At 38.6% G+C, this 72,089-nt stretch overlaps 2 protein-coding genes across 3 annotated transcripts; one reads left to right on the forward strand and one right to left on the reverse strand.

Annotated features, from left to right (window-relative positions):
- The first annotated feature begins 1,533 nt into the window (after positions 1 to 1,533).
- Positions 1,534 to 3,698, forward strand: LOC121981909 (indole-3-pyruvate monooxygenase YUCCA2-like). The gene is made up of 4 exons (XM_042534686.1): positions 1,534 to 2,438; positions 2,530 to 2,778; positions 2,989 to 3,114; positions 3,230 to 3,698. Exons 1-4 carry the CDS (start codon positions 1,707 to 1,709, stop codon positions 3,389 to 3,391), a joined length of 1,269 nt encoding a protein of 422 aa, XP_042390620.1. The 5' UTR covers positions 1,534 to 1,706; the 3' UTR covers positions 3,392 to 3,698.
- A 2,076-nt stretch (positions 3,699 to 5,774) lies between these two features.
- On the reverse strand, positions 5,775 to 34,517 carry LOC121981910 (E4 SUMO-protein ligase PIAL2-like). Of its 2 annotated transcripts, XM_042534688.1 has the most exons (18): positions 34,218 to 34,517; positions 32,620 to 32,692; positions 27,210 to 27,275; positions 18,320 to 18,385; positions 18,156 to 18,235; positions 16,405 to 16,456; positions 13,750 to 13,815; positions 12,675 to 12,742; positions 12,559 to 12,607; positions 12,364 to 12,448; positions 12,164 to 12,262; positions 10,610 to 10,661; positions 9,614 to 9,665; positions 9,422 to 9,538; positions 8,609 to 9,350; positions 8,414 to 8,520; positions 6,618 to 6,726; positions 5,775 to 6,527 (listed from the first exon to the last, which is right to left on the reverse strand). In XM_042534688.1, the coding sequence occupies exons 1-18, from the start codon at positions 34,460 to 34,462 to the stop codon at positions 6,067 to 6,069; spliced, it is 2,589 nt and encodes an 862-aa protein (XP_042390622.1). In that variant the 5' UTR covers positions 34,463 to 34,517; the 3' UTR covers positions 5,775 to 6,066. The 2 variants fall into 2 exon arrangements, with proteins under 2 accessions (XP_042390622.1, XP_042390621.1); XM_042534687.1 differs by having other exon boundaries at positions 5,775 to 6,726.
- Between the last annotated feature and the right edge of the window lie 37,572 nt (positions 34,518 to 72,089).

Consider the following 72,089-nt stretch of genomic DNA (forward strand, 5'->3'; position numbering starts at 1 on the left):
ATTGAAAATCAAACTAGGAATATTTGAAAGATTGCATGAACACCCTACCTGGCATCATAGCTCGGGAGTGCTACAATATGTCTTCTTGTTGGAGAAAAAGGTGAAATCGTCACCTTAGCAGCCCCTTTAGGATGGCCTCACGCTCTCTGAAATGGAATAAATCATGGGAGTCATTTGCCCTAATGAAGTACCCCTTTGCATATAAGGGGAAGTCATACACCCAGCTTAACATTTTTCATTCGTTGGGAATTAAGTCTAGGGTATATTGAAACAACTACTCATACAGATACCAACTACATCAATCTATTGAGGCACTATGATACGTCTTATTGTAGCAAAAAAATGATTACACTCACCCCATGCACCCCTTACAGCTCGTCCCCAGATTATGTGAAAGGAAGTAAATCACGGGGTCACCTTATAACCAACCGCCAAATTGGCCTAGAAGGTGGGAGGAGTTTTTTTTTTCCAAGGGCATACACCCGCTAGAAATTGATCCTTTATTCTATTATAATAAGTCTCTTACTCTCTAGTCAACTGGATATCCGATATACAATGTCTTCTTCATATTCCTTTTTTTAATTGGTACCGGATATCTAAGTTTTTAGCTCGACTAATCCTAGGATGGCTGGCTCAGCTCCACAAGTTTTGTACTAGTAAAATATACATAGAGACTCATCCTAATAATTAACCGTCTCGAGTGCACTACCTATTTTTAAATCATCCATAATATATTATAACTAAATTTTAAACTCTAAATACCTAATCTATTATTAAAAGATCTAACCACGACTCGTACCCTTCTTCGTATTCACGGTGGCAAAAGACGAATACACTCACCCCCAGCGCCCCCATCAATCCGTCCCAAAGTCAACACGGAGGAGGTAAATTACGGATGACTACTAACCTTTGGAATAATGACTAACATATAAGAGAGATATTTATCTCGATTTTATCAAGATTTAAATCTCATATTTCATGATGATAATTTCTCATGGGTTAATTACTGGGCTCATCCGAAAATACACCCTTCTTCGCATTCACGATGAAAGTGTGGGTTTGCTCCCACTTCAATCAAAGTTCGATCAAGGGTGAAAGCGACAATTCATTTTTATATGGAGTTAAATGTGTCTCCACTGACTCGACCAGAAAGTGACAGTACCTTTTATGATTCCATCGAATATTCACATGGCCGCACTTAGAACCATAGAGATACACGAAGAGCATAGCAATGTGATTCTAGTTGCTTAATTAATGCTTTAATTAACAGTATGAATGGCATAATAATTAAAGAGTAAATTTTGTTGATGAATATGACCAGCTAGAAATGAATTGTAATGCATATAGAAATAGAAATAATTATGTAATTAATATATAAATATGATATTGTTAAAATACTCATGTATAATGCATGTATTCTAGTTGACCCATTTAGCACTACCCATACTTAAATCATGCCATAATTCCCAACTTAAATTTAAGCAAATCAGATCGAGCATAAGAAGTTCACCTATATGTTCAGGGATTCAGCAACCGCGCTCACTCTCCCTGACCAGTTCCTCCTCTCCTCCTCTTCCTTTAATTTCAGCTTTCCTGCTCTCATGTAATCTCAAGTTAATCTACAGAGGACCATACGAAGCATATCAGTTGTTACTTTCGGTCAACCTTGGGAATTAAAGATCATAGCTTGATATATAAGATCGTTCATGGATGGATATTGGAGGGAGGTTGAATGCAAGAAAGTGCATGATCCATTGTTCTATCCAAATTTCCATGATTCGGAGGACTCCGGATCGCCGCAGGGTCTCTGTACTTCCTGGAAGGAGCCATTATTCGTTCCGGGGCCGATCATCGTCGGCGGCGGGCCGTCGGGGCTGGCCGTGGCCGCTTGTCTCAATGCGAAGGGCATCCCGAGCGTTGTCCTGGAGCGAGCCCACTGCATCGCCTCGCTGTGGCAGCTCAAAACATACGACCGGCTCCGCCTCCACCTACCCAAGAAGCATTGCGAGTTGCCCCTGACGCCCTTCCCCTCCTGGTTCCCCACCTACCCGACCAAGCACCAGTTCGTGTCCTACCTCGAGGCCTACGCGCGGGAGCACGGCGTCCGTCCGCGCTTCAACGAGACGGTGGTCGCCGCCGAGTACGACCCGGTGCTCGGCTTCTGGCGGGTGCGCACGACGAAGGGATCGGCGGAGAGGCGGGAGTACTTGTGCCGGTGGCTGGTGGCGGCTACTGGCGAGAACGCCGAGGCGGTGGTGCCGGCGTTGGAGGGAGCGGCGGACTTCGGCGGGCCCATCGTGCACACCAGCGCGTACAAGAGCGGCGACGCGTTCCGCGGCAAGAGAGTCCTCGTCGTGGGGTGCGGCAACTCGGGCATGGAGGTGTGCTTGGACCTCTGCAACCACAACGCCAAACCTACCATCGTCGTAAGAGACTCGGTGAGTGAGCCATAAATGACCATTAATCTTCTAGATTAATTATCGCATTAATTAACATCACTACTTCGCATGGCCACCATTGTACGTGCAGGTGCACGTCTTGCCCCGGGAGATGCTCGGCCGCTCCACTTTCGGGCTGGCCATGTGGCTTCTCAAGTGGCTTCCATTGTGGATGGTGGACGGACTGTTGCTGCTCCTCGCTCGGCTCATGCTCGGGAACACAGCCAAGTTTGGCCTGCGACGGCCGCAGCTCGGCCCGCTTCGCCTCAAGTCGCTCTCCGGCAAGACCCCTGTCCTCGACGTTGGCACGCTCGTCCTCATCAAATCTAAACACATAAAGGTATAGCATAAGATATATACTAATTACTCAATTTGCCGGCGTTATAAGTGTCAGTATTAAATCAATTAAACACAGCATTTAAATTAAATTAAATTGCGTCGGAAATCAGGGGACAGTATAACTCTACGTACAGTTTAACCCTGTAGTTAACTCGACGATCTAGCTACTTATGCATTTTAATCGAGAAATTAAATCCATTGATTAATGCAGGTGAGGCCAGCTGGCATAAAGAAGCTCATGAAACACAGGGCCGAGTTCGTCGACGGTACGACGGAGGAATTCGATGCGGTCATCTTAGCGACAGGTTATAAAAGCAACGTACCGTGTTGGCTCAAGGTACGCACTCGCTCGGTTTAAGTTGCATTCGCTTCCCTTCCGATCACGATTAATTTCCAGATACTGATGAGTGATATCGATGATCCACTGTGATATATATATTAATTGATGGCAGGAGAAGGACGGGTTGGGCAGTGGGTGGAAAGGGAAGACTAGAGAAGGGCTTTACGCTGTTGGATTCAGCAAACGGGGGCTTTTGGGTTCCTCGCTGGACGCAAACAGGATTGCTGGAGATATTGAGGAACGCTGGAAATCTGAATTGGAGAAGATAAAGTGACCTTCACATGTTCGATTGCATTTTGATATCGTACTTCTAACCTTACGTAACAAATTAAAGATCAAGGAATTAAAAGGAAAAGGAAATCGAGGTTTTTGTAAAATCGTAGAAGCTACGTACGTTTAAATTTTGTGGCAGTCTAAGTGAGAGTCACGACTCACTTGGATTGAGTGGGTTTGGATTAGCTAGTGACGTGCGAGTTTGTGTGGAAAATGTGTTTTTCCGCTTTTAATTTCGTGTGTTTTTTTTAATTAACTGTAAATATTATCTAGTCATTATTTTGACTGTTTTTGTCTGGTAAACGTTGTATTGGTTAATCAAATAGAATGTCTTGTGTTAGTATTTCTTAATCTGTTTTTTCTCTCTCGATCGATCATAACATGAAGATCCAGATCCCGTGCCGGTGCAGATGATATTCACAAGTCGCGCGAGTGACGACTGATGGTCACGTAAAAACTCAAGAGGCAAACTTAGACGGCGATTGTTCTAATCCCACACATGCATCATGCAAGTGTCTCGTGATCTATATATTCCATCCCACTCAAAAGGGCAATCATGAAGTCGTAAACATGTCGAATACAGTTCATGCATGTTATAGACATAGTGGGCGTTGAGACCTAGGCTTGTGCTACATATCACTAGGTAGGGTATCTCTAATGAATAAAATTCTAAATGAATTTTTTTCAAAATCTTAATATATCACATCAATAATATAAAAATTCAATAAAATATCTTCAATAGTTAAAATTTTAAATGTACTTCTTATAATTCATGTCTAGCATGAGTTGTATAATTTTATATATGTTACATCAAATTTAACATAACAAAACAAATTTATATTTTCACTGCGCTGCTCTTAAATTACAAACCTCTTTAATGGTTCAAAATTTTTTATTTAATTTTTTTGATTTTTCAAACCTCTCAAAAACCTTGTTTTGTCCTGTACCTGAAGATTGAGATCAGAAGGAATAAATGTGAGAGACGTCTGTCGACCTGCTACGTGATAAATGAACGACGTGGGAGTGGCGGTCCCAAAGCAACGCACACTGTGCATATGGGACAGATTGCTGCGCGCCGTCCCTTCGCACTTGATTGCGCGAAGACAATTACAGATCCGCATATGAATCAGAGAACCATAAGATTTGTGTTCTATTAAATGACAACATGGAAATTGCACTTTAGCAAACAAATTCAACACTTCGTTCTCTGGCATGGAATTCAGCATTTAAGAGAAATGCCCAACATCCTCATTGCAACCCCTTCACAATTAAAGGATGCGCATCTACGTGCATCTTAATCATGAGTTGAGCTAAAAGTGCAGTTGCAACAGCTCTGCCTCCCTGCACAGTACGAGCACCCAGAAAGAAGGTTACGATCGATATATATGTATAGATTGTTTTGGAGAATTTGGACTGCCCTGAGCCCTCAAGTTTCATTCGTTCGTTCTCAAGTTAAATGATTCCTGCAGGTCCCCATTATTCTGACTTTGTTTTGTGGCAATGAATCATTCTATTTTGTCCCCCTGCATCAGTCTCGGAGAGGTGGGTGGCCGGGCCTGCATTATATTGCCACTCCCAGCCTGTAGCCAATCTGCATGCACCCTGATAACTGCCATGTGGAAGCTAGGAAGCTTGCAGCCACTGGGAGGAATGGACTAGCTAGTGATGAGCACATGGTGCTTGTGGATGCGAATCTCAGTGAGTATTTATGATATAGAGATATATACACGACAAGTGATGGAGGAGGAATCCAGGGGAAGAAGATATGCTACGAACCATTATTATGTTTAGTGACCATCTGGAGCTTTTTGCAGGAGAATGGACACTTCACCTGACATGAGCCATGAAAATAAGGTCTTCGACAGCAATCTCTTTAATTTGCTCAACAAGATGGAGTGCTAGTAATGGCTGTGCCACTTAGTTACCACTCAGCTATCACCTCTGCATATTCCGACATTCGACCGTGTGGTCTGGGAAAAAGTTCGGCCATGAAATTTACACAGGAACAGCAACTTTTTTTCCCTGCTGATCGTGGAATAAATCTTGTTCCACCGATTCAGCTTATGGAACAAACCTTGGATGTAAATGCAAAAAATATATATATATTATAGTAATATATTTGTTAAATTCAAACGCAAAAAGGGCTAATGATAAACTTAGTTTACTATCGGATTCATCTATTTGAAATTTTAGTATTGTATTATGAGTTAGTGCAATTGATTCATCTTGCTCCTTTAACGATGTCGCTACTTCATTTAAATCAGGAACTGCAGTACAGCCCTTTAACTAAATAAGACTGGTACTCGAGCTCTAGGAATAAGTAGGCCAACGAAGGAACAATAAACAAGATATGAAACGTACCTTTAGCTGCATAAACAACATGATTCCCAGATAACTATTTAAGTTACATATATTACTTTTTCTTTAAAGTTCAACTTAACATCATTTTGCAAAGTCTAAGGGTGTAATCCCAACCTTAGTCACTGCTAAACATGATAGACGATTCACTAATTCACATCCCTTGCATGGACCTCGTTAGAGCACCTTACGTCCAAGAAGTTTATAAACATGTCATTTATAAATATCCCATTTTAGCTGCTTCCTAATCCCAATTGGCCATTGAGGTTGTTCGCTCTTTACTTCTAGAAAAACGCTCGCTTGTATGGAAATGGACTGCTATTTTTGCAAATGATTGCTAGAATCACTACTGTATCCAATATTAGCCTGCTGATTCATGGATGGTTCTTCATTAGGATCAATATCCATCATAAGCTGGTCGGTAATAACACTGGCTGAGGAAGACTGCGGTACAGGTTGTGGTGGCTGTGGAGAAACCAAATACTGGTTTAGAGCAGCATCATATGCACCGCCAGTTAGGCTTCCTCTCATACGTCCTGTAGGCCGCCAGCTCTCATCATATTGAATCTCAGGCAACTGATTCAAGATTGATGAATGCACTACCCCATTTGTATCAGCAGCTGTTGAAATGGATGTCAATCTGGAGATGGGGGGATTTCTGGATGTCCATGGTTGAGCTGCTGCCTGCGTGATATGTGGGGAAGATACCGGCACGTTGCGAGTAGCCGTGACAGTTCTCACTGAATATGTAGGATGATGGGATGCTTGCTGGACCAAACCTGCAGGTACAGCAGAAGGCTGTGAAACCTCGGGGATATTTGCAGAATGATGCCTTCGGTGATATACTATGTGATTGGGATCAGGATTACAAGTTTTTGTTCCTTGCAGTTGGCCTTGTGGTGCCTGATTCGTACTCAGGCTTGGTGCTGGAAGGCCGACAACAGACAACTGTGATGACTTACTGTGGTGGTAGTGTTCCTGGTGAAACCAATTTGAACAATCATCTCAATTAGATAATTTCAACCAAAGATTTGACAACAAAAATACATTTTTTATAGAAATTACAATCCTTATCATATGAGAGAAACTAGAGAGAGATATTACACAAATTCAAGGAGAGAGTATACAAAGCAAAAGAGAATAAACCGCTTGTTGAAGGCACATGTCCAAGAGCATGTCCTAAAGCTGATGTGTATGACGACATTGTGCAACAAAACAACCAAAACTTATAAATTAACAATGTCAAGTAATTAAGAAAGGAGAAAAACCAGTATAGCAACCATGCTAGGCCCAAAGGCTCTTAGTTTTTAGCCATTTTTAATGAATAAAAATGGCATATGAGAAGATAAGGACCTAGCAAACAATAGCATCGGGGATGCATTATAACTAAGCCATTCGAGTGTACATAGTACCCATCGGTGGATCTACCCAACCTAAAGTAAATCTAGCATAAGGTCAAAATGATATGCAAAATCCATATTATACGCAACCTTAAAATACAAACTAATTTGCTTTGGAAGAGTACGTTCAAAGGTAATGCAAATAATACAACGTACAATGAAATAGCAATGTCTCCACAACCCTGTGGATGCAAATAATACAAACTACATAAGGTTAGATTTTGACAGCTAGAAGATTGCAGACAAAAGAAAAAATTATCCACAGCCTCCACTGAAGCCACATCCAAGATTAACTAACAAATCATGAGATTTTTCTTTCATTAATAATCAAGCATCAAATCATAATTTCATAAGAGACGAAACATTATATCTACAATTTTCTCAACGAGCATGATTGGTATGGAAGTGTCCCCTCGGATGGGTCTAGTGGCTAGCGCATGAGGTGTTGTCACAATGAGGTCTAGGGTTTGAATCTCGACAAAGCCGAGGTAAATACCTCCCTGATGTGCTAGTCACTATTCCAAAGGCTAGTCGCCGCCCGTGATTTACCTCCTCCGTGTTGACCTTGGGACGGGTTGGCGGGGGCACTAGGGGCGAGCGTATTCGCCTTTTGCCACGATGATTGGTATGGAAGTGAGCGTATTCGCCTTTTGCCACATGATTGGTATGGAAGTTCAAATTTGAAGATGTCATCTTAAAATAGAGAAAAATAAGCACTACCAGGAAGAAGTGTACTAGAGAATGAGACTTAAAGAGGAACTTGCATGAATGATCGAGAAGATGGGAACCACCTAGAGGAAGAGGGCAAATATACTTATGTTTAGAAATATTTAATTTTCAACATAAATGTAAAAGATGCTGTTGCATCTTTCTGTTTTGATAACTACTTTAATTTTTCCCAAGATTTTGATTTATTCTCATTCTTTTGAGTGATTCCAACCAATTTGAGTCATTTGACAGATCCTAGTAAATCTCAATGACACCAACCTTCAGTATCAAATATGACTTCTTCAAATTGGTAATTGTGCCTTGACTCTACAGAGATGAGTCAATCTTAACTTCATACGTCTAGGGACTATAAACAACTATAAACATAAAAGGCACCTTAAAAAGATGACGATAATCTCATGCAAGGTATGTCAACATAGATAGAATCATCTTTCCAACAAGAAATGCTTATCAACTATAAGCCATTTCACTATAGTTGTTAACAATGCTAGATTGTGAGCTATGCCACTTGCAATAATTCAAATTTAGTAGATTACCTGGGTCATGGGGTGATGATGCAACAATGCTGAAGGTACATTAGAAATATTTGAGGGTTGATCTATTTGCATCTCCTCACTCACTGAACCAAGTCTATTAGCCATCACTGTTATGCAGAATATGTTTGTAAGATAAAGAACTTTCTTTAACAGAAACTTTAGTGTTAGCAATCATAAGACTGAATCTCAACAAACCTGACTGCACCTTTCGTGATGAATTGTGTGATTGTGAATGTGAAGGAAGCGCCTGAATTGCTGTTAGAGTTCCACTAAGATGTCTTGGTATAGTTGACCTACCTGTTTCATTTGTAATTACAGCACCAGCCACATGTGATGATTGTAATTGCATATTTTCAGAAAGTTGTATCATTTGAGATAGGGTATATCGTGGAAGTTCAGGAACTGTTGGACCTCGAACAAAAGCTGGAGAAACAGCATCAGTTTGAACAGGGTTCAGCATAACATTGGTCACGTTGTTCTCCAAAATCCTCTGAGTATTAATAACTGCATCATCTATTCTGTCTGATGTGAAGCATGAAAATAGAGGCAAATTCCTGGGCCGAATACCATCAACTGCATAATGAGTTTGATGTGTGCCTACATAACTACTTGCAACTGATGCCCCAGGAGTATGACTGACTGTAAGGCCTTCGTTGTCCCTTAGAGGTTTCCTGTCTTCTGCCACAAAAAAATCATTTTCAGCTTTGTCCTCAGGTATTTGCAAACTTACTTCTTGAGTTCTTGCTATATCAGATGTATAATCTTCTTCCATGGTAAGATCTACAGTTGATGTACTATCATCATTCTTGACACTATCATCCTGAAGTTTGGACCCTTTTTGTGTTTGATTTTCAATCCCATTATGTTCAACATATTTCCATGACCCATCAGCATAAATAAGAATATCATTAACATGATAGCCAACCTCTTGTAATATCTGCATATACAGAAGAAAATAATACACTTGTCCATGTAGTTAACATTGTTACTAAATCTTGAAGTACATGCCTTGATCATTTTTTGATCAACACGCAAGTCAATGCAGCTAGTAGAACTGTTACAGCAAGGACAGCGCCAGCAAGGCTTCCGTGAGTTCATTTCGATGAAATTGTCATAATCAAAACACTGAAAACAAGATCAGAGTCAAAGAAAGGCATCCCTGCTTTTCTGACCTATCCAATCATCCAAAGGGAGTCTAACCTGATGATGTTTGCAGAGATATCCTTTAACAGGAATCTTGATACGCTTAAAGCTGCATACAGTACATAGAAAAACTTTTCATGATTACTAAACATTCGAACTCTCTCAGGAAAAGTTAGAAGTTCATAAACATAGGCATTTCATTGTCATATGCCACTACATCTGGTAAACAAAAAAACTGGAAAAGGTACAGTCAATTTAAAAGCTAGAAGTCTCTATGCATCAAAGCTTTATACCAACTCATCTAATTAAGATTATGGTGAACCAAGAGCTATAGAAAAATATTGAGACCACCATCAATAGAAATATTGTGCTTTTAATTAGCCCAGATATGCAGCCGTCATTCAGACCATCACATTATTGAATAGCCGACCTCACCTAGTGGGATAAGACTAGGTTGTTGTTGTATGCAGCCGTCATTCTTATAACATGTGTCAGAAAATTGGCTAAACATGTAGGACCTTGTACCTACTGCTGCCCTGGGTGTCTTGCTAAATCAAAACAGAGAATTTTGATCCTATACTTTAGTTAGAACAAAGTGACTAGTAGCCTTATTCAGTTTGGCAGATTTCTAACTAAAGATCTGCTATTAATAATTCAATAATACTAATTATAATAGGTAGTAACAATAATAATGAAAATATAATTATATCATATAAGATTATAATAGGTATCAGTAATAATACTGAAAGATTTAATGATATCATATAACAAACTTAGATCATCTAGTGTTTAAGAATATACTCATTGAACTATATATATATATATAGTTTCCATTATTACAATCGTAATCAGAAGCAGTGTACAGTTAGGATTTGGGATTGACCAGTCCAATGCTGATACCAATTCTGCTAACTGTGTTTTCATGTACTGCTGGACTATACAAGGTGCAAGATAGCATTTCTTATTGATTGATTCACTTTGACTAATAAGCAATAGCATCACATCAAGAAACCACTATCAAATCCACTAAAAATAACTAAGAATAGCACTGACCTTATTGGGCAATTTAGTGTTATTCTTGATGGTCCTTCAATTACATCAAGATCTGAAGTTAAATCATGCAAAAGACTTAGTAGAACATCTTAATTTTTAAATCAACATACAATAAACCTTAGAAAATATCTTTGATGTATCTAGTGAAATATTTTTTTGTAGTGTTCTCTATACAGAAGAATCTACAACAGCATGCAATGACCTAGATGTTGGATCAAACCAGGAAACTGTACATTAAATTAAGTCAAACAATCATGAACAATATGCTCTACTTTAGCCTACTCAGGTAAAATCTCAGACAAACATAGATCAAGAGATCTTACATTACAGAAACAATTCAGAGTACACATATGTACAATGTGTATCAGCATCATGAAAGCATTCAGTACAATGGGGGATTCAACATGAAATGATTATTCTTATACCCTGCTAACATACATGCTCAATTACATAAATTCATGCTACTATTACACTATTACATGTTGATTAGTGTTTATGATCCATGTAGTTTCCTTTTTTTCTGAGGAAGGGGAAGACCAATGGCTGATTCATATAGTGTTGTTCACATGTTAATCATGTTTTCCTGTTATATGACCATTCAACATGAAATATGTGTAGCATTTGTTATACAATGTATTGTTTAAGGTGATACAAATTATTCATGTGCTACAAGTATCAATGATTAATAAGCCACTATGCCTTGTTGACCTCTAGCCTAGATCATATATAGCAGCTATATCTTGACAAGTCCTTTAGGACAATGAGATGATTTAAGGACCCAGGTGATAGCTCAATCTCAACAATGAATTAATAGGTATGTTGATGTTCCACGTTTTTAGTGACAACAGCCATCCTATGCTTGTGCAGGCATCATATACCCTTCTATGGTATTAATGAAGGAGAAAGTCCTATTCTCAAACTGTTTTCATAGCATTTAGGGGGACCAGGATCATTGTCATCCTAGCACAGGTGTTGAATTGATGCCTTATGTGTGGACTCAAGGTGGCATTGATGTATGACTTGTTAGCATGGGCTTGCACTAATGAATGAGCAGGTATTGTGATAGCATGGAGTTGCATTGGTGTCTGGTATGAATACAGTGACAATGTGGCTATATTTGGTGCATCATTTTACCAACATATACTGAGGTGCAGTATGACATTGTAGTGTACGATGCATGGTATTGCATGTATTAGTAGCATTCATGATTCTGGTTTGAAATGCATCAATTTGATACTTGCAATGATATTGCTCAGTTTTTCCTTTCTGACTTTCTTTGCCTCCAATTTCAGGCAAATCTGTCAAGTTGGTTATACTGGATCTATCAGGAAAGTTATGATTTTGTGATTGTTTATCCATGCAGAATGTTATGCTATCCTCAAGTATACTGACTTTGGGCAGGGCATGATATTAAATTATAATTTCAAAGAAACAAAAGGAACTATTGCTGTATCAATATTCAGCTATATAATCATTCTCTCAAGTCCTCAATCCACATCATATCTTATATGAATAAACAAAACACCAAAATGGCAGCAAAGTCTGTTTCCTTGCCTGAAACAGGATTTTCAATCACTGGATGAGCATAATCTGGCAACTTTGGAGTAGTTTTAGTCATCTTGCTCATAAAGGCTATTGCAATAATGTAATTACCTGTTTTTGAATTGGAAAACATCTCAAGATTACATGCAGATTCATAAGAACAAGGGACGAGTAGTATAACTTAATGCAAATTGAAACTTGAATCAGCGTACTGCTAAAATATCCAATAGCCTGGATAATGTTTGTGCCATACTTGAGCATCTTGGTAACATCAGTTGGAAACTGAGGCCCTGTATCCTGTTCAATATGCCAAAACAATATAATGATGACAAAATTTTCCTTTTAACGCTGGCAAACAATAAAAAAAAGTTACAAACAGATCCGAGTAGTTACTGAAGCCCACAAACCATTGCAACGTTTGTCCTCCTTTCAACACCCTTTCCATTTAGCAAAAAACTGCAATAAAAAGTAGGAGGTTTATTTATCAACTTGCTTAACTTCAACTGGAGCTGCGAAGACATACCTCACATGCAGGGGGCTTATAAGAGAAGACGATGATTCCAAATTATCTGTTTGAGCAACAAGCAGGTACTGCACAGAGAGGAAATCATACCCTAGCATCAAGCTCATCTTAGAATAACTTCTACTGCCAAAAGGCACAAGAACTTACTAGTACATTACAATGTTCATGCAATTTTGAGATCATCAGGGATAATATAAAAAGTTCATGTTAATCAAGCAGAATCCAGTATAAAGTATAATTTCCACTATTACATTACTGAAAAACTATGCAGAAGTAACATGATAAATTGTAAGAATAATATTAAACCAAAAAACTAATGTCTACTCATATAAAATGGATTTTTTTCCTCTTTTTTTTTTGTTTCACCAAAATAGTTATTTGAATTGTTATCTTATTAACTTCTATTATTGTGGCACATTGACTCTCAAAACCTCAAACACAGCAAGCAAATCAAAACATGCTGATAGGCAACTGGTTAGCGTTGACAACACCATCAAATTAGACAACCATGCCTTGAACAAGTCTAAAAGGTAGATGTACTATCAAACGCGATCAGAATTAGAAACCTTTATTTAGTTTAATGCAATGCCAATCATTTTAAACTTTAAAAAAAAACATGTTTATTGGGAAATATATAAATAGCTAATATATATTTGAAAAAAATATATATTTATTGGCTAAATCAGAAATTCAGAATGAAAAGAAAGAACACTAAAGATTGATGACCGATTAACTCTAAAATTAAGCCATGGTAACCAATAGAAGATTTGTAAGGATAACAGGAAAAGAAACAATATCCAATTATGAAATGAAAACATAATTAAGAAAAAGACAAAAAAAAATGTTCATCTACCACATAATTGAAGATAAAGAGAAGGAATAGAACAATGAAGTGACCAAACACTCAGAAATCGGGACAAAGAGGAATGCCCATGCAAAGCATAAGGTTGCTAAATAAATTTTCAATATGATCTGTGTTTCATTTTCTACAATATGACTGCAAAAAATAAAGTGGAAAAATCTTCACTCATCTAAGGTAGAATATTACAAAATCCAACTAAAGAGGACTACTTACAATCTTCTCATCCACAGGTATGTTCCTTGATATGTGGAAATCAGTCATTAGGATATCATAACCAGGCTGCAAGAAATTGTACCCGTGAATGAATATGGCAATTCAAGAACCAACTTAACAGGATTTCTACAGTAGATTAAACAAAACTTAAGATAATGATCCAAAACAAAGATAAATTTAGTATTTAGCAATATACGATCTCTAAATCTAGGACATATAAAAGAAATTTGCTTTTAACTAAGGTTTGTGAACTACTTGATGCATGCAATACAGAGTGGAAGAATAAAATGAGCACAAATGTCACACATGCACAAAGAAATTAAAATCTAAAATAAACTCTCTGATTATCCCCAAACCGAGTACATATGAAACATGAATGATATTAAATTAGAAAAATCATGGCTAAAAACATGAATGAAGTTTCACATTGTCAAGCATAACATACTAATCATTTCAGAGTTTTTATTCCATAACCAGAAAACCATTTAGTATTCGAGAAATGAACAGTTCTTATCATTAAGATCCAAATGAAAAGCAAGCAAAAGTTTATTCACAACAAAGACAAACTGAGTTAAGCTATTATTGTCAAGAGAGTGCATAGCTGACACCTGAGCTTTCAACAGAGTGCCAAATTCAAACTTGAACTACAAAATTTTCCATCCTGCTTCTCTATCTCAGGTAACCTAATAATTAGTAACTCCATAAAACATACCAACAGAACTAGACAGAAAACACCACCTGATAATTACCAAGGATATGAATTTTATACTCGGCTCATGTAGTAAATTCTACCGCTCTGCCCAGTTCCATTGGGTTGCCCAATGAAAGAAAGGTTCAAAATCACAAACTATGCCAGAGTTTAAGACTTTGATTGGAATGATATTATTTCAGTATCATATTGGGTTTCAAAATATGGTGTTGTTAGAGAATTGGAGGGGAAGGAGAATTGGAGGAGAATGATGAAGAAGATGAAAACAAAAAGATAGAACTATTAACTAAGTTTACACCATCTCCTCTAGAACAATACAATTTTGATATTGTATTGTAGAACCATAAGTTATATAAGATAACAACATAAATGATACAAAACTCATCAACATAATTGACATGATACATGATAAATTGTCTATGCTGAATAGTACCAGGTTTCAAATAATTTATTGAAACGATATGTTTTGACTGTGCCACCTGGCACAATATGAGATTTCAAATCATGGAATGAAATGTCGTTCTGTGCCACCCGGCACGAACGGTTTTTACCGTTCCACCGAGCGGACGAAACAGGCACTGGAGGCGTTACCGTCTCGGATGCGTCGCAGGCGGCACCAGAGGAGTCGCGGGATGTCTCCAGCAACGGCCGAAGTGTCGAGACGCTTCCGGAGGTGTCCAAAGCTTCCCACGACGCCTTTGGCTCTGAAGGCGTCGCGGGACGCCGACGACGCTTTCGGCGCCACCGGACGCGTCCAGTGACACTTCCGCCGCTGTACGCGTCCCCACACGATCCGTCGCAACGGCCTACGTTTCTTTTTCCATATTTTCTATTTAATTAATTTAAACAATTCGTAAAGGAGTTGTGATATTTCAAACAGACTTTTATAAAGTCTAATTAAATTATCCTAATAAAATATAAAAAAATATATATTTAAAATTAAAATAAATTTAATAAATTTTATTAATTAATATTTTAAATTTTTATTTTTTAATGTTTTAAATTTCATTTAAAAATTTTAAAAACATAATAATTCTAATTTATATTCTAATATTTTTTTGTTTTAAATTCCATTTAAAAAATTTTAAAAATTCTTTAAATGAATATAAATCTATTTAAAATATATTATTTAATTAATAATTAATTAAATGAATAAACAGTTAATTTATATAATTATTATATATAAAGTAATATAGATAAATCAATTTTAATTCAAATTATTGACACATCGATTTTATTTGAAGAAAATTATATTAAATTATTTTTTCTAACAATATTAAATTATTCAAGAATTAAAAACTTATACAAAATCAATATACAACGTATTTTTATATACACCGTAAACATATTTATCTTATAATTATTATATATAAATAAAAAAATACTGAAACTTTATCGGTATGACATAATACGATACTAAAACCGTATCACTCTGGTCTAAGACCAAAACCTCGACACGGGTCAAAATTTTAAACCTTGTTTCAAATCATGACTGAAGTTACTAATTTACTAGCTATTAGTGGGAAATCAACTTTTGAGTTTGAGTATGAATGAAGTACTCTACTCTGGTGCACCTATATCATTTTCACTATAATATAACCTACTATATAACTTTTCATGCACAGATATTTTAAAAAAAAAAAACAACAACAACAACACTAAAATGAATTAGATAAAGTATATTTTTGGTGGTCTTGTCAAACATGACATGGTATATGGATCATCCTCTCTTTTTATACAAATTTGATATTCATATAAAAGAATTAAATTGGAAATATAGGACACTGGCTAGCATATAAATCCTTGATGAATTAGAAGTCCGTAGTGTGAAAATAACTATAGAAAGAAAAACTGTGACTGACTTAAAAAGACATAAGAGAATAAATATTAGATCGTGCATTTCATGAACTTCAATTCAGGATAGGTTAGGATGTATATCACCAGACCTTTGCTGTAAAAGAAACAACTAAATGACAAAACTTCAACTGGGGATAAAACCTGCAAATGGAAGGACCAAAAGTAACAAATAGCAGAAAGTACAGCTATGAATGAAAACATTACTGTATAAAGCATATGAATCAACAGCACTTAAGCAAAGATGATTATAATTCTCAAGCATGATAGAATATTCATGAACTAGAAAAGTAAGAATTTTCAAAAAAAAATACACTTCCAGACACCAAGACACAGAATCTCAGACCATTCATGTACTTATGGATGATCAGCAAACACCATAGATTTGAAAGCACAACAAACTCAAACTGAATGAGTAATGCAAAAAACCATTTATTTAAAAATCACAATTCCACTTGCAAACATCATGTCTTCTAACTCTAGGCATATGTTTAATTTGAGAGAAAAGAAAGTACACTTTCACTGAGATGCTAATCCTGTTAGTCAAGCGATTAATCATAGAAATAATAAAACCATTAATTTTGGAGCACTGAGGTAAATATCTGGTTGAGAAAGAAATAAATATATAATAAGATATGTGATTATAGCACTCACAGAAAAGTTCACAACAGAATGGAATTGTGAAGTTACACAACACTAGTAAGGGAATGTTAAGTAGTCAAGAATAATTGGAGTATTATCAATCAATAGTCAATATCAGAACTATTTAATTTTTGTTCTGAACAGATAGACACACTGATCATCGAACAACAGAAGATTTGAGGGAGAATAAGAACCCAAGTGAGTTCTAAGAAGAGAATGGCACGCCAGACACAAAGAATTAGCTAGTCATAGCAAGATCAAACTAATAATCAACATGTTCACTCACCACTATTGATGCCTAGCAAGGATAAACTAAAAAGCAAAGGGCAACCCCGTGCATGAAGCTCCTGCCAATGCGGATCCGGGGAAGGGTGTACGCAATCTTAACTACCGTGCTTTGTAAGAAGTTGTTTTGAGACTCGGAACCCGTGACCTCCAAGTCACATGGCAGCAACTTTACCATTGCGTCAAGGCTCCTCTTCAAGGATAAATTGAAGTGGCAAGAAAATAAGAAAGAGAATACTACAGAATTAGAAAGGACAAGATATTAGCTACTAAGTTGTGTTTCCTAGCAGTGATAGAAAGTGGGTAAGAAAAAATGTTCTCAAGGATGGAAGGTGGGTGGAAGAGGAAATGTTCATATCTAGTAGTAGTATGCCCGAATTAGCCAAGGTCCCAATCCCCGTATTCCCACATAAAGCAGATTTACTTTGCAGCTTTTGCCCAAATATGTGTTAAAAGCAAAAATACAGCACAATAATAAATGAAGAGCATAAAGGTCGGCAGACAGAAATTTACAGAAATTGCAATTGATGCTTGGTTTTACATTTTAACCAGTACCATCCCATTCCAATCAGACTGTATCAGTCCTAGTTCTTTACTAATACTTTTGTTTGCATTGGGCAGTGCTCAGCTCACATTCTACTAGTTCATGCCAAGACCTTACGTCGGCACGAAACTGACACTTGGAACTATGGATGTATAATAGGTTTTTAGTCTTGTCTTTTTTTCCTTTTTTACACAAGTGTAGCAATAAAATTTAAAGCCACCCATATTCTGATAAGACTAGAAAAAGCTTCAAATATGAACCATAAGTAGCTTTAGAATTGAAAAATATAAGCCAACTAAATACTATCATAAGTCTTTTATATTAACCAATAAGGAGGATACAAACTTCCCATGAGAACAATTAACATCATACCTAACCATGATCTTGGAAATAGCATCTTGAGGATTGCCAATGATGGAATCATTAACGGACATACAAAAGCTGCTAGATAGCTATGAACCAACATCACAGTAATTAGGATTAGTGAAGTTAAGCTAGAAAAGCACAAGTGTAAAATTGTGCTGAAATTATTGAACCTCATTTGACATGCAGAGAAGCTCATCAGCATCTGGTTTAAGAAACCATCTATTTTTACAAGCATTCTGCATAACCCATAAAAGAAATAACCTAGTCACAAAATAGTTTGTGTAGTGTTGTACTTGTCCACACTATAATGAACAATGTACAGTTAACAGAAATATGCAGAATTCTAACTAACACAACTTAGTCAGCAAGTGGTACAAGTACACAAGGATATCTGAAGAAAAAGAATAAAATCAAAATTTAAAATCTCGTGCCGAAGTTTCAGTCTCGGACTAGAACGATACGATTTCAATATCGTGCTGTACCGATATAATTTCAGTATTTTTCAAATATAAATATAAATGTATATTAATATTTAATTATTAAATATGTTTTATATTTTGAGATGTTAAATTTATATTTTAATATTTTCTCATACAATAATGCCTATTAAATTTTTATAAAAAAATAGTTTAAAAATAAGTAATTCTTACAATTCAAAACTAAATTTAAAATTATAAAATTAATTGAAAATCTTAAATTATTTTTTTAATGTATTTGTAAATTTTTAATTTTAAAAAATTTATTTGAAATGTTTAAGAATTATATATTTTTTAATTTTTTAGATTATTTTAAATTTATGTTTAATTTTAAAATTAGTTTAAAAAAATGAATTATTTTATAAAATATTTATTAAAATTTAAAATTATTTAAACATTTTGAAATGATTTTTAATATTTTATAATTATTATTAATAATAGTTTATTTATAAAACAATAAATATTTAAAAAATAACTAAATAAAAAAAACTAAAAAAATCACGATTACAAAGACCATCACTACACCGCGATCCTTCGGAGGGTTTTAGGAATATATAATATTTTATTAAACAAAAATTTGAATTTTAAATTAATTTTTATATATTTTAATGGGAAAATTTAATTAGGATTTTTAAAAACATAATTATTTATTTAAATTAGAGATAATTAGATCATTAAAAATAATAACATAACTAAATAAATAAAAATTTTATTATATATTTTTAAAAATAAAATACATAAAATATTTAATTAATTAGATAATTTTATTAGGATTTAATTAAGCTATCCCAGTGTTCTAAAACGCTCTGTAGGTGGACGCTTAGGCGCTTAGCGGCCGACAACTACACCAGAAAGGTCAGCCCAGCCACCTAGGCGGCATGGAAATTTTGGTTTTTTTTCATTTAAAACCCTAAATCGCTCATGCCGGTTTGACTACCTCGCCTCCTCCGCCTCTCGCCTCCTCCATAAGACTGCTCAACAATCAGTAAGTTTTCAATTTATGTAATAATTTTTTCCCCTCCCGCAACGCTTCCGGGCCACGGGACACGTCCGGTGGCGACGGAGGCGTTCGCCGTCGCCGTTGGAAGCTTCCGACGGCACCGAAAGCTTCGCTGGAGGCTTCCAGCAATGCCAGCAGCGCCAGCGTAGGACCCGTCACCAGAAGCTTCTGGTGACGAGTCCAGCGACGACGACAGACCCGTCCGAGAACACGTTCGCTGCCGTCGGACGCTTCCCTCGTGCGTTCAACGCTTGCGATGTTTTTGTTTTTAATTTATTTATTATCTATTTAATTAAACAACTCCTCACTTAAATAAGATAATTTCAATATGCTTTTATACCCTTAATTAAATTATCCCAACTATATAAAAAATATATCTTCAAATTTAAAATCTTTTTATTAATTTTACTAATTTATTTATATTCTAATAATATTATATTTAAAATTTTAAAAATCTCATAAATATTATTAATTAATTTATATTATGATATTTTATATTTAAAATTAAAAAAATCTAATAACTCTTATTAATCCGTATAAATCATATTTATATTCAAAATTTTATATTTAAAATTTTATAAAAAAAAATCAATAAATTTTATTAATTTATATAAATCACATTTATATTGTAATAATATTTTTTTATTGATTTATATTACTTTTTTTTACTTATTTATATCCCAAATTTATTCTTAAATCACATTTTAAGTTATCACAATTACAATGGCAAGAAATCCATCTTCAACAACGTCGGTCACTCAACCCGAATCTAGAATTCTTAAGAGAAAGTCAAATGACATTGGATGGAAGTATGGGATGTTGATTGATCCTAAAAACCTCAACAAAATTAAATGCAACCTATGTGAAAAAACGATGTTAGGGAGTGTATAGGATCAAGGAGACATAAGAAATATATCTGGTTGTCGAAAAGCATCTCAAGAAGTGCAAATTCACTATTTTAGAAGGGAGGAATAGAAAGAACAAAATAATGAAAGAACAAAGTTGTAGAGCAGAGGTGACTATTTCTCTAGACGAAGAAGAAGGTCCTGAAATTGAAGGGATGTATGGAATTAAAAAACCTCTTCCACTTGACTCCATCGGTAATTGCTCTAGAAAATGTAGGTTCCAATGGCAAGAAAGTGCTTCGTCAAAAAAATATAAATGAAGCTCTTTTCAAAAATAGAACTCAACAAGTTCAGCAATATGTTGGGGATGGGTTTATGAAAATGGAATCTCATTCAATGTTGTTGATAATGATAGCTTCAAGCAATTAATGGAGGCAATGGGTTAATTTGAACCAGGATTCAAACCTCCAACTCAATATCAGCTTAGGGAGCCATTGTTGAAAGCCGAAATTAAAAGAGCAAAGCAACTTTAGAAATATGAAGAAGAATGGGCAAAGAATGGGTGCTCGATCATGACAGATGCATAGAGTAATAAAAAAGAAGCATCTTAAATTTGTATGTTAATTGCAAGTTGGATACTACATTTTTAGAGTCTAAGAAATCTTCAAACATACAGCTGAACTTATTTTTGAGTATGTTGATAAATGTGTTGAACAAGTAGGAGCTCAGAATATTGTTCAAATTGAAACAGACAATGTCACCAACAATATGGCTGCAACTAAATTGATGAGAGAAAAGAAACCTGGATCTTTTGGAGTTCATATGCAACTCACTGTTAATCTCATGATTGAAAGTATTGACAAGCTTTCACGATATAAAAAGATTATTGAGCAAGCCAAGTCTTTTACCATTTTCATTTACGCTCACCATAAGATTTTGTCTTTGATAAGAAGTTTCACGAAGAAGAGAGATATAGTTCGGCCAGGAGTTACCAGGTTTGCATCAAATTTCCTCACATTGCAAGGTTTGATTGAAAAAAAATTAGTTTAAGGGTCATGTTTACAAGTGATATGTGGGAGAAATGTAAATGGTCAAAAACAAACAAAGGAAGATTAGCTTACTCTACTGTTATGAGCATGAGTTTTTAGAATAGTGTGACACTTTGTTTGAAAATATTTGCTCCTTTGGTAAGAGTTCTTTTATTAGTAGATGGAGATAAAAAGTTATTCATGAGGTTTCTATATGGGAAGTTTCTTCAAGCTAAAGAAGATATCAAGGTGGCCCCGAACAACGTGGAATCAAACTATCAGCCTATCATAGTGATTATTGAGTCAAAAGTGAAGGATAGACTTGATACATCATTGCATACGACTGTATTTTTGTTGAATCCCTATTTTTACTATAAAGATAATTCTATTGCTCTTTATGAGGAGATCGCGATGGGGATTTTTGAATATGGAAATTTTGCATGCCAATAAGTTAGATCTACAGGATACAATTATTAATAAGGAATTTGTAAAATACAGAGAGACAAGACTGGGTTATTTGGAAAAACATTGGCATCAAAAGCATGTGAAAAAAATGATACATTTGATCCATGTACATGGTGGAGTACATACGATGCTCACACACCCAACTTGCTAGGAGTGACATTGAGGATACTTTCATTAACTACAAAGTTCATCTGGGTGTGAAAGAAATCGGAGTGCATTCGCAGGAGTAAGCTTTAAACTTTAAGTCTTTAATTAAAGTAAAGTATTAATTTTTAAAGTTTGATATTCATGTTACTAACTATAATATTTACTCTCTCTTTTTTTTAGATTCATAAAAATAAATAAATAGGTTGGATGTCAACAAATTGAACAATCTAGCATTTGTCCAATTTAATGCTAGATTATTGAACAAACAAAAATGAGAAAAAGAAAGGAATGTCGATGTCCTTGCAAAAGATGCTTCAAATTCATAAGGTTGGATTGTGGATGGTGAAGAAGATGATGAAGTTGAACCAGATTCTGGACTCACATGGCAAATGGTTGATGAAGCAAGTGGAGCAGATGAAAATCTACAACTCCGAAGAAGCTCTAGAGTAAGAGAACTTCACAAGGATGATTTTGCATCCGAAGAAGAAGAGGAGGATCACAATGATGATATAGAGTTTGTCTGATGAAGAACAAATTGATGAAAATTATGAAGAAGTAGAATAAATTTGATGTTGAGTTTGTGTCCGATGATATTGAGTTTGTGTCCAATGATATTTTATTAGTTGTGTAATTTTGAACTCATTTTAAATTTGATGTTATTGTGTTGGGATTATAATATGTGATTTATTATGTAAATTATGTTGATACCGAGGAATCCGCCTAGCGGCGCCTAGTCCGGCCTAGATGGCCTAAGCGCTAGGTGCTAGTCTAGAACCTTGAATTATCTTCATTCATCCTAGGAATTGTTTTAATTAAAAAAAATATTTAATTAAAAAAACTGACCAAATCCACCGGTCGTGCCATGGGGTGGTGCGGCCCTTCTGATGCGGTCGTGTGGTCGCACGACCCCTCCGGCGTGGCCGCAGGTGGTCGCACGGCCCCTCCTGCGCGACCATGGGTGTCGCAACACCTCCACAGCTACCACTAGGATAGGTGTCAGATTCATGCCGATGCCGATTGGCGAGCGGAACGAAAAGTTTCACCCGTTTCAACCAGCTCGGCACGAGATCTCAATCCCTGAATAAAATACACAATGATTACTTGTCATTTAATCCCAGTGTTGTTGAATTCAAAATCTGGATCATTAGGCATGGGATCAATTTTGCAGTGATCTTGTCCTTCACTTGCAAACCAACTTCATAGAGTGAAAGTGCTAGAGTATGTTAACTGTAGTCACCTTAGATGTTTTGTGTTCCTGGGGGCAAAAACTAGATCTCTTGCAAAAGACCTCCTACATTTCGTTGTCTCTTACAAAGCCCAATCACTGTCAAACACTAAATTCTCTCTCTCTCTCTCTCTCTCTCTCTCTCTCTCTGTTGCACAATAATCATCGTAGGTGTAAAAAAACAGACCTCTTTCTGGACCTCCTACATCTTGTTGTCTCTAAGAAAACCCTTCCAGTGTCACATAGGTACACACTAACAACCACACTTGCTCTCTCTCGCTCCTCTTTGTTCATCAAAATCATCATCAGCATCATCAAGCTTTCCTAGCTGTTTAGGATCGGCTACATAAATATTGTCCCTCTATTAAGTTTTATGCATGGCTATATTACTAGTAATATTCAAATTGACTAAATCATTTTTACTGAAGCTACACCTAATTCATCAACAAGTTATCCATGCATATTTTTAGATTACTTTTTTAGTACTTCCACACATCAATTCACATTCTCACTTTGACAACATAATATACTTCTATAGCCCAACACCTAATCTATAGAGTATGTCAGATCATATGGTCCCATAAAATTTCACCTTTAACCTAAGGGGCACACAATGATCCTCCTCTTGGTTAGAACATAAAATCTTCTTCTCATCATCTCCTAAGACAACCTAAGATCTCCTTCAAATTTTTAAAATGATAATTTGTTGGGAGCATGAATCTTTCTTTCTTGTTTTAGTATTTCACTTTAGAGCTAAATCTCAAAAAAAAATGTCTAGTGCAAGAATTATCATCTACCCAAACATTTAAAAGGAGAGACAAGTGGTAAACTACTCATTAATTTCCTTCTTGTATTCCAAGTGGTAAATTCCTTTATCATAACTTTATCCTCATGTTCCCTTTCATATCACTCATCAATCTCTTAATTTTGTGAATGTTCTTGATCCAGGATATGACAAATTAAGAATCCATTGCTCGCCCCTTTATGTGGTTGTTGATGCCAACTTATTTGAGGCTACATATTTCTTGAATCCATTTGTCTCCATCTGTGCCTTTTCCCCGATTGATCCTACCTTCACCATATTTCTAAGATCTTTCCTACCAACCTCCTTTGCATGTGTATAATAAGCACACTAATATTCTCCACAAGATCCTCAAATCCACCAATAGCTAATTCACCTTTGTCCAAAAACTCTTCATCATTCAGAACTAGATGTAACCCTTGCTGTGAAGAAGAGTAGCTCATCTCGACCATGAATCCCATAGCTTACATTGAGTCCTCCCATCATTCAAGCCCATCTTTCAACAAATTGCCTCAATTTGTATTCTTGTATCTCCAGATTAAACCTGCAAGTTCAGCTCGTACAGGCAACAGAAGACTGCAAAGGAGTCCCCAATTCAATTTTTCCCTGGTGTTAATACTGGCATTGGTAGTAGAGAGAGAGAGGGGGAGAAGTTGGCGTAGTTGATTGTGACGTCATCATTATTTATTCACCAAGACCAAATACTACATGTAGAAAGCATTGGTGTTACATCAGCAAGCCATCAATCCATCCATCTATCTTTAACACTAAGAAAAACAGTGTTGTATTTAGCGACCTATTAGCAACCAAAATATTTTACCGCAAATTTTTTGATTGCTAATACATTTAGCTACAAAATTAAATTCCCGTCACTAATTTAAATTCGGCGGCTAAATTTAGCAACGGAAATTTAATTTCATCGCTAAATTAGCTATGGATTTAAAATGTCACTCTCTAATTTAGTGACATAATTAAATTTCCGTCGCTAAATTTTGCCAAATTACTTTATGTTTTGCCCCCGGTCCACGTGTAAATCCACCCTTAATAATGTCCATCAAGTTCTATGCCTCTGGCAGCTAGTACCTCCCCAACTCGGTTATCGGCTCCGTTCGCCTGCTCATCACCATCTTCCACTTCCTCTCCCACCGCCCCGGTTGTGCGACCTTCAAATACAACGTATAATAATTATTTTCGTCACTTAATATGTGCCCCCCCCCCCCCCAAGCTTAAATTGTTGGATCCACCCTTGAGCAAATTCCAATAATTCGTAATATAAGAAAGATATGGATGCTATGTCTACTCCACTCGAAAACGACATCTAGAAGCTTGTTTCCCACATCATGGAGGTAAATCGTTTTGTATTGTTGGGTTGGATCATCAAAGTTTAATGCCTTTTTGGATGGAATAGACATAAAGTGGACGACTTTAAGATGTTCTCTCTTATAGCTCAACTAAATTCAAGAAGAGTTCTCTTCTATGTAGTTATTAAATATTAACAGAGATTTGTAGATGTCTAAAATGGATATAAAAGTGTCTCCTTATATAGTATTCTTGCAGAGAAGGCTTTTGAGGAGCTAACTTCTAGGGCATGATGCTACAGGAGATTAAAGTAAGTGAACTCAAGAAAGCCATTTATATCCTCAAGCATGATTTGTGTTGTCCTATCAAGCAATCGTTAATTGACTTCTAATAAAGAAAATCTAGCCACTCACATTTATTCAACATAGCTTTATAAGTACGATACTATTGGCAATTTATGTCAATCATATTATTTTAACCAGCAGTGACATGTAAGATATCAATGAATAGTCTCTGAAGCTAATTTTCTCATTGAAGAATTAAAAAGTAAGGTTGTCAGGATCAACAGGAGGTCTATATATTCAGATCGTAGGATCAACGCACCGAATCGTAATATCCAACAATTTAATCAAAGTATTATTATGTTTATCATATCTTTAATGTTTCAATATATAGTATTATAATGAACATTTTAAACAATAGCATTCCATTTCATGAAGTTTAAATAAAAGTATTCAGATAGTAAATATATGAAAAATACAAGGGTTTTCATATTTCATATTTATATAGCAAGTAGCAACTTTTAATATCAACCTTTAAATTTCTAGTTGAGTGTACATATATTCTATCTGCTCATGATTGTTGGGAACAAGATCCTACATAAAAATGGTACACAAACATAGGGATCAATCTATAGGTCCATAACATCCTAGCCCAATTCATATCCTAGAATCATGTGAGTGAGTCTGAATAGTAATTAGTAAGATGTAAAAAAGCCATACTATTTTCCAAAGGTAAGCATAAGATATAGAAAGGACCTCCTTGTCACATGAAGTACGATATGAATAACCTAAAGAGACATGCCTACTGGTCAAACAATGGACACTCCAAATGTTCTAAATCACATAAATGGTAACAAGAAAGTGAAGATTTAGAACATAATTTGTGCTAATAGACTGTAGGGAATTGTTTAATATTACTGTTAAAACCCAGAAATCTTATTTGTTGGTACAGAGAGTCAATCCAAAAGCCCAGACCTGAAGAGTCTCATTAGGAAGTTGTATTGAGAATTCTACACCAAACCAAATTGTCTCTATGTAGAAGGCTACTTTAACATTTAATCTTGTAACTTGTTCTAAGTTCTAACGTTAAAGCAGAATGAAGTTTGTGCTAGTTTGAGGTTATAATTTTAATTTACAAAAAAGAAGCTTGAAAAGTGGGGATTCACAGTAGTGGCCAGGATCCTGCAGTGCTTGTGTACAAAAAATTCCAGCAACATAACACTAGATACAAAATTCAAATTATTTAGGATATAGATTGAAACACCAATATTATCCTAGTAACATCCTAAACAAAAACAGCAAGACTTTATTGACAGTCAATATGAGAAACACAACCCACTTTCTCAACAGAGTTGCATAAGTTATATCCAATCTACCAAGTCATAGAACTTCTAGAAACAAAATCAATAGTATAATTTTAAATCAAATTGAATGCTCTCAGAATTAACATTTATGCTAAAGAAAAATGGGCAAACATAGGAAAACAAATTACCTTGACAGAAATCATCAACACCATTATAGCTGATTTAAGTAAAGGGTCCTTTAAATGTTGGTAAACCTATATAACAAAAAAGTAAGACATGGATAGTTATAAGAAAAGGAATAGCTAGCACAACACAAAATGTCCTATACCTATGATAATGGTTGGTCTTTCAGATTAGATTCTCACTACATTAATTTTGGCTGAAATGTTAAACCAATATTTGACAAGAAATGTTAAACTAATATTTGATATCCTTCCTAACTAACTTACTTGGACTAATCTTCTTATATTCATTTTTAATATATTGCTTAAAAAACTTAAGACTAAATATCTAATTGTTTGTCTCTTCCCACATCAATCCTCTAGAAGTAAGAACTTAGCTTTACATCTATATCTTTTTACATATTCTACCATCTTGGAGTAAAACAATCAAAAACTTAGTTTCTTCAACATCTCTCCTTTTTTAGAATAGGATGTTAAAACTCTAAAAAAAAAAAATTATCCATAAAATTTCCATCACTGTCTATCTAGTGTAACATGAAAAGTTGGTGATATTAATTTTACTCTCTTTCCAGATTTTTTTCTCTATTAATGTGATAATAGTGAATAACAGAACCATAATCTTTCTCTTTTTCATTGCAATATTCATAATTTATCTCTTTATTTTTCACAAACTTTCAGTACCCTATGTTACCCTCAATTTGAGAGGAGCTAAGGGTGAAAGTTTATAGACAAAAAGAATTAATTCCTATGAAAATCAAATCAACTTGTCATCTTCAATCCAGAGCATTAAGTCATCAAAAAACTTTTAATTGTTGCACCAATATTACATATAACTACTCTTATTTTTCCTATTCATCGGACTCTTCTTATGTTACATAACAAGTTCAATTAATATATGTTCTAGCATGACATTGGATATTTACATGTGCATATAAGTTTAGGCATAATAGATATTGAACTATTAGGCTGCATATTGAAGTCTTTTGCAGTATACAATATTAGAATTTTATCCCTGTCGAGTTATTCAATTATGACATTTTGTTTATTGGTAATCAGGTACTAGATGTGTGACTAGTTTGAAGTAAAAAATTCCAAGCACAATAAAATTTGTGGGGTTTTGACAAATTAGAACACAAAAATATTTTTGTCGACAACTTTGTACATTAAAACTTGTAACTATGTTCTTTTAGCTTGATATATCTTTTAGTGAGGTCCATGACCATATGAGAAACAGGAGTAGGGTTATCCATGAAACTTTCCTAGAGAACATTGAACCCAGAAGAGCACTGATAGAAAGCCATGGCTCAAATTTCCAATTAATTCATTTCTATTATCTTTCTCAAAGCACAAATTTCTTTCAGAGCAAAATCCTAGAAATTTCTCAGTATCAAATTGTTTTTTATACAATTTGAGATTAAACAAGGTCTACAATTTTTGAAAAATGATTTGCAAAGGGAAAAAGCTCAAGGATAGACACATAAAATGATGGGCCCACAAAAGTGAAAATGGTGCACCATGAATTTATGTGTCTATCCCTAGCTTTTCCTTAAGATTTTTTCCCTCTGCGTATCATTACCAGTGTATTCAATAGCGGCGAATAGCGCGCTATCGCGCGCTACGACCAGCGAACGCTGCAGAGCGTTCGCTGAATCGCGATTGTCCCGAATAGCCCACGCTATTCGGGACAAAAGCGTCGATAGCGCACATAGCGTGCGCTATCATGCCCTAGCGCCCCATAGCGGGCGCTAAAATTACAAATTGCTTACCAATAGCTAGGGCAAAGGTGAGTCGAATCGTGACTGTGGCAGAGGCGAAGGTAGGGCAGACTGCAGAGGCGACAGGTGGCGATCGGTGACCTGTGAGTGGTGGCGAGGGACAGCGATTGGAGATTTGGAGGTAAGCTTTTCTCCTTCCTTTCGTTTTCTTCGTTTAGGTTTTCTTTCTCGTTTTTTTTTCTCGAAGGAGCAAAAATGATTTCACGATTTCCAGAAGTCGGGCATCTGGATCGATCCAGCGATCGATCCAGGGTCGAACAGAAAGGATCTGGATCGGTCGCTGGATCGATCCAGACCCTGGATCGGTCGCTGGATCGATCCAGATCCTTCCAGGGTCGAACAGAAAGGATCTGGATCGGTCGCTGGATCGATCCAGATCCTTTCTGTTCGACCCTGGATCGATCGCTGGATCGATCCAATTCCTTGGATCGATGCAATGATCGATCCAGATGCCCTGGATTGATTTTTTTTTTTTTTTGCTGATTTGTTTCTAATTAATTAATTATTTATTCTGATTTTTTTCTTTTGTTTTTCTAGGATTTTGATTGTCTAGTTAGAATTTGCAATGTCTACGAATTTATCAAAAAAAGATAAAAAAGATATTGGTTGGAAGTATTGTTATCAAAATGAAGGGGAAAAAGCTGTTCGGTGCAAATTTTGTCATCATATATCGAATGGAGGGATTACTCGCTTAGGAACATTTAGCAATCGAGGGTTGGTGCACCTTGTGTTAGTGCTCCGGATGATATTAAGAAAGAAATTAGAGAATCACTTGACAAAATTAGAGCATCTAAAAGTAAACAAACTGAATTGTTACGAGAGATCGGTGAAGGTCCCCAAAGTATGAGTACGCAATCATCAAAAGTTGGAAGTGTAGGGGGAAATTCAATTGGATGTTCTGGTAGTGGTGAATCAAAAGGTAAAGGTACTCTTCATGGGTTTGTTAGTTCCGAACCTCGACAAACAACCCTAAATTCGACATACAAAAAAGATTTGTTGGTTGATGTGAAGCGTAGAATTGGTCGTTTTATTTACTCTGCCGCACTTCCGTTTAATGTTGTGAATGATCCTTATTGGTTGCCTATGGTTGAGGGCATTGCGGAATATGGAAGAGGGTTCAAGCCTCCTTCAATGCATGAGTTAAGAACTTGGATACTTAAAGCTGAGGTTGATGGCATCAACCTAATATATGAGGAGCATAAAAGGCATGGAAAAATATGGATGCACTATTATGTCCGATGGTTGGACGGATGGAAAGAATAGAAGTTTGATCGATTTTTAGTAAATAGTCCCGCCATCACTTTCTTTTTGAAATCTATTGATGCATCAGATTATATTAAAAATGGGGAATTGATCTTTAAATATCTTAATGATGTTGTTGATGAGGTGGGAGAGGAAAATGTAATTCAAATTGTCACGGATAATGCTTCGAATTGCATTAAGGCGGGGAAAAAAATTATGGAGACTAGACATAGAATTTGGTGGACATCTTGTGCGGCGCATTGCATTGATCTAATGTTGGAGGATATTGCAAAGTTGAAGATTTTTTCTGACACAATTGAGCATGCTAAGATGGTTGTGAAGTTCCTTTATGGTCATGGGACTATACTTTCTTTGATGAGAAAGTATACAAACGGTAAAGAAATTCTCAGTCCCGCTGTTACTCGCTTTGCTACTTCATTTCTCACTCTTCAGAGTATGTATAAGGTTAAAAGGCCACTTGAACAAATGTTTGCTTCCGAAGATTGGGTTAGTTCACCACTATCTCAAACAACTTAGGGGAAGGTCGTGAAGAGAATTGTTATTAATGATCCTAACTTTTGGCCACATGTTGCATTTTGTGTTAAGAGTGTTGTTCCTCTTGTAAGTGTGTTAAGGGAAGTTGATTCGGAGGAGAGATCGGCCATGGGATATATTTATGAACTTATGGATAAGGCAAAAGAGACAATAAAATTTAATTGTGGGGGAGTTGACAGAAAATACAAACCTATTTGGAAAAAAATTGATTCACGATGGACTCCACAACTTCATCATCCTCTACACGCGGCCGGGTACTATTTGAATCCGCAATTGCGTTATGAAGAAAGATTTTCTTATTGTGATGAAGTTAGAGATGGATTGTATACTTGCATGGATAGGATGTTGTCTTCTGATGATCGTCTTAAAGCAGACATCCAATTGGACTTATATAATAAAGCTGAAGGAGAATTTGGAACTCCAATAGCAAAACGAACAAGAATGTTGCGAACTCCGGGTAAAATTTTCTTCTTGTAACCGTTCTTGTAAAATTATACTAGCATTCATATTTTAAAATTATATACATTCTTGTAATTTTTTTTAATGTTATTACTTATTAGTCTCGTGGTGGGAACGTTTTGGAAGTAAGACACCCGAGCTTACTACATTTGCAATTCGAGTGCTTGGTCTCACTTGTAGTGCTTCGGGATGTGAAAAAAATTGGAGCACTTTTGAATCGGTGAGTATTCTAAGTTTCTAACTCTACTTGAATTTTAATTGTTTTATAATTTTCATATCATTGTTTATTTATATATATATATGTTTTCTTTTTTGTAATATTAGATTCATACAAAAAAGAGAAATAGGCTTGAACATGCAAAGTTGAATGCGTTGGTGTTTGTGAAATATAACTTCAAGCTTAGGGAGAGAAGTATTAGGAGGAGAGACAAGATTGATCCCATTGTAGTTGATGAAATTAATTCAGATGATGAATGGATAACTGAGAAAGAAGGTCCAGTTCTCCCCGTAACTACTAAATGGCTTGAAGATGATGAATTATTTGAAAGTGATCCTATTGTGAGTGTGTCATCTGCTACCTTTGAAAGTCTTTTCGACTCAGATAAGCGAGTCGAAGATGTTGAGGATATAGTTGAAGTTCCTCCTACGAATTCAAAAAAAAGAGTTGCTGAAAATTCAAGTAAGCACTAAGCATATGCAGATTATTTATTTATATCTACTTCACCTATAATTGATTCTTAAATGTTGTATCTCTTATATAATAGGTGGAAGCAAAGACAAACAAGCAAGGTTGAGTCTTGTTGATGTGGAAGATAATCATCTTGATGCTGAAAATTATGGAGTAATTCCAACTTTTGATAGTGGAAATTTTCCAACCATAGACACTATTGATGATGATAGTGATATAGAGTTGGATGATACTGATTATTTTTAAGTTATGTTGTTTTAATTATAAGACTTTTTAAATTGTTGGTATGAGATATTTTGACATGTAATGAATTATTATGATTAATTTTAGGTTATGTTATTTTTATTTTACTTATATAAGTATATTTTATTTTTTAAAATTTAAACATTGACGTGCACGAAAAGCTTGCGCTATACGCTACGCTATTTACGCTACGCAATGACAAGACAAAAACGCTATGAACCAACGCTACGCGATTTAAAACACTGATCATTACTCACATTTTTTTAGTAAAGAATAAAAGCATCTGTGAACAGATATTTCTAACAAGCATGCCACTAATTCTAAAATGAACATGAATGTTATTGTCGTAATTAGAGAGAAGAAATAGTTTAGCTCCTTAAAGAAACAAAATTATTTCAATTACAAGATGTACAATACGTAACTATATCCTTTTGACATGAACACTTAGTATTACCTGCTTTATCAAAGAGGGAAGACAATTTGAAATTCCAGGATTGTCATTGATTGACAGTGCATAATCAATCCCTCTGTATATATAAAAGAAATTTCATATTACATAACAACAGAATGATATGATGATAATATTGCACAGATTTTAAAAATATTTTTTTACAAAGGGGAGTACGAAGAAAAATATAGTAGTGGAAGAAAACAAAAAGAATTGATTATCTGGTGCGATAAAATTAGACATTTATAAAGCAAATGACATCAAGAAAAAATAACATAGTGACAGTTAGGTTGAGAAAAAAGTTGATTTAATAATAAAGAGAAACCAAAACATAATAAGAGAAAACCAAGAATCACTTGTGAATTGCAATATCGAGACTAAGAATAACCCTACCATTGCCTTCATGAATTTCAACCAAAACTTGAACTAAGCAAGACGGATGCTAATTTGAGTTTCCACCTGCCTAATTAGATGTTTGTGCGGATTTGTGCATGTGTTTTTGAGTCTTTGCCATGTCAGATTGGTGATTTACATTTAGCCAAGTTAGACCAAACCATCCCGCCTCTTCCACTTGTTCCCTTTGCTTAAAGTGCACAGAACACATTTGGCAGACAAGGTTTCTTGTACTAAGTACTATTTGCATGGTTATCCTTGCATATTAAATCTTGAATGAGTAAGGCCATATTTACTTTGAGAAAAAAGAAGCCACGAGAAAGTTAAATTGAGGGAAGAGAAAAAGTTATCTGAGTTAGGTAGGGAAAGAAAGTTGAAGAAATTTTTTCTCTTCCTCATCCTCATAATTGAGTCATCCAATTCAGGCAAAAAATTATCATCAGAAATACTTCACTTGTCGTTGTCAGCACCTCAGCCTACAACTCTAAGCACGTCTGTCACTTCTTCACTTATCATCTAATCTCTACCTTCAAAAGAAGAAAGTTTCATCCCTCCAACAAAACATAGCTATAGAAGTTGCTTTACCTGCTGGTTTGAGAGATTAAAGAAGGGACCAGAGGCCTGAAGGGTCAGGTTTTGTTAGTGGAAAGCAACCAATCAAACTGGATTTCACATTGCTCAACTGGAAAATCGTAACCAGGAGGGCCTCCAGTTCCTTGCCATCACTGGTATTTGTTATCCAAATGGGAGCCCATTATTTCCTAGCTACTGTTGAGGTTATCTTTTCAAAGTTCATTGTTGAGTTGATCATATTCATCTAAAGAAAATGCTGCCTGATCTTTCAAGTCATCAATGTCAGGATGTGCCGCCTTAATCTGAAGAACATCTTCATGATTTTTTCCAAATCACAAAATAATCATAGGAGTTATCCATGTTATATAGTTGATTTGATGTTTGGCATTGTTTATCGTATCAATTTGGATCAGTAGTTTTCCACTTCTATAATTGTACAATATCATCAAAAAAATGAAAGAAAAAAAAAGTTTTTTTTTCAATGACCAAAAGTTACTTTGTCGTACAATCCTAATTCGTCGACCAATTCAACTTATTCCTCCACTGAAATAAAATCAGATATGATCAATCCGAAGCGGAAAATCAATACTGCAAAAATGCCGCGAACATCGACAGGAAAGGAGTGCGAGATGAAAAACCTGGAGAGGGCAAATATGAGGTGGAAAAGGTCGAATTGTCCCAACTTGACACCGCCATGGAAATAAAGTTGGAGGCGTTCCGCTACAGCCCTGAGGCGGTAGTTGTTCGTAACCACGTTCGATAACTGGTTCTTGAATGCAGCTGCGAGAGCGGCGGCCGACTGCTGCGGCATGTGTGCGGACTGCGTTACCATTCCAGCCCGCGGAAGGTGCGGCAGTGAAGATGCCGCCTGAGGAGCCACCATCGACCTAAGCCTTCTTGTCTCCGTTAGGGCTGATTTACGTAATTAGTAAAAAAGATGAATTCCTGCGTATTAATAATTCAACAATGTTAATCCAGCGAGAGATTAATAAATAAAAATATATATTATTATTTTGTAACGAGGCAATTTACTAAATAACCCACTCAGATTTACAAATTGATTAAAAGACTAACTATACTTTGATACTTAACAGAAGACGCACCTTATTTATTACTCTCATTCTTTTCCTCTCTCTTTCTTTTCCTCTCTCCTAAATATGTCATTTCTCTTTTCTTTTTCAGTTTTTCTCTTTTGTACGTATGCAACTCTCTTTTCTCTTCTCTCTTATCTTTTCTCTCTCTTTTAAATGCATACAACTCCTCAAAACGGACACTTAATTAACGCATGATGGTAATATTATCATAAGATTTAGAGATCAAATCTTGACTTGTAATCAAATGTCTATCCTCCCTCATACGCTACTTCTCTCCCATGTACTATTCAACTATCTAAGACTAGTAGTCACCCCTAATTTACCTCTTCAGCGTTGGTCTGGAGATGAGATGACGGAGGTGCTAGAGACGAGCGAATAGTCTTTTGCCACCATATTCCATATTAAGCTCATGTTGGGTTTGATATGAATTATATCAGGCCCATGGAGTTTAAGATTTAGCTAATTTTTTTTATAATATTTTAACACCTTCAAAGAAGCCTAAATATACAATAGACTGCACCATTAGACTCCTTACAGCCTCAAAAATCCATCAGACCTAAAAATGAATCTAATCAAACATGTTTAGCTCCATCAGTGAGTTTAATTTGGTCAAAACCTACTGATTAACCTACATATCTCATATTATAACCATTTTTCCAGCACTATGGATTTCTGAGGCTATAAGGAGTCTAACAGTATTGTCCATTACATATTTTGGATTCTCCAGAGGTGTTAAAATTTTATCAAAAAATCAATTAAAGCATAAACTCATGCATACCATGCCCACAAGAGTTAAGGTTTAACTGATTTTTTTGCTAACATTTTAACAACTTCGGAGAAACTGAAATATGCAATAGACACTGTTAGATTCCTCGCAACCTCAGAAATCTACAAAACCTGAAATAGATTCAATCGAACTTGTCAAGGTCCATCAGTGAGTTTAATTTGTTGGTGCAATTGACCTTCAAGGTTTTAATATCCGACAAATATGTTTAATAGAACTCGATCAAGGGAAGTCCTAATTACGGCTAGGCAAGGGTGAGAAGTCAACCAAGTACCTAGTCCTAACTACAATTAGGCAAGGGAAGTCCTAGTTGCGGCTATGCAAGGGAAATTTTGGTAGATCATGAAAGCCAGGTGGATTCGATAAGTCTGGATGACCCGATATTGCCAATCCAATGTTGAGTCTTGGTGAGTGAAGTCAGGTGGAGAAAATCCTAGAGGGAGGTAACTCTAGGTTCTGCTGAGTGAAGCTAGATGGAGAAAATCCTAGGGGGAGGTAACCTTAAGTAACGGAAAGTCTCGGAGGAGTGAACTCCAAGCAAGGTTGATCAGATGGTTTTCGATTGACCGCACGCGGTAGACTGGACCAACTAATCTTGGTAAATCTAAGTTTAGTTTTACCATAGTGTTCTGTATTACTATTATTGTTGTTGCCTAATGTAGTATTGTAGGAAAAGCCTTAGTGGATCAGAGATCAGACACTGAGTAGAGAAAATCCAAATAGATCTGGAGGACCATGTTTGGCAGGTACGTTGAGGTGAGGTCGTGTTCTGAAAAGAAACAAACCCTAGATCGTTGATCAAACTAAAGAAACCGGAGAGGTTTCCAAGTTGAGATCAAGATAGTTCTACTATCAAATACTACTCATGCATCTCGGTATTCTTATATTATTGTCCTAACCTTTTGTTTTGTAGAGATATATTATGTTTGACTCTATTTTGCAGAAACCGACCTGAACGATCGATCGAACATAGGGATCGGTCGACCGAACCAGATTGACTCAGACTAGAGCAGAATAAAGCAGGGTTCGATCAACACCTGATCGGTCGACCGAACCTTGATGATGTGGCACAGATCAGATCGATCAAAAGTAGAGATGGAATTCAGCCTGATCTATCGACCGAACCCAGGGATTAGTTGACCGAACGATCACCACATTAATGAAGACTTAATGTCGTATCTCGACGAACAGGAAGACTACACTGTTTGGTCGACTAAACAATAAATGTTATTAATGAGGCAAAGATCGGATCTCAGTGAATCGATAGAGGGTTTAGTATGTTCAGTCGACCGATAGAGGGTTCGGTTCACCGAAACGATCAGTCGACCGAATAGTTTTTTAGTCGACCGATCAACCCTTATAAAAGCAAGCCTCGAGCACCAAGTCGAGAGAACTTTCTTAACATCACTCTATCTCATTTTGCTCATGACTCAACTGTTCTACACCGCCACTCCACGTGCAAGTTGTTACACTAAGAAGTGTCAACATACTTAATCATCTACTCCTTATCGGTATAATTTTATATAGCTTACATTGTATTTAATTTCAATAAGATTGTAGGTTGTTATTATTGTATATTATTCATTATTCGAATTGTTTCTTTTCGGAGGTTTCGAAAAGAATGAATATAGTGAATTGCCCAATGGTGCGATCAAGGATCGCGAGTCTTGGAGTAGAAGTCGACGTAGACTCCGAACCAAGTAACCACTTGAGTCTTTTGTATTGTTTTCCACTATCACTTTGATGTTCGTTTTACGAATCGATACGAAAAGAAAAGATTTTTAAGAAGCGATATTCACCCCACCCCCCCCCTCTATCACTCCTTTTCAATCATTCATAATTTAGTCAAAACATACTGTTCGACCTAGAGACCTCATATTGTAATTATTTCAGGGCATGTGGATTTTGTAGGAACCTTTGTGCCTGCTAGAGGGGGGTGAATAGTGCCTCGTCGCGTGCTTGTGCTTGCTTCGTCTTGATAATGTGCAGCGGAAATAAAGACACAACAAACCAAACACTAACACCTAGGGTTTACTTGGTATCCACCTCAAGAAGAGGTGACTAATCCAAGGATCCACACCCACGATGCTATCTCCACTAAGAACAACTCCTTCTCGGTCACAACCGGAGGCGGAGAAGCCTCATACAAACTCACACACAACATAACAACATGTTGGTTGCTACTCGGAAAACCTAGAGGTTCCACTGTACAAAAATTTTGTACAAAGGTCTGAACCTTTTCCTAGCTACCATGTGTTCTTTTAAATTAAATTTTGGATCGCCTGCGGAACTTAACACGTTTGATCCAAAACTTAATCTATTCGTTCTTTTAGGTTTTGACTTGGGTCTCCTACGGAACTTAACACGTTCGACCCAAATCACCTTAAGTTAATAATTCCATTAAATATTAATTTCCATAATTGGTTCCCAGTACTGACGTGGCGAGGCACACGACCTTCTTGGATATGGGAGAAACCACCACCGACTAGACAAAACCTTTTATGGAAAACTAATATTTAATTTCCTAAAATAACTTTAGGTTAACCGAAAAGAACAATCAAATCACAAGGAAAAATAAAACAAAAGAACACAACATCGAAAAACATATTCGAAATACTAGAATCGTAAGCCTCTTGTATTTGGTATTATTTCCATAAATAACTAGCATGATGCGGAAAGGGAAAATTACTAGTTATACCTTCTAGAAATACCTCTTGATCTTCTACCGTATTTCTCTTCTAACCTCGGACGTTGTGTGGGCAACGATCTTCCGAGATGAGAAACCACCAACCACCTTCTTCTCCTCCTAGCTAGGTTCGGCCAACAATAAGGAAGCTTCACCAAGGAAGAAGATCAAAACACCAACCAAGCTCCAAGAGATGCTAGCTTTCTCTCCTTCTTCTTCTTCTTCTCCAAGTAGTATCCGGCCACCACAAGAGCTCCAAGGGGAGAGAGAGGTTCGGCCACCACAAGAGGAAGAGAGGGAGAAGATGATGGTCGGCCACACCAAGGAACAAAAGAGGGAGAGAAATAATAGAGGTTGTATCTGATGAAGGCACCCTCACCCCTTCTTTTATATTCCTTGGCCTAAGCAAATTAGGAAATTTAATTACAATAAAATTTCCTTAATTTCCTTGACATGATTTAATTGAGAAAAATAAAATAAAATTTCCCAATTAAATTCTAATGGCCGGCCACATCATGAAATCAAATTAGACAAGTTTCAATCAACAATTAAAACTTCCTAATTTGTTTCCGGAAATTTTTAAAATTAAAATTTCTCTTCAAAATCTCTTCATGGTTGATAAAAAGAAATTTCCATAATTTTAATTTTACAACATGTGAATAATTTTTAAAGAGAAAATAAAATATCTCACCAATCTACAAATAAGGAAAGAGTTCTAATATCTTTCTTTAATCTCTTGTAGATCTTTTACAAGAGAGATAATTTAATTTTAATTCTCTTTAATAAATTATATCTTCCACATAATAAAAATTAAAATTAAAATTCTTTTTTAATTTAATTTGGTCGGCCCCTCTAGCTTGGGTTCAAGCTAGGGTCGGCCACCCCAATTTATACCTAGGCCGGCCCTAGCTTGGTTCCCAAGCTAGCTTGGCCGGCCCCCTTTAGGTGGGTATAGAAGGTGGGTATAGTACTCTATAAATAAGATGCTACGATAGGGACCGAGAGGAGGAATTGGTTTTGGTCTCCCGATAAAATTAAGCATCCCGCGTTCGCCCCGAACACACAACTTAATTTTATCAATAATAATTCATTCCACTAGAGAACTATTATTGAACTACCGCACAAATCTCAAATTATATTTTTGGGCTCCTTCTTATTATGAGTGTGTTATTCTCCCTGTGTTTAAGATATCGAATGTCCACTAATCAAGTGAGTTACTGACAACTCATTTAATTAATATCTTAGTCCAAGAGTAGTACCACTCAACCTTATCATCATGTTGGACTAAGTCCACCTGCAGAGTTTAACATGATAATCTTTATGAGCTCCTCTTGAGGACATTATCAACCTAGTATCTCTAGGACACAGTTTCCTTCTATAATCAACAACACACACTATTAGTGATATCATTTCCCAACTTATCGGGCTTATTGATTTATCGAACTAAATCTCACCTATTGATAAATTAAAGAAATAAATATCAAATATATATGCTTGTTATTATATTAGGATTAAGAGCACATACTTCCATAATAACCGAGGTCTTTGTTTCTTTATAAAGTCAGTATAAAAGAAACGACCTCAAATGGTCCTACTCAATACACTCTAAGTGTACTAGTGTAATTATATAGTTAAGATAAACTAATTCCTAATTACACTACGACCTTCCAATGGTTTGTTCCTTTCCATTTTGGTCGTGAGCTACTATTTATAATTTATAAGGTATTGATAACATCATCTTCTATATGTGACACCACATACTATGTTATCTACAATATAAATTAATTGAACAACTACAAACAAATGTAGATAAATTGACCAAATGTGATTATTTAACATAAGTTTACAAAAGCTTAGGCTTTCAGTATACACTCCAACACAACACACACAAAAAGAAAATGCAAGATACAAATGAAATACTCTCTTCTTCTTGCTTACTTGTTGCTTATTGTTGCCTCTTGAATCTTCGGAATGTACCCCAAGAGCCTTCAAGAACTGGCGGAGAAGCTCGGAGAAAGTCGCCGAAAAATTACAGAGAAATCGCAGGAGAAGTTCGCAAAGAACTACGGAGAAAACGCTCCGTCGAGGCTTTAAACGGTGCTCCCAATCGATCCAATTCATCCCCAATCGATTGTCACGTCATCACTGCTTCATCGCAGCCGTCCATCACCTACATCCTGCCCGACGGTCGAATCCCAATTGATCGACCGATCGATTAAGAACATCTGAATCGATCGGTGGATCGATTTAGAAGCTTTCTGTATTCTCGTGATCGCGCGAGAACTCCCCTACCCAATCGATCGGCTGATCGATCGACAACTCCTAATCGATCGCCCGATCGATTGGGAAGGCCTTTGTGCTCGCGAATTATGGTCCCAATCGATCGACCAATCGATTGGGTCATTCCTTCCTTCACAACACACTCCAATTGATCCACTGATCGATTGGACCCTAGTTCAATTGATCGCCTGATCGATTAACCAGCCTGGACTTGACTCAAACTCAAGTCCAAAGCCTCCACCCCAACTCCTGGTCAACCGTGACCTGTTGGGTCTCCATGCCTAGTATTTGGCCACACCCGACCAACCTCGAACTAACCTTCTAGCCTCCTCCATCAGCCTTGCATCCTCGAATATCTTTCATCCTTCATGTCTTGGCTTCAGGAGCTTCCTTCGGCCTCATCATAGTTGTCGGATTATACCACCACACTCGACTAACCTCAAACTAGCCTTCTAGCCTCCTCCATCAACCTTGCGTCCCTCGGATATCTCCCCATCCTTCACACCTTGCCTTCAAGAGTTTCCTGCGACCTCATCCTAGTTATCGAGTTCTCCTTGCCAAGTCACACTAGAACTTACCTTGCCAAGACCACATGCTTAGACTTACAACTTGTGCCAAGGTCTCACTTGGACTTTTTAATTGTCTGACTCCTCATCAGGACTTTCTCTCTTGCCAAGATCACACTTGGACTTTCCAATTGCCTGGCTCCTCACCAGGACTTTCTCACTTGCCAAGATCACACTTGGACTTTCCACCCTTTGCCAAGATCACACTTGGACTTTCTAATTGTTTGGCTCCTTACCAGGACTTTCTCCTTTGTCAAGATCACACTTGGACTTTCCAACTGTCTGACTCCTCACCAGGACTTTCCCGTTGCCTGGCTCCTCACCAGGACTTTCTAAATGCCTAGCATCCAGTTAGGACTTTCCCAGTTAAGTCTCCTATCAACCTTGACCTACTTGACTTGTATTCTCATCACCCTGGTCAACCCTTCGACCATCTCCATAACCGGACGATTGCTCTAGCAATCTCCTTATATTGTCAAACATCAAAACTCAAATCATGACTCAAGCTTGACTCAACTCAAGTTTAGTCAAACTGGCCAAACTTGACCAAGGGAAATTGCCACAACAGATTTATGTGGCTACAAGGAGTCCAATAGTTCGTCTATTACATATTTTAACTTTTCCGAAGGTGTTAATTTTTTTTTTAAAAAAAAACTAAAGTATAAACTCATTCATCTCATGCCCAGGATAGGCCTAATATGATTTCATATAAGGCTCAAATGTAGGCCTGATATGATTTCATATTAGGCCCAAACTGATTTTTTCGATAACACTTTAATACCTCCAAAGAAGCTAAAATAGACAATGGACAACACCGTTGAACTTCTTACAACCTTAGAAATTCATAAGACCTTAAATGGGTTCAATTGGACATATCTAGGTCCATCAATGAGTTATGGTCAAAATCAATTAATTGGCCTAAAGACTTCAGATTGTAATCATTTCAGATCATGTAGATTTCTCAAGCTATAAGGAGTCCAATGGTATCGTCCATTGCATTTTCGGCTTCTCCAGAGGTGCTAAAATTTTATCAAAAAAATCATCCAAAGAATAAACTCATTCATATCAGGGGCAGGGGGTTAAGATTTAGCTAATTTTTTTGATAACATTTGAACATCTTTGAAGAAATTGAAATATGTAATGGATGACATTGTTGGATTCCTTACAGCCTCAGAAATTCATAGGACCTAAAATGGATTCAATCGGACTTATCTAGGTCCATAAGTGAGTTTAATTGGTCAAAATCTACTAATTGACCTAGAGACCTCAGATTGTAACCATATTCGGTCTTATAAATTTTTGAGGTTTCAAGGAATCCAATGGTGTTATCCATTACATATTTCAATTTTTCTGGAGGTGTTAAAAATTTATCAAAAATATCAGTTAAAGTATAAAGTCATTCATATAAGGCCATTGGCTTGGGTTTGATATGACTTCATATCAGACCCAACGTGGGCTTGATATTGTTAGGACCCGTGCGGTTGGCAATAGGGGAGGTGAATTGCTTGTAAATTAAAAATAGATCTTTCTCGATCTTTCAAACAATATTAGTAGCACAATAAAACTAAAGCAATTTAACAACTAATAAAATAAAGAGGCAAAGAAAGTTACTTAGTTACAACGTAGGTGGTTGTTAATCCAAAGAAAAAGAAAATACTAAAAATCTCCTTCGATGAAGGCGGAGAAGCCTCTTACACTTGTTGAATGCTCAGAAAGTTACTAAGAAATGAATACTTGGGTTATTGAATATTTCCTAGCTCCAGGAGTCTTTTTATTGCCCCTGAAAAATTCTATCCGAGGTTGGAAGACGCCTTCAATAGGCTTGAAGGCGCTTCAGCGTGGCAAGTCTTATTCGTGCAAAGATAAAACTCTATCTTCGATAACAGTTACTGTTTGTCCAGTCCAAGGTGCCTTCAAAGGGTTGAAGGTGCCTTCCATAAAGGCGCAAAGGCCCCATCAAGGGATTGAAGGTTCCTTCCATAAAGGTGCGAAAACGCCTTCAAGGGATTGAATGTGCCTTCTCCAATAGCATTAGAGGCACCTCCAGTAGCTCCGCAACTCCCGTTTACTCTTCCGATGCGTCGATCACCTTGGTGATTTCGTCCATCCAAAATTGGGCTCACCTAGATCCATCTTTCGACCTTCTCCTCGAGCAAGCTTTCGCTCTAGCTTCTCGCCCCTCAGAAACCTCACGTGCTCCCTTCTCATCTGTTAGCGTACTCTTTCGCAGCACCACGCCCCTCGGACGCACTAAGCCCGTCGACTCTCTCCCGTGCCATTCTTCTTATTAGCTGCATCTTTCACTCGACTTCCTGTGCACCTAAGTTCCTACATACTTAGACATAAGACATCAAATACACACAAGACCTAACTTAACACAGTTGACCACATCAAAACTACTTCGGGATACTAACAATCTCCCCTTTTTTTTATGTGCATCAACCCAAGTTAGAGTTAGGGAAAAAATATAGAGTTAATAAAGTCATAGTTAAAATCATAGTTAATATAACCTCTCCCTAGACTTAAGCTCTCAACTCTCATTCTCCCATTTTGACCACACTAAAAATAAAGTTGGAAAAAGCAAAGTTAGATAAAGAAATTGAAACTTTTTTAAGGGTAAGGAAAGAAATTTTAAAAATTTGTATTAAGGTTCAACAAAAAAAAAATCATGAAAAATTTACAAGTGTTTTAGTACAAACAAATCATTTTACACAAAAACGTAGGTTCGTCAAGTTAAATTTTTTAAAATTCATTAAAATAAATCCTCAAATATTTTGCAAGTATTGATAAATGAATGTACAGTTAGAGAAAAAATTAAAGTTTTCAAAATAATGTTTCAAGATTTTTTAGATTTAAAAATAAAGTTTTCGGTAAATGATCCATAGAAAATTAATTATTTATCAAAAATTTATAAAAATATATTTTTAAACAGAAATTTATGATTTTATTAGTAGAAAAAAATGGATAAGAATTTCTACAGAAAGATTATACAAAAAAAATGTTCTGACTAGTTAGGATTCTTTTCAGAAATAAATATTTTAAAAATAGTTTTATTAGTCAAAAAATCATGTTGATTTTTCTATGTATTCAATACATAATTATAATTTTCCAAAAACTTAGGTTTTTTTTGTTGGAGTGTATACTGGAAGCCTAAGCTTTGTAAACATTCATTATGTATAAAGAATCACATTTGGTCATATAGTCTACATTAGTTTGTAGTTGTTCATTTAATTTATATTGAAGATAACATAGCATGTGGTGTCACATGCAGAAGATGATGTTATCAGTACATTATAAATTATAAACAGTAGCTCACGACCAAAATGGAAAGGAACAAACCATTAGAAGGTCGTAGTGTAATTAGGTATTAGTTTATCTTGACTATATAATTAACTAGTACACTAAGAGTGTATTGAGTAGGACCATTTGAGGTCGTTTCTTTTGTACTGACTTTATAAAGAAACAAAGACCTCAGTTATTATGGAAGTGTGTGCTCTTAATCCTAATATAATAACAAGCACATATATTTGATATTTATTTCTTTAATTTATCAATGGGTGAGATTTAGTTCGATAAATCAATAAGTCTGATAAGTTGGGAAATGATATCACTTATAATGTGTGTTGTTGATTATAGAAGGAAACTGTGTCCTAGAGATACTAGGTTGATAATGTCCTCAAGAGGAGCTCATAAGGATTGTCATGTTAAACCCTGCAGGTGGACTTAGTCCGACATGATAATAAGGTTGAGTGGTACTACTCTTGGACTAAGATATTAATTAAATGAGTTGTCAGTAACTCACTTAATTAGTGGACATTCGATATCTTAAACACAGGGAGACTAACACACTCATAATAAGAAGGAGCCCAAAATGTAATTTGGGATTGGTGCGGTAGTTCAATAATAGTTCTCTAGTGGAATGAATTATTATTGATAAAATTAAGTTGTGTGTTCGGGGCGAACGCGGGATGCTTAATTTTATCGGGAGACCAAAACCAATTCCTCCTCTAGGTCCCTATCGTAGCCTCTTATTTATAAAGTACTATACACACCTATACCCACCTTCTATACCCACCAATAAGGGGCCGGCCAAGCTAGCTTGGGAACCAAGCTAGGGCCGACCTAGGTATAAGATTGGGTGGCCGGCCCTAGCTTGAACCCAAGCTAGTGGGGGCCGACCAAATTAAATTAAAAAAGAAATTTAATTTTAATTTTTATTATGTGGAAGATATAATTTATTAAAGAGAATTAAAATTAAAATATCTCTCTTGTAAAAGATCTACAAAAGATTAAAGAAAGAGATTAAATCTCTTTCCTTATTTGTAGATTGGTGAGATATTTTATTTTCTCTTTAAAAATTATTCACATGTTGTAAAATTAAAATTATAGAAATTTCCTTTTTATCAACCATGAAGAGATTTGAAGAGAAATTTTATTTTTTTTAAATTTCCGGAAACAAATTAGGAAGTTTTAATTGTTGATTGAAACTTGTCCAATTTTGTTTTCATTGATGTGGCCGACCGCTTGAATTTAATTGGGGAAATTTTATTTTATTTTTCTCAATTAAATCATGTCAAGGAAATTAAGGAAATTTTATTGTAATTAAATTTCCTAATTTGCTTAGGCCAAGGAATATAAAAGAAGGGGTGAGGGTGCCTTCAAGAGACACAACCTCTATTATTTCTCTCCCTCTTTTGTTCCTTGGTGTGACCGGCCATCCTCTCCCTCTCTTCCTCTTGTGGTGGCCGAACCTCTCTCTCTCCCTTGGAGCTCTTGTGGTGGTCGGATACTACTTGAAGAAGAAGAAGAAGAAGAAGGAGAGAAAGCTAGCATCTCTTGGAGCTTGGTTAGTGTTTTGATTTTCTTCCTTGGTGAAGCTTCTTCTTTTGTGGCCGAACCTAGCTAGGAGGAGAAGAAGGTGGTTGGTGGTTTCTCATCTCGGAAGATCGTTGCCCACACAACGTCCGAGGTTAGAAGAGGAGTACGGTAGAAGATCAAGAGGTTTTTTCTACAAGGTATAACTAGTAATTTTTCTTTCCGCATCATACTAGTTATTTATGGAAATAATACCAAATACAAGAGGCTTACGTTCTAGAATTTCGAATATGTTTTTCGATGTTGTGTTCTTTTATTTTTTTCTTTTCCTTGTGATTTGATTGTTCTTTTCGGTTAACCTAAAGTTATTTTAGGAAATTAAATATTAGATTTCTATAAAAGGTTTTGTCTAGTCGGTGGTGGTTGCTCCCATATCCAAGAAGGTCGTGTGCCTCGCCACGTCAGTACTGGGAACCAATTATGGAAATTAATATTTAATGGAATTAATAACTTAAGGTGATTTGGGTCGAACGTGTTAAGTTCCGCAGGAGATCCAAGTCAAAACCTAAAAGAACAAATAGATTAAGTTTTGGATCAAACGTGTTAAGTTCCGTAGGCGATCCAAAATTTAATTTAAAAGAGCACATGGTAGCTAGGAAAAGGTTAAGATCTTTGTACAAAATTTTTGTACAGTGGAACCTCTAGGTTTTCCGAGTAGCAACCAACAATTGGTATCAGAGCTAGGGTTTTGCCTCTGTGTATTTGGTATTAGTTTAATTATGCACATGTCATACATAATTTAGGCAGGTTAATAGTAGGATGTGCTAACTTTGTGGATGCAGGATCCAACTATTATGGCTTTTAGTTATTATGTGTGTGATTGGACCCTTGGACATGTCAAGGACATTTATATGTGTGTGCATGATTGTATTAAAATACAGCAGGAGCTGTATTTAGTTTTATTAGGATTTTATTTTTGATCTAGATACATGTACATTCCTTTTATGGAAAATATGATAAAAAATGTAAAATTCTATTTATGTCGCGGATCGAATCTTGCAAAGCGTGGAACCTTCTAAGGACCAGAGGCGCGGCGGAACTAGGAGCAAGATGGATGCGACAGCTAGACCCGGTGGCGGTGGCCAAATATGGCAGCAGCTTGGGATGACAACACACGGAAGACAACTAGAGATAAAAGTCATAATAGTTTAAAATTAGATTTTCTATTTATTGCTTTTATATTGTGCTGTGTGTATATGTTAGTTTACATGTTTAGTAGGCTAGCATAGTTAAAATTCCTCATTTATAAATAACTAAGTGGGAGAGGGATTTTTAAGTAAATCCCATGGTCTCCATTACTGGTTTGTAAGTGATGCAAACAAGCTTGCGCGTTGGCTCTGAGTGCCTTCCTCCATAACGGATGAGCTTATTTGTGGATCACTAGAACAGACTTCCATTTTTGGATGACTATAGGAAGTTAATTAAGAGCGTGTGATCTTCCCCAACGGAAGGGGCATAATCTTATTAATGGACTTAGTGTCAAGTAATGGTATACACTTAGACACATCTAATAGTATCCTCCCTATCGGAGACACTGCTATTATTTGTGTGACCAAAAGACACCAACTATTAATTTTATTTGTCAAAAAGTTAGGTTGACAAGATAATAAAATTAATGGGTTAAAACCCTCCTTTTACAAATGTTAAATTTGTATACGTCCACACTAACGTGGCATACAAAATTCACGGTGTTTTGAGGTGTTGGTTAATTTAAAATAGTATTGTTTGAGGAATCAATATTATTCTAAATTTAGAGTTCTGACCAAAAGTTATTTGTGATTCTTAGGATGACTTTCAACCCACTGTCCATCATACTTCAACAGAATAGACTTAATGGACCAAATTACATAGATTGGAAAAGAAACCTGGACATTGTTCTTACTGCTGAAAGCTATAAATTTGTACTAACTGAGCCTTGCCCTGAAGCACCTACTGGTGAATCTACCCAAGAGGAGATTGAATATCATAGGAAATGGGTAAAAGCAGATGTGATGGCGCGGTGTTACATTTTGGCTTCAATGTCAAATGTATTGCAACATCAGCATCAAGATTTACCAACAGCTTATGATATTATGAACAATCTCAAGGAACTCTTTGGTCATCAGGATAGGGCTTCTAGACAAGAAGCCATGAGAAAGATAATGACAGCCACCATGCAAGAGGGTACTCCTGTGAGGGATCATATCCTAAAGATGATGGCTTATCTGAACGAAATACAGATCCTTGGAGGAGAAATTGATGGGGAAACCCAAATCGATATGATCCTCCAGACGCTACCTAGAAGTTTTGAGCAGTTCCGCCTGAACTATAATATGAATAAGAGGATTTATTTATTAGCGGAACTACTGACAGAACTTCAAGCAGCAGAAGGATTATTTCGTCACAATGCTCAAATTCACTATGCTGAAAATGGTTCTACTTCTAAACCGAGAGGAAAGGAGAAGAAGAAACAAGCTGGTTCAGCAAAGAAAGTGAATAAATCTCAGAGTACAGGACCTAAAGCTGGAATGAAGAAGCCGAAGGGCAAGTGCTTCATCTGCAAGCAGTCAGGGCATTGGAAAGCGGACTGTCCTCGTAGGAATCAGAACAACATAGGTATATCTCATGCTCTAGTTGTTGAAACATGTTTAGCGGTGTTATCTACCAGCACCTGGTGTGTAGATACGGGAGCCACTGATCATGTCTGCAATTCCTTGCAGGGGTTCCAGGAAACCCGACGACTATCTGAAGGAGAGATTACCATCTACATGGGCAATGCTACTAAGGTGGTGGCTGTTGCAGTGGGAGACGTCTACTTATCTTTTAGTAGAAATAGAAGTTTGGTTTTAAAAAATTGTCTTTATGTACCCAGTTTTAGAAAGAATTTAATTTCAGTTTCTAAACTGTATTTAGATGGATATTCAGTTTATTTCAGTAACGATGTAGTTATTAAAAGAAATAAAGTGATTATCTGTTCTGGTGCATTAGTTGACAATTTGTATACTTTAAATCCAAATTCTTCCACAAAGCAGAACATGGAAATTTATAACTCATCTTCTAACTCTAATAAGAGAAAAGAACCTTCAGAAATGAACCAAGCATATCTTTGGCATCTAAGGCTTGGTCACATTAACTTAAGTAGGATTCAGAGGCTTATAACTGATGGACTTTTGAGTTTGGTAGAGTTGGAAAATTTTTCAACTTGTGAATCCTGCTTGGAAGGTAAAATGACCAAGAGGTCATTCAAGGCCAAGGGGTATAGAGCCAAAGAAGTGTTAGAGTTAGTTCACTCAGATTTGTGTGGTCCTATGTCTGTCCAGGCAAGAGGAGGTTTTGAATATTTTGTCTCTTTCATAGACGATTATTCAAGATATGGATACATTTACCTAATGCGCCGCAAGTCTGAGTGCTTTGATAAGTTTAAAGAGTACAAGGCTGATGTGGAGAAACGACTAGGTAAAAGTATCAAGACAATACGGTCAGATCGTGGTGGCGAATACCTCTTAGGAGAGTTTAGGAATTACTTATCAGAGGCCGGGATTCAATTCCAATTGTCTGCACCTGGAACACCCCAACAGAATGGTGTAGCAGAACGAAGGAATAGGACTCTTATGGAGATGGTTAGATCGATGATGAGTTATTCAGAATTACCAAATTCGTTTTGGGGATATGCTCTGGAAATAGCAGTATACGTTTTGAACTTAGTACCTTCTAAATCAGTTTCTTCTACTCCCATAGAATTGTGGAATGCGCAAAAACCCAGTCTAAGACATATTCGGATTTGGGGTAGTCCAGCACATGTGCTGAAACCAGATGCTGATAAGTTAGAATCCCGTACAGAAGTTCGCGTGTTTGTAGGATATCCCAAAGGAACGAAAGGTGGTTTATTTTATAGTCCTAAAGACCAGAAGGTCATTGTTAGCACCAATGCCCAGTTTTTAGAAGAAGACTATATAATGGATCACAAGCCCAGTAGTAAAGTTGTTTTAGGAAAATTTAATTGGGAAAATTTTATTTTATTTTTTTCAATTAAATCATGTCAAGGAAATTAAGGAAATTTTATTGTAATTAAATTTCCTAATTTGCCTAGGCCAAGGAATATAAAAGAAGGGGTGAGGGTGCCTTCAAGAGACACAACCTCTATTATTTCTCTCCCTCTTTTGTTCCTTGGTGTGACCGGCCATCCTCTCCCTCTCTTCCTCTTGTGGTGGCCGAACCTCTCTCTCTCCCTTGGAGCTCTTGTGGTGGCCGGATACTACTTGGAGAAGAAGAAGAAGAAGGAGAGAAAGCTAGCATCTCTTGGAGCTTGGTTAGTGTTTTGATTTTCTTTCTTGGTGAAGCTTCTTCTTTTGTGGCCGAACCTAGCTAGGAGGAGAAGAAGGTGGTTGGTGGTTTCTCATCTCGAAAGATCGTTGCCCACACAACGTCCGAGGTTAGAAGAGGAATACGGTAGAAGATCAAGAGGTTTTTTCTACAAGGTATAACTAGTAATTTTTCTTTCCGCATCATACTAGTTATTTATGGAAATAATACCAAATACAAGAGGCTTACGTTCTAGAATTTCGAATATGTTTTTCGATGTTGTGTTCTTTTATTTTTTTCTTTTCCTTGTGATTTGATTGTTCTTTTCGGTTAACCTAAAATTATTTTAGGAAATTAAATATTAGATTTCTATAAAAGGTTTTGTCTAGTCGGTGGTGGTTGCTCCCATATCCAAGAAGGTCGTGTTCCTCGCCACGTCAGTACTGGGAACCAATTATGGAAATTAATATTTAATGGAATTAATAACTTAAGGTGATTTGAGTCGAACGTGTTAAGTTCCGCAGGAGATCCAAGTCAAAACCTAAAAGAACAAATAGATTAAGTTTTGGATCAAACGTGTTAAGTTCCGCAGGCGATCCAAAATTTAATTTAAAAGAACACATGATAGCTAGGAAAAGGTTCAGATCTTTGTACAAAATTTTTGTACAGTGGAACCTCTAGGTTTTCCGAGTAGCAACCAACATTTTTAACATACTTATCTGAAGAATTTTAAGTTTTAAATTATGATTTTAAAAAAATATTTTATTTGAAGAAAGATTCTGAAAAATTGAATACTAAGAGATTTTCTATTCTAGTAACAAAAAAAATCAGAAATAATTATTAACTAACTTGGTTTTGTAAATTAATATTTCTAAACATGCATAATCCTTTATTTATTCTAAAAAAGATTTTGGGACCCAAAATAAAATTTTATCTACAGGGTTAATAAGAAATTTCTTTGGAACATATTTTTATGATATTTTTCTAATTTACCCCTTATAATATTTAAGATACTAATTTAGACTTTTGTAATTTTTCTAAGTAGTATAATTAAGACATGCATAATTTCTAAATTTTTCAATTTGATCATTCAATTTTTTATTTTCTTCCTTTAACTTATCATACATTTCTAAAGGGCAGGTTTTTCTAAGATTATTTTTAATTCAAAAATTTCTTTTTCAAACTATTATTTTTCTATTTTAGCTTATTTAATGATCTAATCATAGTTTTAATGCCTAAACATAATTAGTTAGGGGATAGTAAACATACATCACTTACCAAATCAACCCTAAAGTATGTTTCTTTCTCATTGCTACAACTTTCTTTTGAGGAGCTCCCCCTTCGTTTATGCTCTCCTCCTCCTGGTGACTTGCCATCAGTGCAAGTCCAGCATACTCCTCAAAATCAAATTCTGATGACGACTTATCCCAAGTCGCCTTTTGTGCTTTGTTGTACTTGGCCTCTTCTTGGTGTCCTTCTTCTTCATCTTTGGGCAGTTTTCTTTGATGTGCCCCTTTTCATTACAGTTATAGCATCTTATCTTCCTTACTTTTCCTTTCTTTGCCTGCACTTGATTAAACTTATTAGTTCTAAAAAAATTCTTAAATTTTCTTATCATATAAGTTGTTTCATCATAGTCCAGGGAAGTGTCGACGTCTGATTCATCCTTCTTGGCTTTTAGAGCAATGTTGTTAGATTTTTCTAATTCCTAAATATCTACACAACGAGATTCGTGAAGTTCAAAAGTTGAAAATAAGATTTCAAGAGTACTTGCCTCGATATCCTTAGAGATGTAGTAAGCATCTATTAAGGCTAACCACTCTTGAGTTCTCGGAAATGTGTTAAATGCGTACCTTAAAGAGTCACGATTTGTTACCTTTTCTTCAAGGTTGTTGAATTGAGTGATCAGATCTTTGATCCTTGCATGGAGTTGGGCTATCTTTTCTCCCTTGTTCATCTGGAGGTTCATCAACTGGCTTAGGAGGATGTCCCGCTCTACTAGTTTGGATTCCAAAATACCTTCATAAAGCTCTAAGAATTTTTTCCAGAGATCTTTGGCGGAGTCTTATCTTCTAATCCGGCTGACCACCTAGGGTGGAAGAACACTAAGTAGATGGAACTCTGCTTTTTCATTAGCCACGAAGTTGACTTGTTCCTTCTTCGTCTATGTGTACTCTTCTTTCTCAACTCCGTGTTGATCCTTAGGTGTTTCAAAACCATATTTTATAATTAAGTTTCAAAATCAGTCTTGAAGAATACCTCCATGAGGTTTTTCCACATAGCGAAGTCTCCCTCAAATTTTGGCGAGTAGATGTTGGATCCATCCATTTCTTTTACTTCAGATCGCGGTTAGCCTTTCTGAAGTGAGCCTAACTCTAATACTACTTATTAGGACTGGTGCAGCCGACAATGTTGGACCCCGTGGTAGTTTTGATGTGATCAACCAAGTTGGTTAGGTCCTGCTGTGTTTGATCCCTGTGTCTGAGTGTGCAGGAGCTTAGGAGCACAGGAAGTAGAGCGGAAGACGCAGCTAGCGAGAAGGACGGCACGGGAAGGGAGCCGACGGGCTCGGTGCATCCGAAGGACGAGAGAGCTGCGGAAGAGTACTCCGGTAGGCGTGAAGAGCGTGCGCGACATTCGAGGGACGTTAAGCCAGACGGAAGCCTGCTCGAGGAGAAGGCCGGGAATTGGGTTCGGGTGAGCCCTATTCCGGTTGGCCGCAATCACCCAAAAGAAGGGAGCATCGGAAGCTGAAGAAACCAAGTTGAAAATTGGAGCTGCCAGCTTGGAGGCGCCTCCAGCAGGCTTGGAGGCGCCTCCATCATGAAGGCGCCTTCAACCCTGTTGAAGGCGCCTTCAACAGGTCAGATTTGACCGTTTGTGTTGCGGATGAAGTTTTATCCACTGATCGAGCTGGAGGCGCCTTGAACCTTGTTGGAGGCGCCTTGGACCCTCGGGATAGACTTTCCAGGAGCTATATAAAGGCCCCTGGAGTTTTGAATTTAAAAACAACTCAAGCAATCAATCTGTACTCAATTCCTAGCAACTAAGTGAGCGTTCTAAGTGTAAAAAGGCTTCTCCGCCTACAGTAAAGGAGATTCTGATAGTAGAGCTTTTCATCGCCCTGGATTAACAACCTCCTTGGTTGTAAACAGGTTAAATTCTGTTTCTGTTTCTTTTTCTGTCTCCTTAATTTAGTTGCTGTTATTTTATTGCTGATTTAAATTCTGAGTTGAAATCTGAGGAGGGTATAGTTTGTTTTTGTTTTCAGCAATTCACCCCCCTCTTGCCGGTCTCCGCTGCACCAAAAGTGGTATCAGAGCCTGATCGCCTCAGAAGGACTAACCGCCAACTGAAGCACTACGATCAAGACGATGGCCGGAGCGAACATCCATCCCCCGAAGTTCGACAGAGACTTCACCACTTGGAAGCGCAAAATGGAGGTATTTTTTAAAACGGATTTTGATATTCTTATTACAATGAAATATGGTTTTGCAGCACCAAAAGACAAAGAAGAAAACACATGGAGCAAGGAGGAGCAAGCCGATTTCGTCGCCAACGGAAAGGCAGAGTTCCACCTGCTCAGTGTGCTGCCGCCGCAGGAGGTAAATCGGATCGGAAGCTACGACTCAGCGAAAGATCTCTCGGAGAAATTCCTGGAGCTTCACGAAGGTACTTCCGAAGCGAAGCTAGCGAAGCGCGATATCCTCCGGAACCAGTTAACGAAGCTCCGGATGAACCAAGGCGAGAAGGTAGCGCAACTCCAAGCGAGAATCAAGGAGCTGATAACGCAACTAACGAACCTTGGAGAAGAGATAACCAACCGGGATTCTATCCGATACACGCTCAATGCTTTCCCGAGAACTCCAGAGTGGGCCTCCTTAGTAGATGCATACTACATCTCTAAGGACCTCGAGGTAAGTACTTTAGAACAATTATTTTCCACTTTTGAACTTCACGAATCTCGAGTTTCAGAACCCAACGGAGCAGAGAAGACAAGTCAGAACATTGCCTTAAAGGCAAAGATGAACAGTTCTGACTCCGAAGCCTCAGTCGACGAATCCGAAGCGGCACTACTGGTAAGACGCTTCAATAAGTTTTTTAGTACTAACAAATTTAAATCGCAGAGGCATCATCGAAAGAAGAGGACGGTTCGTTGCTACAACTGCAACGAAGAGGGGCACATCAAAGATGACTGCCCAAAGCTAAAGAGAAAGGAGAAAGAAAGGGTAAAGTACAAGAAGCCAGAACCCTCTAAACACAAGAACCTAAAGGCCACGTGGGATGATTCGTCATCCTCCGAATCGGAAGTCGAAGAATTCTCGGGACTAGCACTGATGGCCAACCATCAGCTAGAAAAATCGTCCAGCTCAGAGATGAGCATCGACGAAGGGTGAGGAACGTCAGAAGAAAGCAGCAGTGAAGAGGGAGCGTCACCAGACCAGGTAAGTAAGGTACGCAATCTAACTCCAACTCAATCTTTTAAATTTATCAAGTCTCTTTATAAAGAGTTAGATCAATTAGAAAAAGAGAATGCTGAACTAAAGTTGAACCTAGCAAGAGCATGCCCGTTAGAAATGTATGATCATCTAAAATCAGAAAATGAAAATTTGAAATTAGAAATTGAAAAACTGAAATATGATGCATGCTTAAATCAATTTTCAAATTCAAAATTAAGAATTTATGGTAAATTAAATTGGTATATAAGGAAGCATCAAAGTCAACTTAGGAAAATACCAAGAAACTATGTACCCCCTAGATTTTTGAATAATCCTGTAGGAAGGAACCTCTATTGGGTTCCAAAATCTGTGCTTAATTAATTTTTCAAAAATTAAAAGCTTACAGTGAGAAAATTAAACATTGAAATTCTTTATGGAAGTTTTGTCTAAGGAAGTGGTTGTTGCTCCAATAACCAAGAAGGCCTAGTGCCTCGCCACGACCTGGAAGCTAAAATATTGAAAGAAAATGTTTAATTAACTTTCTGAAAAAGTATTAAACAAGAATTAAATAATACTTTGAAAGTTTATCAAATATTTGTTAAAATAAACAAAAATTCCTTAGGTTTTTTTTTAACTTAATTTTTTTTGGGTCAGAAATTTTCTTCTGGAAAATTTTAAAAATTCATTCACTTGACTTAGAAATTTGTTTTGGGAACATTTGAACATTTACTTAGGATTTTTTTTACTTAGAATTTTTTTTTGAAAATTCATTTTAACTTAGCAATTTTTTCAAATTTTTAAACTTAGAAAATTCCCTAAACCCCGTGGTAGTTTTGATGTGATCAACCAAGTTGGTTAGGTCCTGCTGTGTTTGATCCTTGTGTCTGAGTCTGCAGGAGCTTAGGAGCACAGGAAGTCGAGCGGAAGACGCAGCTAGCGAGAAGGACGACACGGGAAGGGAGCCGACGGGCTCGGTGCGTCCGAAGGATGAGAGAGCTGCGGAAGAGTACTCCGGTGGGCGTGAAGAGCGTGCGCGGCGTTCGAGGGACATTAAGCCGGACGGAAACATGCTCGAGGAGAAGGCCGGGAATTGGGTTCGGGTGAGCCCTATTCCGGTTGGCCGCAATCATCCAAAAGAACGGAGCATCGGAAGCTGAAGAAACCAAGCTGAAAAATGGAGCTGCCAGCTTGGAGGCGCCTCCAGCAGGCTTGGAGGCGCCTCCATCATGAAGGCGCCTTCAACCCTGTTGAAGGCGCCTTCAACAGGTCAGATTTGACCGTTTGCGTTGCGGATGAAGTTTTATCCACTGACCGAGCTGGAGGCGCCTTGAACCTTGTTGGAGGCGCCTTGGACCCTCGGGATAGACTTTCCAGGAGCTATATAAAGGCCCATGGAGCTAGGAATTTAAAAACAACTCAAGCAATCAATCTGTACTCAATTCCTAGCAACTAAGTGAGCGTTCTAAGTGTAAAAAGGCTTCTCCGCCTACAGTAAAGGAGATTCTGATAGTAGAGCTTTTCATCGCCCTGGATTAACAACCTCCTTGGTTGTAAACAGGTTAAATTCTGTTTCTGTTTCTTTTTCTGTCTCCTTAATTTAGTTGCTGTTATTTTATTGCTGATTTAAATTCTGAGTTGAAATCCGAGGAGGGTATAGTTTGTTTTTGTTTTCAGCAATCCACCCCCCTCTTGCCGGTCTCCGCTGCACCAATAGACAAGAGGGGGGAGGAGGTGAATTGCCTATAAATTAAACATGGACCTTTCTCGATCTTTCAAACAAGATTAGTAACACAATTAAACCAAAACAATTTAACAACTAATAAAATAAAGAGGCAAAGAAAGTTACTTGGTTACAACCTAGGTGGTTGTTAATCCAAGACAAAAGAAAACACTAAAAATCTCCTTCGATGAAGGCGGAGAAGTCTCTTACACTCGTTGAACGCTCAGAAAGTTTATAGGAAATGAATATTTGAGTTGTTGAATATTTCCTAAATCCAGGGGTCTTTTTATAGCTCCTGGAAAATTCTATCTGAGGCTGGAAGGGGCCTTCAATACGCTTGAAGGCACCTACAGCGTGGCAAGTCTTATCCGTGCAAAGATAAAACTCTATTTTCGCTAATGGTTACTATCCAGTCCAAGGCGCCTTCCATAAAGGCATTGGAGGTGCCTTCTCCAATAGCATTGGAGGTGCCTCCAGCAGCTCTGCAACTCTCATTTACTTTTCTACTAAGTTGATCGCCTGGGTGATTTCGTCCATCTGAAATTGGGCTCATCCGGACCCATCTTCCGGCCTTCTCCTCGAGCAAGCTTCCACTCTGGCTTCTTATCCCTCGGAAATGTCGCTCGCTCCCTTCTCATCTGTCAGCATACTCTTCTGTAGCACCTCGTCACTCGGACACACCGAGTCCGCTGACTCTCTCTCGTGTCGTTCTTCTCGCTAGCTGTGTCTTCCGCTCGACTTCCTGTGCTCCTAAGTTCCTGTCCACTTAGACACAAGGTAGCAAATACACACAAGCCCTAATTTCACTCAGTTGGCCACATTAAAATTACTTCGAGGAACTAACAATCTCCTTATTTTTGATGTGCATCAACCAGAGTTAGAGTTAGGGAAAAAACATAGAGTTAACAAAGTCATAGTTAATATAACCTTCACCTAGATATGATTTATATCAGGCCCATGGGGGTTAGAGTTTAGTAGATTTTTTTGATAAAATTTTAACACCTCTGGAGAAGTTAAAATATGTGATGGGCGACACCGTTAGACTCCTTGCACCTCAAAAATCAGTAGAACCTGAAATAGTTGCAATCTGAAGTCTCTAGGTCGATAAGTGGGTTTTTACCAAAATCACTAATGAACCTAGACATGTCCGATTGGATCCATTTTTAGGTCTTGTGAATTTCTTAAGTTGTAAAGAGCCCAATGGTGTCATCCATTGCATATTTCGGCTTCTCTGGAGGTGTTAAAATGTTATCAAAAAAATTAGCTAAAGCATAAACCCATTCAATATGGGCCTGATAAGGAATCATATCAAGCCCAATGTGGCGTTGATATGATTCATATCAGGCTCATGGGGTTAGGGTTTAGTTAATTTTTTTGATAATATTTTAACACTCTGGAGAACTTGAAATATGCAAATAGATGATACTGTTGAACTCCTTGTAGTCTTAGAAATCCACAGGATATAAAATGGATCTAATCAGACATGTCTAGGTCTATTAGTGAGTTTAATTTGGTCAAAACTCATTGATCGACCTAGAGACCTCAAATTGCAACCATTTTAGGTTTTATGGATTTTTGAGGTTGCAAGAAGTCCAACAGTACCATCTATTGTAAATTTTGGCTTTTCCAGAGTTGTTAAAATTTTATTTAAAAAATCAACAAAGCATAAACTCATTCATATTAGGCCCACATTAGGCCTAATGTGATTCATATTAGGCTCATGGGGGTTAGGGTTTAGCTAATCTTTCCGATAACATTTTAACACCTTAAGAGAAGTTGAAATATATAATGGACCACACCGTTCTCTTTGCAGTCTCAGAGATTTACATGACTTGAAATGAGTCTAATCTAACATATCTAGGTCCATCAATAGATTTTGGTCAAAACTCACTAATCAACTTAGAGATCTCAGATTGTAACCATTTTAGGTCTATGAATTTCTGAGGTTACAAGGAGTCTAACGGTGTCGTTCATTATATATTTTGGCTTATCCAAAAGTGTTAAAATTTTATCAAAAAAATTAGCAAAAGTATAAACTCATTCATATTAAGCCTACGTTGGACCTGACATGAATCTGTGGGTCTGATATGATTTATATCAAGCTCACGAGGTTAGGATTTAGTTCATTTTTTTGATAAAATTTTAACACCTCTGGAGAAGTTGAAATATGCTATGGACTATATCGCTGGACTTCTTGCAGTCTCAGAAATCCACAGGACCCGAAATGGTTGTAATCTGATGTCCCTAAGTCGATTAGTAAATTTTGACTAAAATCCATTGATGGACCTAAATATGTCAGATTGAATTCATTTCAGGTCCAGTGAATTTCTAAGGCTGCAAGGAGTCCAATGGTATCACCCATTTCATATTTCAACTTTTCTAAAGATGTTAAAATGTTATAAAAAATAACTAAACCCAAACCCCATGGGACTAATATGAATTATATCAAGCCTATGTTGGGTTCTGATATGGAATCATATCAAGCCTATTATGGGCAAGATATAAATGAGTTTATACTTTAGATGATTTTTCTGATAAAATTTTAACACCTCCGAAAAGTAGAAATATGCAATGAATGATACTGTTAGACTCCTTACAACCTTAGAAATTCACAAGATTTAAATGGTTGTAATATAAAGTCTTTAAGTCAATCAGTGAATGTTGATCAAATTAAACTCACTGATAAACCTAGACATATCTAAGTAGACTGATTTCAGGTCATGTAGATTTTTAAGGCTGCAAGGAGTCTAACGGTGTCATCAATTATATATTTTAGCTTCTCTAGAAGTATTAAAATGTTATCAGAAAAATTAGCTAAACTCTAACCCCCGTGGGCTTGATATAACCCATGTTGAGCTTGATATGAATTTATATCAGGTCCAACGTGGGCTTGATATGAATGAATTTATGTTAAGCTAATTTTTTTGATATAATTTTAACACATCTAGAGAAACTGAAATATACAATAAACGATACCGTTAGACTCCTTGCAGCTTTAGAAATCTACAGAAACTGAAATAGTTACAATATGAGGTCTTTAGGTTGATCAATAAATTTTGATCAAAATTCACTAATGGATTTAGACATGTTTGATTTAACCATTTAGGTTATGTGAATTTTTGAGAATACAAGAAGTCTAACAACGTCATCCATTGCATATTTTAGCTTATTTGGAGGTGTTAAAATATTATCAAAAAAATAGCTAAACCTTAATCCCCTTGGGGCTGATATGAATTATATTAGGCTCAATGTGGATCTGATATGGAGTTATATTAGACACACATTATGCATGCATGTATCCCCTCGGGGCGGTGCGATGGTTAAGGCATGGGGTGTTGCCACATGAGGTCTTGGGGTCGAAACTCGGCGTGACCGAGCATAATCTCCTCCATGTCTTGGTCATTTGCACTAATGGCTAGTAGCCACCCGTGATTTACCTCCTCCATGTTGGCCTAGGGACGGGTTGGCGAGGGCGCTGGGGGCGAGCGAATTACCTTTTGCCACATGTATATAAAAGAGAGAGGAAAGAAAAAAAAAATATTGCATACATATGAGAAAGGAAATAAAAGAAAAATTAAAGAAAAAGAAAGAGAGAAATGATGGAGAGTAGAACGGGAAGAATAGTAAATTAAATATAATAAATACTAAAATATAGTATATTTTCTGATCAATTCTTATAAGTGCATCATTTGGTAAATTATTGTATAATAAACCGTTATGATAAATTTAATTTAATAATATATATTACAAAATTATCATAAGATTATAGATAGTTATATAGAAAAATATTTAGATAATAACAAATATCTAATAATCTTAATAAAATTAGAAGAAAAATCATAAGTTAATATTATTGGAGGTAACGCTGTCTATACATGCTGGTAAATTATAAGAACATTTTACTATAGTACATTTTTTATATAAGGAGCTCAGACATTTATCGTTCGAAAATTCATTATAAAACCTATTAAAATAAACTTGATTCGACGTACAAATAATAGAAGGGATAATAAATTATGGACAAAAAACATCTAACCTCCATATAATTAACAAATATGTCAATTAGTGTTGATTCATTGGTAAGGTGGGGTCTGTCTGGTAGAAAATCAAGATGGTCAGCGCCTTGGGAGTTTGTCCGATTAGGCGACCCATATGCCAGATCGATGCGGGGGATACCTGACTCGACACTACGATAGCTCGCCCAGACACCGAGCTTTCGACGCTTAAAAGGCTCAAGTATGGAGGAACGGAGGTCTAGCAGCCATCCCGCTCGACCGTTTAGCAAACACGTCCCCGACCAAGTAGGCATAGCTCCCTCGCTCGATAGGACGGAGCCAAGATAGCAGACCATGGGCCGAGAGGACATCCCGCTCGGCCCTGTCGCGATATCAGCCGGACGATAGACTGGCCGAGCGGCTCCCCCGTTCGGCCCAGTAATAGACAAAAGGAGCATCTGGTGATATCCTTCTGGGAACTCGCGCTATTGGCAGACGGCGTGATCGGCGACATGGTCAGGCAAAGGATCGTACGGTAGAAGCTTCCGCTGTCTTGTCAGAGATATGCTCGGGTTGTTAAGGTATGGTGTCAGGGACGCTTTACTGACACGTCCTTTCACGATAAGCTTTGAGAAGCGTGCATGCCTCGACAAGTGTGCACGCGGACTCCCGGGGGCCCTATATAAGGAGCCCCAGAGCTTCATCGGAGGTATGTTCACAACTACTGTATCCATAATTACGCTGCTGCTCTTTTTTCTTCTCTACTTCATTCGCTTGCCGCTGGTGACTGACTTGAGCGTCGAAGGGTCATTGCCTTGGAACCCCTCCCTAGCTCGACACTAACGACTTATGGTTGTAGGGATAGTTCGTCGGAGGCCCGCATCATCTTCAATCTACATCCAGTCAACGTGAGCGCCATCTCACCAGCATCTGTCGACTCGACTCTCAGATAGGATCAAGTTTAGCGCCGTCTGTGGGAACGCACCTGCATTCGAGCCGAGAAGATGGAAGAAGTTGGACGACTTCACACCGTGACACTCACTCAAGAGGAGCTCGATACACTCATACAAGCATGAGCGGCGGAAATAGTTGAGCAGCAGCAGTAGAGAGCGTTGGCCGATCGGCTAGCGCAACAGGCAACATCAGCCTCGGGAGGCCGAGCGACACAGAAAGATCGGCCGGAACAGTTGCCCATCTGGGGACAGAATAAAGGGCCAATCGACACACAAGGAGAGGTGTCGCCCGCCCCGATACCATTCCACCGAGATTTGTTCTAGACGCCCTCCGAGATAGCGCAAGCAAACCAAGAGCGAGGTTCTTCGTCAGATGAAGCGCACGTTCGAGACGTGAGGAAAGGCAAAGCTCCGAAAGCTGATTTGTCTCTCGAGTGGATCAACTGACAATTCTCCGAGGTAATTCTGCAAGATCCACTGTCTAGGCATTACGCTCCCTTGGCGATCGGAGAGTACAACGGATCAACCGACCTGGACGACCATCTTGGTAAGTTCGACAACGCCGCTACTCTTCATCAATACACAGATGGAGTCAAATGCTGAGTGTTCCTCACTACATTATCCAACTCGGCACAACACTGGTTTCGGAGGTTGTTGGACGGGTCGATCAGGAGTTTTAAGGACTTCCGAACAGTTTTCCTCCACCACTTCGCGAGCAGCAGGCGCTATCAGAAGACAAGCGTCAGTCTGTTCTCCATGAAGCAAGGGTCAAGAGAGACTCTTCGAGCCTACATCCAGCGCTTCAACCAGGTAGCGCTGGATATTCCCTCAATCTCGTCCGATACCATGATGAACGCGTTCACGCAAGGGCTCGTGGATGGGGACTTCTGTCGATCGCTCATCAGGAAGCCACCCCGAGACTACGACTATATGCTAAAGAAGGCCAACGAATACATAAACATGGAGGAAGCCCAGGCGGCCAGAAGGAAGGAAGCGTCATCAGAACCATCGACGTCGGTCGAGCGAAGACCGCCGACCAGTCACCAGCCACCAAGAGGGCCCTGAGTTGAAAGAGCACGACCACATCACGAAGAAAGACCACACGCCGTCCAACATGTGACCTCCGAGCGGCCAAAGCCAAAGGGAAAGGTATGGATTCCTATATTCCGCTCTTTCCATCAATCAGACATCCACAATACCCGTGACTGTCGCGGGTTTGCCCTGGTCGCACAACCAACGCTAAGGAGCTACCGACGTCGATCGCCTTCACCCGACCGACGACACGGACATCAGAGAGTCGGGCGGCGTGAAGAGGCCTGGGAATCACCGCGGCCACATCGTAGGAGAAGCACCGATCCTGCACGAGCTTCACATAAGAAAAGCCGACCGACCGCTCGGGAGGAGGCGAATAGAAGCAACACCGCGCAGGGCGAGATCAACATCATCGCCGGTGGACCGATTGGCGGAGACTCCAACCGAGCTCAGAAGTTATACGCCCGACGGCTACAGATCCACGCCATAGGCTGCAGCAAGGAGAAGGCGAGTGGGCCCGAGATCATCTTCGGTCCCAGGGATCTCGAAGGAGTCGAAATACCGCACGACGACGCCCTCATTATCCGAGCGATAATTGCAAACTATACCATTCTCCGTGTATTCGTTGACACTGGCAGCTTGGTCAACATCATCTTCAAAGGGGCATTTGACCAACTCCAAATTGCTCAAGGCGAGCTGTTGCCGATGACAACCCCACTGTACGACTTTACCGGCAATGAAGTCCAGCCGATCAACCAAATCAAGTTGGCCATATCACTTGGGGAGGAACCCCTCAGAAGGACGAGGACCACGAACTTCATCGTGGTGAACGCCCCCACCGCTTACAACGTCATTATGGGCCGATCGACCCTCAATGAATTCCGAGTGGTCGTCTCAACCTTCTGCCAGAAGATCAAGTTCCCGATGGAAGATCGGGTAGGAGAGGTCAAGGGCAATCAGTTGGCCGCTCGACGATGCTACGTCGAAATGGTCAAATTAGAAGCCATGTCTGCACGGAAGACACCCCGACTAGAGGTTAGCGTTATAACTGAAAAACCTCTTAATCTAGTTTATGAGGAAAAGGAGGAAGTGCAGATACATCCGGGTCGAGCCGCGACATTAAACTCAGGTCTCCACCAACCGTCGAGCGGTGACCTTAAACTCCTGTCTTGAAAACCGTCGAGCGACGACGTTAAAACCAGGTCTCCATCAACGGTCGAGCAGCGACCTTAAACTCCTGCCTTGAAAACTGTCGAGCGGCGACGTTAAATGCAAGTCTCCATCAACAGTCGAGCGACGACCTTAAACTCCTGCCTTGAAGACCGTCGAGCGGCAACATTAAACCCAGGTCTCCACCAACGGTCGAGTGGCGACCTTAAACATCTGTCTTGAAGACCATCGAACGGCGACGTTAAACCTAGGTCTCCACCAACGGTCGAGCGGTGACGTTAAACCCAGGTCTCCACCAACGGTCGAGCAATGACCTTAAACTCCTGCCTTGAAGATCGTCAAGCGGCGACGTTAAACCCATGTCTACATCAACGGTCGAGCGGCGACCTTAAACTCCTGCCTTGAAGACCGTTGAGCGACAATGTTAAACCTAGGTCTCCACCAACGGTCGAGCGGCGACCTTAAACTCCTGCCTTGAAGACCGTCGAGCAGCGACGTTAAACCCAGGTCTCCACCAACGGTCGAGCGGCGACCTTAAACTCCTGCCTTGAAGACCGTCGAGCGGCGACGTTAAACCTAGGTCTCCACCAACGGTCAAGCGGTGACCTTAAACTCCTGCCTTGAAGACCGTCGAGCGACGACCTTAAACTCCTGTCTTAAAGACCGTCGAGCAACAACGTTAAACCCATGTCTCCACCAATGGTCGAGCGACGACCTTAAACTCCTGCCTAGAAGACCGTCAAGCGGCAACGTTAAACCCATGTCTCCACCGACGGTCAAGCGACAATCTTAAACTCTTACCTTGAAGACAGTCGAGCGGTGACGTTAAACTTCAAAGGTAAGAACCTGATAGGTTCCCGTGGGCGAACGGAGGTCAAATTAGTGGAAGGATCATCCGTTGGGGATTACATACCTAATGACTACCCCCGAGTGGGAAGACGACACAAACATGAAAAAGGAAGTACTACACGCAAACATGCATTGCATTAACAAAAAGGGCACCGTCGAGCAGCAGAGATACATTCAAGACTTGTAAAATTTCTCTCTACAAACTCCTCGTTCGCACAATGTAGTTAAAAGCTTCGTCAGGTATGGAGTCGAGGAGTTGGACGCGGTCGACAGCATTGGTAGGCAAAGCTTCAGGGAGATGGTCGTTCGCCTTCAGATGGGTGATCGTCGCGTCAATGGCCAATTCAAATGACTGGACGATCCGTGTGGTCGCCTTCGCGAGGAACTGGTCTGAGCGGAGGTATCCCTGCTTCATGGCGGTGAAGCAGCTCGGCTAAGCATCCTGGTAAGTCTTCAGGGCCACGCGGGAGGCGTCCAGAACCTCTTCAAGGCGCTTCACCTGACCTTGAAGCTTAGCCTCCCTAGCCGAACGACTTTCCCGCTTGGTGGCCAGAAAATCCTCCGCCTTCTTGAGCTTCTCGGCCATATTCCGAGCCTCTTGGTTCTTTAGCTCCAGGTCAGCTATGGCTCAGTTCTTCCTGTTGGTGACCAACTCGATCTTGTGGTCGTAGGTTTTCACCTGAGTCTCGAGCCAACCCAGCATGATGGCCTGATCAGCTGATTTCTTCCGCTCAACCTCCAAGAGCTTAGTGGTCTTCTCCAGATCGGCTTGCAACTGGGCGGCGGATGACCCTTGGGAGGAAGAGGCTCCCCCAGAGATCTTGAGCTTCTTCAGCTCCTCCTTCACCAAGGCTAGGCGGTTGCACACCGCCATACTCTCCACCCAATACTACATCCGAACGGAAGAGTGTTAGTGCCGAACGAAGATAAATCATGATAGATAAAAAACTTACGCCGGTGGCCATTTACATGTGGCTGTTAACAAGCAGCCCGGGAGGCATTATCGCAGCATGCCCTCCGGCCTCCTCCCAAACCTTGGTGAGTCGCTCGTGAAAGTAGACCTGATGCTCCGGGGTATTAGGCTGGTTGCTCGGTGTGAGCAAGTCATCGGTGGGCAAGTGCAGAATGGCGGTGATGGACCGCCACCCGCTCGGCGCCGATTGAGAAGAAGCCGTAGGGTAGGAGGTTTGTGCAGGCGGGACGGGGAGAACTGCGGACCGCATGATGCGCCGTCGAGCCGGAGGTAAAGTCGTGAGCGGTTGGGCGACAATGGGATCCGAAGGGAGATTATCCAAGGAAGGAGTACGGTCGGAGAAAATGACTTCAACTGTTTCAGGAGCGACTGGAGATGGAGTGCCTCCTCGCTCAGAATCTTGCACGACTGAAGTGGCGGAGCAGGAGGGCGTGCCCGTTCGGCATCTCTTACAAAGATTAAGCGTCACCTCATCACCCGAAGACCCCGAGCCCTCAATATGGACGGCAGGTGGCACTTCTGAGACCGGGCGTAGGTCAACTGCCCCTTCTACACTGGGCGTCCGTTCGGCGGTCCCCTTGCCCACAGTTGGGGTCTCCGCCAGTGTTCCTTCCGGTAAGCCGACCGGGGTCAAGCCGAGCCTTTCCATCTCCTTTGTTGCAGCTGCTTCGATCTCAGCTTGCTTGACCTTCATGATACCGACTGCTCGGGAGCGCATCATGGTGTCACCTACAAAAGAAGGAAAGAACCAGTTAGAAAAAGGTAAAGAAATCTCTTACCTAAGCTGCTCGGGAGCTTCGTTCGGGTCGGACTCAGCCTGAACATGTATATAACGCCCTCTGGCAGCAGCTTGTGGATGTTGAACTTCAGATCGGCCAGCATGTTAGCTATATGGAGGTATTCCGGTCGGGTCTTGTACTTCTTCAGATCTGGTTGAGGTGAGAGCCCAACCTGCCATTTGGTCTGGAATCTCGGCCGTTCAGGGAATCGCATGTAGAAAAAATAATCTTTCTAGTATTTGTTTGAAGTGGGCATTTTGTCAAAAAAGACCAGGCCGATCCGAGACTGAAAGAGGTAGGTGCCCAGTTTGGACTGCTTAGGATAATAAAATAAGTGGAAGGCCTGAGGAGTTAATGGGATATTGTGCACCTTAAACAAGACCACTATGCCGCACAGGAGGGGAAAGGAATTGGGGATGAGCTGCGCTATGGGGACCCAGAAATAGTTGCAAACTTCGGTGATGAAGGCATGGATGGGGAATCGAAGACCGACCATAAATTGGTCTCGGAAAAAACACACAGTGTCGGTCGGCGGGTTATGGGGCCGGTTGGACGATGAGGCCAGAACGATTTCATGGTCAGCGAGAAGGTCGAAGGCATTTATGAGGTTCGCAGCGTCGCCTGCGTCGAACCTGATCTCTATAGTGGTATACCAAGGTCCGAGCATAGGGTCGGACGACTGAGAAGAGTTCACCATTGCCGAAAAGTAAGAACAGGTGGTTCGACGGAGAAGATGATCGGGGAAAACCAAGCAAACACGGGAAAAGGGAAAGCCTACGAAAGCTGCAAAGAAGCGGGGTGATTGTAAAGGATCGAAAAGCTTACAAAGAAGACAACAAGGATCACCGGAGCACTAAACGAACAGAATCGCCGGAGCACGGGACAAGCAGAACCGTCGGCAACAATTGGGGAAGAAGGCAGCAAAGTGGGCGCAGAGGAAGAAGCAGCGACTTTATAAAGATTGGCTCGGCTGACCGGAGCCATCCGATCTAGGGCATGGGAATCGGAGCGCACATCCAACCATTGAATTCAAACCGCCAAACGTCACATCTGCAGCTGTCACCTCGGACGTGCGGCGGCTATGGGACGACACGTGGCCCCCTCCCACAGGGTAGCATTTAATAGGCGCCATTATTAAGCGTGGGCACGTGCTCAACCTTAATGGAGGTGATTTGCATGAATTCTAAGGAGATTCGGGTGACGTTAGCATTGACCGCACGGGTCGTGTCCATCCGAAGATGCTGAAGGAGAAATTTTCCAAGTCCTCAGGGTGCCGAACGACCTAGGAGATCAGTCCTACGTGGATCGATCGGGACGCAACCAGCCCATTGGCCGATTGGCCAATCGGTCACCAGACTACTTGTCCAGTCAGTCGGACTCGCAACCTCCTTCGACTAAACTTGAGGAGGAGGCACGTGATCTGGTGGTAAGCTGGGGCCCACCCGACAGAAGGTCAAGGTGGTCAGCGCCCCGGGAGTTCGTCCGATCGGGCGACCCATCTACCAGATCGGCGCGGGGGATACCCGACCCGACACTACGACAGCTCGATCAGACACCGGATTTCCGACGCTCAAAAGGCTAAAGTATGGAGGAACAGAGGCCGAGCGGCCGTCCCGCTCGGCCGTTCAGCAGACACACCCCCGACCAAGTAGGCATGACTCCCTCGCTCGACAAGACGGAGCCAAGATAACAGACCATGGGTCGAGCAGACATCCAACTTGGCCCTGTCGCGATATCAGCCGGATGACAGACTGGCCGAGGGGCTCTCCCGCTCGGCCCAGTAACGGACAAAAGGAGTAGTTGGTGATATCCTTCTGGGAACTCATGCTACTGGCAGATGGTGTGATCAGTGGCATGGTCAGGCGGAGGATCATAGGTAGAAGCTTTCGCTGTCTTGTCAGAGATATGCTCGGGTTGTTAAGATATGGTGTCAGAGACGCTTTACTGACACGTCCTTTCATGATAATCCTTGAGAAACGTGCATGCCTCAACAAGTGTGCACGAGCACTCCCGGGGGCCCTATATAAGGAGCCCCAGAGATTCATCGGAGGTATGTTAACGACTACTGTTTTCCCCCTCGCTTCGTGCTGCAAAATGTTTGTCCTCATCGGTCGAACATTTGATGGACAAAATTTCTGTGTGTATTAACTACTCGGATTTTCTATCCTGACTAGCTAACCAGGCGTCCCTAGAATCCAGCAACCGTGCTTTTGAAGCAAACATTAGCGCTAGAGTGTTTTCTCCAGGGCACTGATTGTTGGTTGTAAGCATCACATCTATTCGTGTTCTTTTGTAGTTTCTTACATGGTCGAGTAGGTTCAAGTATTTCCGTACTCTACATATCAAAGTTGCTAGTAAAAGTGTAAAATAACTGTTAAATATCAACTCCAACCCAAATAAAGGATAAAACTTATCCAATAAAAGATAAGAGTTATAGATAAGATTTGCTATTTAATTATTTATTTTTCTAATAGATAAAGATGACGACTTGGTAAAAGATAAAATTAAATGTGTGGTCAAGAGTGTTTTTCTCATTTCATGGATAAGAATTAGAATTTCAATGGCTAGGATTTAATTTAATTGAACGGTCCAGATTGTATGAAGAGTACTATAAATACTCTGCCTTGTATTTAGTTTCAATCATCAATCAAGTATCAATTTGTGAGTCAAAAATTTTTTTTCTTCTTTGTCTTAGAATTGTGAGTGATCCACAAAAAGGTGTTATAGTGTTGTTATTGTTAGTGTAAGACAAGTAATTTATTTACTTGTTTGTTGGTTCAATTTTCAACAATTGGTATCAGAGCCATGTTAATCAGGGATTATTCTTGGTGGAGCTATCTTAGATTGTGAGGAGTTTTATGCTTTACAAGTTTTTTTTTAATCAAACTTGTTTGGTATAATCAAAGCTTTTCGACGTGATGGGGGACCTTCAAGTAGTAGGAGGTATCAAGAAGCTCAACAACAAAAACTACAACACGTGGGAAACATGCATGGAGTTTTACCTACAAGGTCAAGATCTTTGGGAGGTTGTTGGTGGTAGTGAAGCTACGCAGCCGGCAGAAGACGCCAATGACATTTTGCGAAAATGGAAGATTAAGGCAGGTAAAGCAATGTTTGCCTTAAAGATCACAATTGAAGAAGAAATGTTGGAGCACATCCGAGATGCCAAAACACCAAAGGAAGTGTGGGATATCTTTGCTACACTTTTTTCAAAGAAGAATGATACAAGATTGCAACTTCTGGAGAACGAGCTATTATCAATAGCACAATGTGACAAGACGATTGCCCAATACTTCCATAAGGTGAAGTTGATATGTCGCGAAATTTCAGAGCTAGATCCATCAACTCCTATTGGGGAAGCAAGGATAAAAAGAATAATTATTCATGGTTTGAGGCCAGAATATCGAGGATTTATTGCTGCTATACAAGGATGGCCAACACAGCCATCGCTTCTTGAATTTGAAAATTTACTTGCAGGTCAAAAAGCTATGGCTAAGCAAATGGGAGGACTCTCACTAAAAGATGAAGAAGAAGCGCTCTACACCAACAAAAATAAAGACAACTTCAAACGGTACACTGGTGGATCTAAAAAGGATGGCGACAAAGGAAAAATCTATCATGGGAATGGAGGCTCTCGTCCAGGGGAGCCTCGAAGAATTATGGTGATCGTAAAAAATTTTCTGACGAGTGCTACAATTGTGGGAAGGTGGTTCACATGGCAAAAGATTGTTGGTCCAAGAAAAGGTTCATTCAAAGCAACACGGCTACTTCCAATTCTAAAGAGAATAGCGAAGATGATTGGGATGCTGAAGCTTTGATGGCTACGGAGGAAAAAGACTTGGCTCTCACAACAACGCCAGAACAGATTGACTACAAAAATGATTGGATCGTGGATTCAGGCTGCTCAAATCATATGACGGGTGATAAAGAAAAATTGCAAAACTTATCTCAATACAAAGGAGCTCGTATGGTGGTTACAGCCAGCAACTCAAGGTTACCAATAGCACATGTTGGTAAGACGGTAATTACGCCTCGATATAATTCTAACCAAGTGCCTCTTCAAGATGTCTATCATGTCCCAGGAATGAAGAAGAATTTACTGTCTGTGGCCCAATTAACATCTTCAGGTCATTATGTTCTATTTGGTCCTGAAAATGTAAAGGTATATCGAAACCTCAAAATTTCAGAAACACCAACAATGGAGGGTCAACGATTAGAGTCGCTTTACGTGATGTCAGCAGAGTCTGCATATATAGATAAGACAAGAAAAAGTGAGACAGCAGTTATATGGCACATGCGGCTAGGTCATGTTAACTATTCCAAATTAAACATGATGATGCAGAAGTCAATGCTCAAGGGATTTCCTCAACTAGACATACGAACAGACACAATATGTGCAGGATGTCAGTATGGTAAAGCACACCAATTACCATATCAGGAGTCAAACTTCAAAGCAAAAGAACCATTGGAGTTAGTTCACTCTGATGTATTCGGGCCTGTTAAGCAGTCGTCAATTGGTGGTATGCGGTATATGGTGACATTCATTGATGATTTCTCAAGGTATGTGTGGATTTTTTTTATGAAAGAAAAATCTGATACCTTCTCAATGTTCAAAGAGTTCAAGCAGTTAGTCGAAGGAGAATTGAGAAAAAAAGATATGTTGCTTGCGCACAGACAATGGAGGACAATATAGCTCAAGAGAGTTCTCTCAATACTTGAGAGAAAGTCGAGTATATCATCAATACACTTGTGCCAACACACCACAGCAGAATGATGTAGCAGAAAGAAAGAACCGACATCTTGCAGAAATTTGTCGGAGTATGCTGCATGAGAAGAATGTACCTGGACGTTTTTGGGCTGAAGCAATGAGGACTGCAGCTTTTATCATCAATAAACTTCCTCGACCAAGGTTAGAATTTATTTCACCCTTTGAGAAGTTATGGAACAAAAAACCTACAGTTAGTTACTTTCAAGTATTTGGATGTGTATGTTATGTATTTGTTCCTGATCACTTACGAAGCAAGTTTGACAAGAAAGCTATTAGATGCATCTTTGTGGGATACGATAGCCAGAGAAATGGGTGGAAATGCTGCGATCCAACAAGAAAAAGATGTTACACTTCACGAAATGTAGTGTTCGATGAAGCATCTTCTTGGTGGACCACAGAGAAGGAGGTCTTGCCAGAATCTAAAGACCTTGAAGATAAAGTACAACAAAAGATGAGGGAGCATATAATTCAACTTCAATCAGGTTCAGATGAATCAGGAGGTCCAAATGATAATGATGCAGAGCAAAGAGTGGCTCAGAGTCCTTAGCAAACCGACACATATCAACATCCAAATGAAGAAGAAAGGCCTAATGAAGTGGAAGAATTAACTCCACAATCTCAACTCCGAAGGTCAACAAGAACACGAAGGCCAAATCCAAAATATGCAAATGCAGCCATAGTTGAAGAAGCAGTAGAGCCTGAGACATTTGAAAAAGCATCACAAAGTTCTGAGTGGATGACAACCATGAAACAAGAGATTGATGCACTGCAACAAAATCAGACTTGGGATCTCATACCAAAACCAAGAGATGTGAAACCCATTTCGTGCAAATGGGTTTACAAAATAAAGCGTCGTCCAGATGGGTCAATTGAAAGGTATAAGGCACGATTGGTAGCTCGTGGCTTCTCTCAACAGTATGGACTAGACTATGATGAAACATTTAGTCCAGTGGAGAAACTTACAACTGTACGAGTTCTACTTGCACTTGCAACCAACAAAGATTGGAATCTGTGGCAAATGGATGTGAAAAATGCTTTTCTTCATGGAGAATTGGATCGAGAAATTCATATGATCCAACCAATAGGCTTTCAGAACCAACATCATCCTGAATATGTGTGTAAACTGCGGAAAGCGCTCTATGGATTGAAACAAGCACCTAGGGCATGGTATGGTAAGATTGCTGAATTTCTAACTCAGAGTGGTTATTTAGTAACATCTGCAGATTCTAGTCTATTTTTCAAATCAAATGAAGGAAAACTAGCTAT

This window comes from Zingiber officinale, chromosome 5A (genome assembly GCF_018446385.1).
Source record: "Zingiber officinale cultivar Zhangliang chromosome 5A, Zo_v1.1, whole genome shotgun sequence".
Taxonomy (NCBI): Eukaryota; Viridiplantae; Streptophyta; class Magnoliopsida; order Zingiberales; family Zingiberaceae; genus Zingiber; species Zingiber officinale.

Bases quoted from the DNA above. Each gene is read 5' to 3' on its own strand.
- LOC121981909 (XM_042534686.1), top strand. From the start codon at position 1,707: ATGGATGGATATTGGAGGGAGGTTGAATGCAAGAAAGTGCATGATCCA. The intron at 2,439-2,529 runs GTGAGTGAGCCA...TTGTACGTGCAG, and splicing joins CCATCGTCGTAAGAGACTCG to GTGCACGTCTTGCCCCGGGA. The intron at 2,779-2,988 runs GTATAGCATAAG...TGATTAATGCAG, and splicing joins TCAAATCTAAACACATAAAG to GTGAGGCCAGCTGGCATAAA.
- LOC121981910 (XM_042534687.1), bottom strand. From the start codon at position 34,462: ATGGTGGCTCCTCAGGCGGCATCTTCACTGCCGCACCTTCCGCGGGCT. The intron at 16,457-18,155 runs GTATGATGTTAA...TTCCATTTGCAG, and splicing joins ATTTCCAAGATCATGGTTAG to GTTTTATCCCCAGTTGAAGT. The intron at 12,263-12,363 runs GTACGCTGATTC...ATTCAAAAACAG, and splicing joins GGCTATTGGATATTTTAGCA to GTAATTACATTATTGCAATA.